At 32.8% G+C, this 72,089-nt stretch overlaps 4 protein-coding genes across 4 annotated transcripts in view; 3 read left to right on the forward strand and 1 right to left on the reverse strand.

The window, feature by feature from the left end:
• Positions 1-2,426: 2,426 nt before the first annotated feature.
• Positions 2,427-3,396, forward strand: LOC139481047 (metaxin-2-like). The gene has a single exon (XM_071264099.1). The coding sequence runs from the start codon at positions 2,497-2,499 to the stop codon at positions 3,280-3,282; it is 786 nt and encodes a 261-aa protein (XP_071120200.1). The 5' UTR covers positions 2,427-2,496; the 3' UTR covers positions 3,283-3,396.
• A 12,111-nt stretch (positions 3,397-15,507) lies between these two features.
• On the reverse strand, positions 15,508-49,493 carry LOC139481048 (vesicle transport protein GOT1B-like). The gene is made up of 6 exons (XM_071264100.1): positions 49,382-49,493; positions 27,325-27,416; positions 26,772-26,950; positions 24,718-24,799; positions 21,540-21,572; positions 15,508-15,579 (listed from the first exon to the last, which is right to left on the reverse strand). The coding sequence occupies exons 1-6, from the start codon at positions 49,404-49,406 to the stop codon at positions 15,562-15,564; spliced, it is 429 nt and encodes a 142-aa protein (XP_071120201.1). The 5' UTR covers positions 49,407-49,493; the 3' UTR covers positions 15,508-15,561.
• A 2,269-nt stretch (positions 49,494-51,762) lies between these two features.
• Positions 51,763-60,105, forward strand: LOC139481049 (1,5-anhydro-D-fructose reductase-like). The gene is made up of 11 exons (XM_071264101.1): positions 51,763-51,873; positions 52,998-53,108; positions 53,429-53,599; positions 54,072-54,188; positions 55,167-55,244; positions 55,703-55,819; positions 56,083-56,189; positions 57,120-57,201; positions 58,526-58,609; positions 59,188-59,270; positions 59,983-60,105. Exons 2-11 carry the CDS (start codon positions 53,016-53,018, stop codon positions 60,023-60,025), a joined length of 975 nt encoding a protein of 324 aa, XP_071120202.1. The 5' UTR covers positions 51,763-51,873; positions 52,998-53,015; the 3' UTR covers positions 60,026-60,105.
• A 5,523-nt stretch (positions 60,106-65,628) lies between these two features.
• LOC139482817 (aldo-keto reductase family 1 member B1-like) overlaps positions 65,629-72,089 on the forward strand; it is a 9,635-nt gene continuing 3,174 nt past the window's right edge. The window contains exons 1-6 of the mRNA XM_071266864.1: positions 65,629-65,791; positions 68,480-68,650; positions 69,422-69,538; positions 70,522-70,599; positions 71,170-71,286; positions 71,916-72,022. Coding sequence (XP_071122965.1) covers positions 65,708-65,791; positions 68,480-68,650; positions 69,422-69,538; positions 70,522-70,599; positions 71,170-71,286; positions 71,916-72,022 — 674 coding nt within the window. The 5' untranslated portion in view covers positions 65,629-65,707. The remainder of the gene's footprint in view (positions 65,792-68,479; positions 68,651-69,421; positions 69,539-70,521; positions 70,600-71,169; positions 71,287-71,915; positions 72,023-72,089) is intronic.

The following is a 72,089-nucleotide window of genomic DNA, read 5'->3' on the forward strand; positions in this document are numbered from 1 at the left end:
AGGGAAAAAAACGTGCATATGATATACCATATGTTTACTCTTAATATGCATGTTTACTATCAACCAGAAACTAGACAATAGCTTCATTCTATAGTCTAGATTCACGTTGATAGTTAACATGCATATTTAGAGTAAAAATATGGTATATCAATATATATATATATGGTACAAATAAGTGATATATATTGTAAAATCTAAGAATTGTTATAATAAGGGAAAAGGGGGGGGGGACTCATAACAGAATTCTGTCCTCAAGCACCTATATGAAAAATGATATAGCAAATGCAGTTGTGGAAAGCCATATTTAGCAATATAAAGCCACTGAGATCCGTCAGAGATTAACTAGGGTGTTCTTGCAGTACTCCTTCAGTGCTCATTTAAATGAGGTATCACAAAAGATGGAAAAGCAGGGCCGTAGCCAGGAATTTTCAAAGGGGGTTATTTGGACTCAAGAACTCGACTTTGACAGTCAAAATTCGAACAGAACGTTGACTTTAACAGTGCTTATTTGTTTTCAAGGGAGGGGTGGGGGGTTAGGACCACCCCCTGGCTACAGGTATGAAAAGAATCTGCAAAGTATCAAAACATTAAAGATAATGAATAATAGAGATGGGCCATTTTGTACATATACCACATGGTTTTCGTGCTAAGCATTTGTATGTACTGTTTCATTGCATTTAATAAAAACAAGATTTGTGTAGGTAATCCACAAACTGTAATCCAAAGATTTTTGTCATAGAATTTAAAACACTGATTACTCACTTGATTTTCTGTGTAATACTAGCTTTTATTATTTACAAAAAGTGTTAAACAACCTTTAAATTAGAAAAACTAGAGTATCTAAAGTCGAGTGCATCCTATTAGAAAAAAGGGGGGCTCCTACAAGGTGTACTTGATTTGGTTCATATTTATATTTGTTTTAACCAATATCTAAATTTATAAACTTGTTTTTAGGGAACTATTGATAGCACTGCATGTAACTATCCTCTATCAAGCACCAAATTTCCAAAATTGAAGGTATGAGGGGAAAGGCTCAGTGTGGATTTTTGTACTTAACATGTTTAACATTGAATCAACACAAGGCCCGATACATAATCCTCAATTGAATAATTCAAACGATTTATTAAAGAATTTAACTGCTGTTTATTTATTATTTAGTTTCGGACTTAGTGTCATTATTTTTATAGCAGATAATTATTTTTATTCTTTAAGTAACTTTTCCAAATACTTGATAAAATAAAACATATCATTCACAAACCGTTTTACACTATTTCGCAAACCTTTACGTATGCTTTCCCCCAATTTTTCGTAATTGAATTTTGTAGAATCTTTTACTGTGCAATCTTATACCATAGATGATATCCATGCTTTTATAAAATGTACCAGAGACATATATAATACCTAAAATTAGCTCTGCAAATCAGGCTTAGCTAACATGGCCAAACCGAAGAATCTGTCTCACTCTGTCTCCACATAGTCACCTTTCTTTGAAGATCAAATACCTATATATTCTTTAATATTAAGATATTTATATGGCAAGCCCGTTTTACTATTCATTCGAATTTCAAGATATCTCCTATAATATATAAGATATCTTATATAATATATAAAATATATCTCCTTTAATATATAAGATATCTTATATAATATATAAGATATATCTCCTTTAATATATAAGATATCTTATAGTTTCTTTTTTATAAGATATCTCATATATTATATATATATATATGAGATATCTTTAACGTTATATAAGATATCTTTAATGTTATATAAGATATCTAATAAAGTTTATATGATATCAAATAAACAATTTTTATATGAGATATCTTATAAAGACAATTATATAAGATATCTGATAAACTATATAAGATATCTTATATAACATTAAAGATATCAAATATAATATATAAGATATATCCTATAATATATAAGATATCTTATATAATTTCATTTTTATGAGATATCTTATATATTATATAAGGTATCTCCTAAAATTGATAAGATATCTTATATAGTTTATAATAAGATATCTTATATAGTTTATAATGAGATATCTTATCAAGACAATTATATAAGAATCTGATAAATTATGAGATATCTTATAAACTATATAAGATATCTTATAAACTATATAAGATATCTTATAAACTATCGAGATATCTGATAAACTATCGAGATATCTTATAAACTCATATAAGATATCTTATAAACTATATGAGATATCTAATAAACTATATAAAAGATATCTTATAATAATATTAAGTTTATGAGATATCTTGAAGTAAGAATAAATAGCAAAACAGCTTGCCATATATTTAGATAATTTTATTTTCATCGAATCGCGTGTCTGTGCACTGTCTGAACGTCCAAGGTAAAAAAGTTATTAGTTCCGATTCCGGATATTTTACACACCAAACCGATTTCAAAATTCTTACACCAGGACAACTTCCTGTGTAAAAAAAAATCTGATTTTTCTACAAGTTACTTACTATCATGGCATCATTAGTTGGAGATGTTATGCATTTAAAAATTGGAGCAACGGAAAAGTGGCCTACGGATGTAGCCTTTTTTCAGCCATATCAGGTCGAACAAGTTACTCTTCCCGACTATTCTAATTGTCTAGCAGTGCGAACATTTCTGAGCATGAGTGGCCTGAAGTTTGATCTTCAACTGAAAACAAATGCAGAGGAAATGTCTCCATCAGGAAGGGTTCCATTCTTAAAGATGGGAGCGTTTCTGGTTGCAGAATTCGACCCAATTGTGGCAAATGTAAATATGAGAGGATTGTCCATAAGTGCTCATTTGGATGAGACCGAACGATCAGAAATGACAGCATACATTACTATGGTCCATACAGTACTTTACAATGCAGAACTGTATTTGTCATGGATAGACAAAGATATATTTGCTTCAACCACAAGACCAAGATATGGATCCGTACACCCATGGCCTTTGAGTTGGATTCTACCATGGAAAAGACAAATGGAGGTGAAATCAAGATTGAATGCATGTGGTTGGATTGATAAGACAAAAGAAAATGTTCTTGATGAAATAAAGGCATGTCTTCAGGCTCTGTCTGATCGCTTAGCTAAGAACACTTATTTCTTTGGTGAAAAGCCCACAGAATTGGATGCTTTAGTGTTTGGACATTTGTATAATCTCATTACTGTTCGGTTGCCCGATTCAAAACTGACAGGATGCATTCAAAACTACAGGAATTTAGTAGATTTATGTACTCGTATTGAGGGGAAATTTTACAGAGACATTCAAGAAAATTAATATCAGTTGATATACATTGTTCTTGTGACAGGTCAATCTTTGTCAAATAAAAATGTATTAGATCTATCTAAATCATAGATTTTTACACTATACAAAATTAAATATAAATGTTGATTGAGTGTTACTTTATCCATAAATAGATTTGTTACACATGTAAATTGTATATTTTTTTTTTCATCAATATCTGACAGTTAAATTATCAAGTTTTTAATGTACTGTTGGAATTGTCTTAACATATGTAATACATTTTACATGAAATTGAGAATGGAAACAGGAAATGTGCCAAACAGACATCAATCTGACCAAAAAGCAAAAACAGCCTAAGTGTCTTCAACATGTAGCAAAATATCCAGCACCTGTACATTAAATTATAACACATATCATTTTCTTTTCTTATGAAACTGTTTCAAAAATTGCTGTTGCTTCAGAAAATAATTTTAAATATTACATTTATTATTCATGCAATGTTTAGAAAAACTTTGATGGCAAGTGTAATAAATGAAATAAGAACTTTATTATCTGATGACACATCAATAATTTTATCATATAACTGGATAATCCAATACTGAAAGAGACAACATCCTATTTATACATTTATTTAAAAATAAACATGCATACATTTAAAAAAAGGTTTAAAAAAGAATAATACTAATATTTCAAAATATGTGTACTCAGCTTTCTCCAACACTGCAACATCATACAAAATTCTTACAAGAAAAGTTATAAAAAGAAAAAGAAAAACATACCAACCTGAATAAAATAAATAAAAACAAAGAAAAAAGAAAAAAAAAAAGAAACAAAACCAAAACATTGAAAAAAAGAAACAGATACAAAAGTGAATAAAACAAAGAAAAAAATTCAAACAAAAGAGAAAAAAGCAAAATCAAAACATACAAACCTGAATGAAATAAATAAAAACAAATAAAAAATACTTAAATAGAAAAAAGAAACAAAATCAAAACATTGAAAAAACAAATTAAAAGAAACGGATACAAAAGTGAATGAAACAAAGAAAAATTCAAACAAAAGAAAAAAAAAGCAGAAACAAAACATAAAAAATAAATAAACAAGTAATTTAAATGAACAGAGATTAAAACAAAATTTTATTATACAAATTCAAGAAAAGGTTAAAATGTCAATTTCAAAAGAATCATTAGTTACCTGAACAGGTAAACTTTAATGACACACACAAGCAGAAAACTTCAACCCTGATCGATTTCAACAGGTAACATAATTAGATTAAACATCAGCCTATGTTTTATGCGGCGTGGGACGTTTGCGCTTTTTCATAGGACATTTGCGCTTTTTTATTTTAGACACTTGCGCTTTAAAAAAAAGACATTTGCGCTTTTTACATAGGACATTTGCGCTTTAAAAAAAGGACATTTGCGCTTTAGCAATATTTGGTTTTCATTACTATCCTCCCCTTTTATCTGGGCTTTGGACCAGCAGTGGGTTTAACCTTGAAGAGTTAAGGTTCATGTGGACCCTATGGTTAAAATGGCCGTATTTTCACCTCAAAATTTTCTCTGAGTACAGGCACACCTGTACATCTGGAAAAGTTTTAAGGCATAGCATGCCCTAGATAAATAGAATTCAAATGCATTGTATGATTTAGAAAATTCATAACTTAACTGGATTTTGCCGTACACTTTTTTTCGTCTCTGCAGAAGATGATTAAATTAACAAACAGTTGAGTTTACCTTGAAATGGTCCACTCAGGTACACAGTTTAAATAACCAATTATTGTCAGGTATCTATTGTCCATCTAATGTCCATGTCAATTAAAAATGCTCACTTTAATTTTTACCTGTGGGGAAGTTCTCAAACCTGTTTCCCAACTTAGTTTATTTTGGCACCTTCTGGAGGAATGAAAAAAAGTGCACGGCAAAATCCTGGTAAGTTTTTATTTTTCTAAAACATAAAACATACTTAAAATTCATTTATCTAGGGCATGCTATGCCTTAAATGTTTTACAGATGCGCAGGTTTGTCTGTACTCAGAGTAAATTTTGAGGTGAAAATACGGCCATTTTAGCCATAGGGTCCACATGAACCTTAAATTATAAAAAAATATACAATACTAACAAAGGCCAGAGGCTGCTGACTTGGGACAGGCACATATAATATTTGGAGGGGTTAAACATGTTTTGTGAGATCTCGATCCTCCCCTGTACATTGTACCCTTTCCAAAGTTAGAATAAACAAACAAAGTTTAAGGATTATGTACCCTTGTGTTGCTTCAATGCTAAACATATGGAAATTTTATAGAAAATCCACAGCCTTTATCCTTGTTCTATCATGTTTGGCAATTTGATGACCGATAGATAAAGGAGTATTGCATGCAGTGCTAGCATTGATTTCCTTAAAACAAGTTTATTAATGTAGTTATTGGTTAGAAGAAATAAAAATATGGACCAAATCAAGTACACCTTTTAGGGTGCGCTCGACTTTAGTGACTCAGCATGAGGTATTTTGGAATTTACAGGTTGTTTAGAACTTTTTGCAAAAAATAAACACTAGCACATCATAGAAAAGCAAGTGAGTAATCTATGTATCAAATTTTATAACAAAAATGTCTGTATTAAAGGCTGTGGATTTTCTATAAAAATCTTGATTTATTTGCCACAAAGTACTCGTTTTCTATTAAATGCAATGCAACAGTAAATAATAATGCTTTGCATCAAGTTTCCCCTAGTATATGTTCAAAATGGCCTGTCTCTATTATTCATTATATCTGTAGTTTTAATACAATAGATGTTTGAAAAATTCGTAAAAAAATGGCTACAGAAGGGTACATAAACCTTAAAAGATGTCTGACTCCAATGTCATAATAGTTGACAGAAAAAAAACTAAGCAAAATGACAATGATACATAAATGAACAAGGAACTACTACCAGTTAACTGACATGCCAGCTACAGACCTCAATTAAACTGATTGATAGATCAATTTATGTCTTCATCATCATGATCATATAAAAATCATGCACCCCCCCTCCCCCCCCCCCTTTAGTGGTTTACAATCAAACTATAGATCATCATGACCATGATATATATAAGAAGAACGTCAATAGGCTTATTATGCACGTATAATGCTATCTTTAACAACCTGACAACTGTTTTGTAACTACGTGTATACCCCTTCTGAATAAGTTTATGTAAAGGTCATGCATGTACAAACACTTTATTTTTAGCTCACCTGGCCCAAAGGGCCAAGTGAGCTTTTCTCATCACTTGGCGTCCGGCGTCCGTCGTCGTCCTGCGTTAACTTTTACAAAAATCTTCTCCTCTGAAACTACTGGGCCAAATTTAACCAAACTTGGCCACAATCATCATTGGGGTATCTAGTTTAAAAAATGTGTCCGGTGACCCGGCCAACCAACCAAGATGGCCGCCATGGCTAAAAATAGAACATAGGGGTAAAATGCAGTTTTTGGCTTATAACTCAAAAACCAAAGCATTTAGAGCAAATCTGACATGGGGGTAATATTGTTCAACAGGGCAAGATCTATCTGCCCTGAAATTTTCAGATGAATCGGACATTTCGTTGTTGGGTTGCTGTCCCTGAAATGGTAATTTTAAGGAAATTTTGCTGTTTTTGGTTATTATCTTGAATATTATTATAGATAGAGATAAACTGTAAACAGCAATAATGTTCAGCAAAGTAAGATCTACAAATAAGTCAACATGACCAAAATGGTCAGTTGACCACTTTAGGAGTTATTGCCCTTTATAGTCAATTTTTAACCATTTTTCGTAAATCTTAGTAATCTTTTAGAAAAATCTTCTCCTCTGAAACTACTGGGCCAAATTTAACCAAACTTGGCCATAATCATCATTGGGGTATCTAGTTTAAAAAATGTGTCCGGTGCGCTGCCCAACCAACCAAGATGGCCGCCATGGCTAAAAATAGAACATAGGGGTAAAATGCAGTTTTTGGCTTATAACTCAAAAACCAAAGCATTTAGAGCAAATCTGACAACGGGTAAAATTGTTCATCAGGTCAAGATCTATCTGCCCTGAAATTTTCAGATGAATCGGACATTCCGATGTTGGGTTGCTGCCCCTGAAATGGTAATTTTAAGGAAATTTTGCTCTTTTTGGTTATTATCTTGAATATTATTATAGATAGAGATAAACTGTAAACAGCAATAATGTTCAGCAAAGTAAGATCTACAAATAAGTCAACATGACCAAAATGGTCAGTTGACCACTTTAGGAGTTATTGCCCTTTATAGTCAATTTTAACCATTTTTCGTAAATCTTAGTAATCTTTTAGAAAAATCTTCTCCTCTGAAACTACTGGGCCAAATTTAACCAAACTTGGCCATAATCATCATTGGGGTATCTAGTTAAAAAAATGTGTCCGGTAACTCGGCCAACAAACCAAGATGGCCGCTATGGCTAAAAATAGAACATGGGGGTAAAATGCAGTTTTTGGCTTATAACTCAAAAACCAAAGCATTAAGAGCAAATCTGACAGGAAGTAAAATTGTTGATCAGGTCACGATCTATCTGCCCTGGAATTTTCAGATGAATCGGATAATCGGTTGTTAGGTTGCTGCCCCTGAATTGGTAATTTTGAGGAAATTTTGCTGTTTTTTTGTTATTATCTTGAATATTATTATAGATAGAGATAAACTGTAAACAGCAATAATGTACAGCAAAGTAAGAACTAAAAATAAGTCAGTATGACCAAAATAGTCAATTGACCCCCTAAGGAGTTATTGCCCTTCATAGTCAATTTTTAACAATTTTCTTAAAATTTGAAGATTTTCAATAACATTTTCCACAGAAAGTACTGTTATAGATAGAGATAATTGTAAGCAGCAAGAATGTTTAGTAAAGTAAGATCTACAAACACATCACCATCACCAAAACACAATTTTGTCATGAATCCATCTGTGTCCATTGTTTAATATTCACATAGACCAAGGTGAGCGACACAGGCTCTTTAGAGCCTCTAGTTAACAAAAAATAGCAACTATGAAAAGATGTGGTATGATTGATTTGCTCCCTTTAATAGTCAAAATAATGTTTCTCTGAAAGAAAAAAAAATATTCTGTCATCTGCCTTTTTTAGAGTGTCTAAGCTTTTTGAGTTGTAAAAATTCTGGGAGGTCATTTTTATCGATACATGTAAGAAACAGTATTGCTCCTAATACTGTTCTTTGGAGGTGCACCAGAGAAGGAAGATTAAGTGTGTCACTTTGTATGCCATAGAAGCTTATAAAGGAGGTGACCATGCAAAACTTTGTGAAGTGGCGGATCCAGGGGGAGGGTTCCGGGGGTTGGAACCCCCCTTTTTTTGGACAATCAATGCATTTGAATGGGGACATTCCTCCTGATACCAAAATGTATGAGTCACAATTAAAGGGAAAAAAATCAACAATAGATAAACTTAAAAAAGATAACGAGCTCCTAAGATCAAATAAAGAAAGATTTAAATACCATAAAAAAGGATTTGGAGAAAAGAAACTTAGAACTTCAAAATGAACTTGCACAAATCAGACAGTCAAAAACAGAATCTGATATGGACAATGAAAAGTTATTTTTTCTTATAGATAACGCAAAAAAAGATGCGGAAGAAGTAAGGTATAATGGCAAAGAAAAAATTGAAGAAAAAGATGCAGTCATCAAGGACTTACAAGATAGATTACAGTCCTTTTTATATGACTGTGAGGATAACCCCATCCAGCCATGGATAAAAAAAACAAAATGCAAGGCAAAATCAACAAAGTGAAACACAAGAAATGCAGTAAATCAACAAAACAATACAAATGTTTCAAATATTCCATCGCGAGAGAGTACACAAAATCTTATTAGTCCTACAGAAAAAGCTGCTCAACCTCACTCAAACTCTCACATTGCAAATAAGAAAACTAATGACATCATCATATTGAACCAATCAACACAGATGTCATCTTCATGCATGACTCTATCTGTCGTTTTGTGGATATTGATAGGCTTCTTTTTTAAAAGATCAGGAAAAGAAGGTATGAGATTTAATAACTACACAATTGGAGATGCTTTAGGGCAAGTAGACATCATGGTCTTCTTTGCAGAGACAATCATTATAGAGGGGTGGAAAGGGGGGTACCTGTTTCTCCTTTCTCCCGCCCCTCTGCTTCCATCTCCCACCTTAACAACCGTCTTTTTTTCAGATCAATAAAGCTTTCGGTGGCCGTGTGTTACCTTTCCTCGTCAGTTTTAAAATAGCGTCGTACTTCAGTACATGATATATTATATAAGGCATGGAGATGTTATTGTTACAGATCAGCTCAATTATCTATAGTAAAGGATATACAATGTTTATGAATTTGGTATGATATATATGTTTGTATGTTTTGTATTGTCTTTGTATCAATCCTGTAATTTTGGATTTCAAACCAATAAAAATTACTTACTTACTTATAGTTGGACCCCTCCCCCCTTTTTTTGTCCTTGGTTGGGACCCCACCTTTTTTTAAATGGCTGGATACGCCCCTGTTGTGGCCCTCTTCAACAAACTCCATTTTGAGAAAAGTCAGTTTGGGTGTTACTGTAATGTTGCACTTGCTTTTAAATAATAAATCATGAATATATTCCATATCATTCACCAAAACAAAATTTGCTATTTCTTTCAAAAAATATGAGAAACCAGAGACATATACACATATGTCTCTGGAGAAACAAACCTTAATTCAGCATATGCATTGAGTAATAAACCCTAACAGACAATATGTCCACCATGCAAGTACTCCATACACCAAATACAGATAACATATTGAGTATAATAACTATTGTACCTGAAAACAACAAATATAACCTTGAAAAAGTCACATTGACGGGATCCTGCAGTGGCGGATCCAGAAATTTTCATAAGTGGGGGCCCACTGACTGACCTAAGAGGGGGCCCGCTCCAGTCACGTTTCAGTGATTCTCTATATAAGCAACCAAATTTTTTCCCAAAAAAGGGGGGGGGGGCGGGACCCCTGGCCCCCCCCCCTAAATCCGTCTCTGTCCTGCTAACATGTTTAACCCCGCCACATTCTGTATGCATTTGCCTGTTTCAAGTCAGGAGACTGTAATTCAGTGGTTGTCGTTAGTCGATATGTTACCTTTTGTTTTTTCGTTCATTTTTTGTACATAAATATTAGTTAGTTTTCTCGTTTGATATGTTTCACATGTGTCATTTTTATAGCTGACTATGCGGTATGGGTTTTGCTAATTGTTGAAGGCCGTACGGTGACTTAGAGTTGTTAGTTTCTGTGTCATTTGGTCTCTTGTTGAGAGTTGTCTCGTTTGCAATCATACCACATCTTCTTTTTAGCTCACCTTGCCCAAAGGGCCAAATGAGATTTTCTCATCACTTGGCGTCCGTCGTCGTCGTCGTCGTCGTCGTCCGTCGTCGTCGTCGTCGTCCGTCGTCGTCGTTAACTTTTAGAAAAATCTTCTCCTCTGAAACTACTGAGTCAAATTTAACCAAACTTGGCCACAATCATCATTAGGGTTTCTAGTTTTAAAAATTTGTCCGATGACCCGGCCAACCAATTAAGATAGCCGCCATGGCTAAAAATAGAATATAGGGGTAAAATATAGATTTTGACTTATATCTCTGAAACCAAAGCATTTAGAGCAAATCTGACATGGGGTAAAATGATCTATCTGCCCTGAAATTTTCAGATGAATCGGACAATCAGGTGTTGGGTTTGCTGCCCCTGTATTGGTAATTTTTAAGGAAATTTTGCAGTTTTTGGTTATTAATATTATTATAGATAGAGATAAACTGTAAACAGTAATAATGCACAACAAAGTAAGATCTACAAATAAGTCAACATGATCAAAATGGTCGATTGACCTCTTAAGGAGTTATTGCCCTTTATAATCCATTTTTAACATTTTTCATAAATTATGTAAATTTTTTGTAGATTTTTACAAAATATTTTCCATTGTGACTACTGGGACAAGTTCATTATAGATAGAGATAATTGTTAACAGCAAGAATGTTCAGTGAAGTAAGATCTATGGATCTACAAACAAATCACAATCACCAAAACAAAATTCTGTCATGAATCCATCTGTGACCTTAGTTAAATATATGCAGCGACACAGGCTCTTTAGAGCCTCTATAGTTTTATATGATACTAGAACACACCCGTAAATCGCGGGTCCGTGACTGAATTAAAGTATATAACTATGCGCAAGCCTTATTTTAGTATTAGTATTGTCATCTGATAAAGTCATGCTGATTATAAGATACACAGTTTTCTCTGCTTTCAAATCTTTCTGTTTGAACCCGTCGAACTGGAACTTATCAATTATTGATAATATTAATTATTTGGAAAACAAAAGGTCCTGGAATGGAGTATTTTTTAATCAACAGCATTGTCCTATATTAATAAAGTAGTTATAAATATTGAATTCTTTGATTCGCTGTTTTACGTCATGCCCGCTAACAAATTGAAAACTGTACCTATACGCCTTATTTTAGTCCAGATTTTTAGTATTCGTATTGTTATCTTAGAAAGTCTCACTGATTAAAATACTACAATAGGTAACAATTTGACAATTAAGTAGTGTCAACCCTGCGATTATGACCCGTGTAATACTATATAGCATATTAATCCTGAATACACCGTTTGGTGGTGCGCCTGTCAGATGCGGAACGTACAGATAAGGTAATCGGTAACAGGTGAATATACTATTGGTATCGGTATCGGACTCGACCCGGAACTTCTTAATTATTGGCAATATTAATTACGTGGAAAACAAAAGGGCCTGGAGTGGTGTAATTTTTAATCTACACCTTTGTACTATATTAGTTATATATAAAGTTTAATTCTTTGATTCGTCGTTTTTACGTGATGACGGCTGACAAATTGGACCTCGTAATTTTAGTATTATAGATAGTTACGCCAAATCCATATGGTACAAGCAAGACAAAACATATATAACTTGTGTTTCACACGACTTCGATTTTCTAAAACCATACTGAATATCGAATAATATATGTTGTATGTCAATTGGTTTATATCCCTCTCATTCAGCATTCTTGAAAGCTGGGGCAACATTTGCATGTTTTCAATCGTTTAAGAGACCATTGAATATTAATATGATATTTTGTGAAACTTTTTCCGTTAGTTGCCTAAGGATTCGGACATGAGGGTTATCAGACTACAAGCTACGTGCTACTTCCTGCTTCATTGGTTTTTTTTTATTTTGCATTAGAGGGTGGTGGGGTTTTCTACCTTTTTTTGGAATTATATCATCGGTTTTCATTGTAAATACAGATTCTAACTGACGATTAAAAATATTAGTGTTTTCCTCTGTGTGTATTTTTCTCGTTTTGCAGTTAATACTTCGATCAGATCAGATTTTATGATTTTCCACACGGGCTTCATTATTTATAATTTTACGAGATTGTTCCCGTACCATTTCTAACCATGATACATGTTTCAATTTTAAATGGTGGTTATTTCAGTTATTTACACTATATAGATTATACTAGTTAGTGAAGAAAAATCTAAGGTTCAGTCTTTCCGTGTTAACTTGACAACCGATTGTTGTAAACTATGATCGAAAAATGATGGTTTTTGTTTTGGTTCTGGTCTCACTGGAACAACTGATGAAAATCTACAGTATACGTAAATTCATCTTTTTTCTTCAACCATTTTTGTTGTTAAAAATACCAAACTATATAGATACACTAATGATGATTATTGGCAAGTTTTGTTAAATTTGTCTCAGTAGTTTCAGAGACGATTTTTGTAAAAGAAAAATAGTTAAAAATTTAATATAAAGGGCTATAAATCCTTAAGGGGTCAACTGACAATTTTGGTCATAAGACTTATTTGTAGATCTTACTTTGCTGAACATTATTGTAGTTTACAGTTTATCTCTATCTATAATAATATTCAACATAATAACACAAAACTGCAAAATTTCCTAAGAATTACCAATTCAGGGGCAGCAACCCAACAATCGCTTGTCGGATTTGTCTTAAAATTTGAGGGCGGATAGATCTTAATCTGTTGAACATTTTTACCTTGTCAGATTTGCTGCATTTTACCCCTATGTTCTATTTTTAGCCATGTCAGCCCTCTTGTTAGGCAGGCAGGGTCATCGGACACATTTTTTTAAATAGATACCCTAATGATGATAGTCCAAGTTTGGTTAAATTTGGTCCAGTAGTTACAGAGAAGATGTTTGTAAAAGTTAACAGACGACGACGGACGACGGACGCCAAGTGGTGAGTAAAGCTCACTTGACCTAAGTTCTTCAGGTCAGGTGAGCTAAAAAGAGTAATACAGATTCAAAGAACCTTAAATAAAAATATAATACATGTGTTTCCTCTTATCCTTACTAGCATGGCCTAATTTCAAGTGCATACCCTATAACCTTTTGTATGCCATTTTTGAACAAGGACTGCTAACAGTAGTAACCAGCTTAGAAATGTTTGTAAAATAAAATTATCTTGCCTATCTATCTACCCTAAAAAAAAATCAGCACGTAAGCGAAAATACATGTATTAGTTTTTTTTATGCCTAACTGATCCTTACACACTTTCATCACTTCTATGTTTTCTACTTATATCGTATTTTGTATATACAAAGCAGCTTGTACGTATATAAGAACCATGATATATCATATAACAACTTATATATATATAATACTAGGTTTCTCATCTATTGTACCGTTATTTTAAAGTGAAGTGTTTTTCCCGAAAAGATTTTTTAGTAGATGGTTTTGTTATGCAAGTTTCGTATGTCAAGTGTTCGAGTTTAAAAAAGAAGGGTCGAGACAAAATAAGTCTTTTAATACCATCTCTTACTCGTGTGCCTTACAGGTTAGTTGCCTTTTTATGAGGCGGGGATTTAGTCAAAATGATTGTATTTAGAGAACACCTGGATTACTTCAGGATATTATACATTATTCAATGAAATATTTCGATTCCAGGAAATCCGTATAATATTTAGGGAGGTCCACAAATTCTATATAAATAGATTAAGATTACGGTACCCCTAAATCGAATTGTGGAATCCCTGAAATAATCATGACTAAATCAAGATTTGCGACTCCTACCTGCCATACATTGTATCTTATCGCGTTAATATGCAAATAGTTTTAAATTGGACAATTTGATGTCGATAGTGGATCTTTGGTCGTTTTAGTAGAATTTGTTAACCTTCTTTTATACACTGACGCATATAGCTTGACAAATCGTACCCATATATAGCTATTGTTGAAGGCTGTGTATCTTTTGCTAATTTGGTTGATTGGTTTGCAATCTCAGTAAGTGTTTGTCCTAAATATCCCTTTTTCGTGTGAAATAGAACAACATAATTACATAACGATAAACAGTGTCTGGAATAAATTGATCACGAAATCTATTATCCGTCTGATCTGCAGTGATACTAACAGCATAGACACATAGTATTATATATGTCTCTGCTAACCGACTATGTGCGCCACGTTTTGTTTTGTATATACCACAAACATATTATATGTCTCTGTATCTGTATACACCAACGCTGCATGGAAGTTTTAATAACCAATGCGCAGTAAGTAAAAGATTCGGCAATGGAGAGGCTTCCGTCTGAAATTTTTAAAGCAATCTTTCTTCAAACTGTGGTACCTTAATTCAGTGGCGGATCCAGAACTTTTTATAAGGGTGGGATGGGGAATAACTGACCTAAAAGGGGGAGGGAGTAATTCTCTATATTATCAACCAAATTTTTCCCACAATAAAGGGAGGGGGCAGGCCCCTGGATCCGCCTGTGACCTTTCCTACTCAGTTCAGATGCACCACACAACGGTCTTTATCAGTTTTTTTTTAAAGAGCCAATGGTTTTGCCAATATAAAAACAAGGAGATGTGGTATAATTGAAAATGAGACAACAACCGAAAAAGAGAAAAGGACAAGGGCGCGAAAAAATACAGGAAAAATATTCAGTTTTAATTGTATATGTGTAGAAAACATTTTAACTGTAAATAGCCAAGAGAAAACTTTCTGTGTTGTCCGACAAATTGCAAAGTTTTCACGGGACCTAATACAGTCAGTTCTTGACTCCGGTTGGAAGAAGAAGACGAATATAGACATCCAATACGAAAAGTTTTACTATAAGATCCTAATCAATGACTTTAATAATGAATGAAATAATCTGTTTAAATATAAATAGCAAAGGACATTCATAATAATTATATAAGATGTATGTAATTCGATAAAAAAAAAACCAGTCTGTATATATTTTATGTAATTTTATTGCAAAAATCCCGAAAAGTTGAAGGCAACACGTTGGTTAGGGTTCTCCTTCCCTCTGAAAATAGAGAATAAATTACATTATCAATGGTAGAAAAACAACGAAGCAAAATAATTGTTCTTTAGGGTGAACTCCAGAGTATTGCATTGTATCGAAATTGGTCCCAGATGTTTGCTTTTTTTGTGGGGAGGGGTTGTAGTGATGGATGTCCGAGAAAGATGTATAAATACTCAGCCATGCACGTCTGGGCGTAAAATTCAATGCTTTGTGTAGTGATGGGTCTATACGTTGCTGAGGGAACCCTTGTATAAATTCTTTGATGGATCCAAAAGTGGCAAAATTCAAAAATGTGATCTTCGGTTCATGCTGTTTAAAACAAGCATCTATATTGTGTCTGCACTAGTAGTGATAATGTCACTTTATGTATTTTATAGCAACAAGTAAAGGCATAGACTGAAACGTCAGCAGAGCAGATTGACAATGAGAGGACATTATTATTTATAGAACTACGTTTTGGGCTCTAAGTCTGATATCTTTGTTTTTTAAAAGTTTATTATAGTTAGTGTTAGTTTGCCTTCACATTAACATACATAATCAATATCTCTATTTTTAAATTTATACTAGAGAAAAGAGATAATTTAGGCAAAAAAGATCATCTCCTTTTTTGTAGCTGAATTTAATGGACTAACAGTCAAATATGAAAATAAATGCAATAAAAATAGTTTTGACTAACAGCCTCCAATGCAATGGGACAATACATACTACTCATTAGGTTTATATCTAGGTGGCCCTAGTGCATGACAGAGGCGGATTTAGGGGGGGGGGGCCCCTTATCTGGGAAAAAATTGGTTGAATATAAAGGGAATCACTGAAGCACGACCGGAAAAGGCCCCCTCTTAGGCAGTCAGAGGGCCCCCACTTATGAAAATTTTTAGATCCGTCACTGCATGATCAGTTACAGATACATTACAATAGAGGATCTCAAGATTACTGTAGTTTATTAAATTAACCTTTGCTACTTTTGAAAATTCACAAATAACAACCAAGAAGACCTGCATCTCAACGTTACAACATTTATACAAATTTTGTGAACAATGGTATAATTTTCAGCCATAGCCAACTAGGCAACATAATATACATGCACCATTTCATTTGACAAGATTGCAAAGAATGAATTGGCTACAACCAATTATTGTTGACACTGCCAAAAGAAGAATAAGCTCACCTACTGTTGTGTGAATGACTTCTGTTTGGACAAAAACGAAAATTGACCAATAAGATTAATAATTATCTGTACCAGTCATATTTTGTATCCAATAACTTTTGTAATAAACCTTAAGCTGGCTGCTGGTATTCAGCATTTCTTATCAGCATCAGTCTGCACTGTAAACCCCAAAGCTGATACCCTAGACATTCTAGACTACTAAATATTGGACTAGGGAAAATTTTCAAAATGTTATATGGTTATATAGGGACAAGTTTTTATATTTAGTTTCCACACTAGTAGATGAAAAAGTTTTTTTGGCACAAACTGTAGTATACAGATGAATTGATTTAATAATATCACAAACTTTAAGATATAAACTATGCCAATTCTAAGTAAATAAAACAAGGGAATGGTCAAATAATTTCTATCAAATGAGATGTGCCAAATAGCCAATACTAAAACAACCGCATACCAAATATTTTCATCTTGTCATAAGGGTATCCTGAACATGAACATGACTTAGGAGAGGCAGTATCAAATAATCTCCATGAAATTACATGATACAAGGGGCAGGGTCAAGTAATCTCAAGATATATGCCAATTACAAATGTATAACACCACTGTATACTAAATATCATGGATTTGCTATTAGCAGTTCCTCTAAAACTGACCTACCAGTAGTAAGCATCAACTTTAACAATGATTGCTGATGCCTATGCTAAAATAAATGGAGAATGTGTCCCCTTGGACACAGATGATGGCCCTGCTTGCATACAACATTATAAAGGGACATAACTCAAGAACAATAAAATGGACACTCCCAAAATTTGTACTTGATCTGAGTTTTGTGGTAATAAGTATTGTGTATAGGTTTCGTAATGTTTGGTAAGGGCAAACTTAAGTTAGTACAGAACAGAAACTTAAATTCAGCATTTTTTCCCCAATTTATAAATGGGCATAACTCGAGAATGGTTTAAGTGATGCCACCAAAATTCAAACTTGATCTGTTTTTTTTGTGGTAATTAGCATTGTGTATAAGTTTCATATCATTTGGATGAGGCAAACTCAAGTTAGAAAATGGAAACCAATTTTGAGACGTACAGACAGATAGACAAGGGTAAAACTTAATGCCCCCTCCACTTTGGCGGGGGCATAAAAACTATGCCCAAGTCTCAATGTAGCAGAGGCATCAACAAGAAAAAAGCAAAAAAACATAAAACAAACCCAGAATGAATATATGAGTAGTAGAGAATAATGAATATTACTCCATATCTACCTCTGAAAAGGGCTATGAAATTATCCATCCAATAAAAAGAACATAAAAGGGCATCTTTTTATTATTGATTTTTTTGTATTTTTATAAACATTTATTTGCACTGTGTTTTGACATTTAAATGATGCATGAATGAATAAATAAATAAATAATGACAAATTTATTTACACAAAATAATGAAAGAAATGGGTTAACAAGTAATGTGATGGAAGTTTGAAAAATTTCCCATGATTCCACTTCAGAATAAAATACAAAAAAAAGGCATAAATGGCATGTTCGCTTTAAATACGTTATACATCTTATATTCTAGAATTCCTATACCAAAGCTATGTGAATATTTTCTTATGTGCAAAGAAATAAGCAAATTATAAAAAAATATGTGAAAATGTCATCTCATAAATATATTGTAGAAATTTTTGAAAGAAGAACAAATATGGACAGATATATTTCTTACCATGATTATTGATAAATTGTGAAAAGAAATTATGTAAAAGTTTCTTGTCTCTCTCTCTTATTTAAAAATCCCACCAGCTGGTGTGTTTTAGAGATAAATGAGTTGTCAAATTCCCTTAAGAATCTAAGAAAAAATTTAAAATGAAAAATATAGTGGTCCAAGACTTGAAAACACCTATTCATGTTAAGTAGCTTTTTAACACAAAACCCAATCCCTACAATGTACTTTACAAGAATATTTTCCTTTTAAAAAAAACCTTCATTACAAACCGAAGGAAAAAGAATCATGTTTATACTAAGGACAATATTTAAATGCTGCCAACACTAAGATTTGCTCTTAATTACTATAATTATGAAGATGTTTTAAAAACAATTGCATTAATTAACATGATTAAAAACATATTTTGCTAGTATAAATAACACTAATGCTCGACAAATTTAATGCCAACCCATGTTAAATTGAGCATAGAGCATGACATGATTGAATTATTTCATGAATAAGTAAATAATTAATTTTTAACAGAATTTATATACCATTGATTTGTCAAGTAAAACTATTTTGTTTTTCAGCTAAAGAATCTATTTTTCAACAGGTTAAAACCAGATGCTCCACAGGGCGCAGCGTTATACAACCGCAGAGGTCGAACTCTGAACAGTTGGGGCAAGTATGGACACAACATTCAAGCTTGAAACAGCTCTGAATTTGGATTGTGATTAAATACTAGTAGTTGACACAGCAAAGGTTTCCGACACAGAATGAATGTGGTCTAATGAACTTAAAAATATTTTTGTTTATGCTTGTGAGCAATACACTATGCTGTTGAATATTAATCCCCTCAAAAAAAAAAAAAAATAGAAAAAAAAATCTTTTTAATTTCTGAAATCAGAAATGAGAAAATTTTTACCCCCCCCCCCCCCCCCCCTTTTCAGCTACACATCTCAAGACAATCATCATTTCAAAATACATAATTTTCAATCAGTGTAAGGGAGGTAATCAAGTAACCAAACATATATATAACAGTGTTCTATAAATTTTAATTGGATTACCTCCCCTTCACTGCTTTTAAATTGCCTATATTGTCCTTTAACCAGAAAAACCCTTGTTTCCCCCCTTTTTTTGGCCCCTAATTGCTTAATGATTTGAGCCATAACCCCCAATTACCATCCCTATGAAGTATGGAAACTTGTGGTATAATTTTAGAGAGAATTATACACTTAAACACAAGTTATCGACTGAAAACTACAAAAATGCTTATTTGGGCCCCTTTTTTGGCCGCTCCCTTATTGAAACCCCCCTTGGAGCAAGAACCCCAAAACTCAATTCCAGCCTCTCCTTTCTAGTAAGAAGTTTTGTAGTATAATTTCAAAAAGATCCATACATGTACACTTTAACACAAGTTATTGTCTAGAAACTTGAAAAATGCTTCTTTTTGGCCTTTTTTTGGTCCCTTATTTCTTAAATTTCAGGGATATTAACCCCAAACTGAATCCAAGCCTTCCTTTTGTTATATTGAACCTTGTGGTATATTGTCGGAGAGATCTATACAGTAATACATAAGTTATTGTCCAGAAACTACAAAAATGCTTGTTTTTGGCCCCATTTAGGCCTTAATTCCTAGACTGTTTGCCCCTTAACCTTTAAAATAAATCCCAACCTTCTACTTAATGGTATTAAACATTGTGGTACAATTTCAGAGCAATTGAAATACTTATACACAACTTATTGTCCTGAAACTAGATAAATGTTTGTTTTGGGCCCCTTTTGGTCCCTAATTCCTAAACTGTTGGGACCATAACCATAACATTCAGTATGCTGTTGTATTTGAGTTGATTGTAATTTATTGGTCTATGCTCTGATTTTAGAATTCAATGGTCTTGTTAGCAGAATCATGAATCTCACCAAAGCAAATCAATCCCAACCTTCCTTTTGTGTTTATTAACATTGTGTTAAAATTTTATTGATTTCTATCCACTGATACTAAAGTTATTATCCGGAAACCATCCGTCTTCGTACGACGCTGATGATGACGACGAAGACAACGTGATACCAATATACGACTAAATTTTAAAAATTTTTTGCGGTTGTATAAAAAGTGTGCTGAAGTCCAAAAATTTAATCATGTTAAAGCACACCATATACCCTGAAAACCAATTTCATGTGTTGAAGTATCTCAGCCTTAAAATAGTCAGTGGCAGATTCAGGGGTTGACCCCTTCCTCCCCTTTTTTTTTGACAACCAATGCATTTGAATGGGGATGTATAGTTGGAACCCCTCTTTTTAAAATGGCTGGATCTGCTCCTGAGAGTGATCATGCATATATGTTTATGTGAACTGATAATTTGAAAAAGTATCTATAACTCCTTTACCTCACATTAATTTCATGCTTGATAATTATATATGAATTTTTAAAAGGTAAGATTTTATGGTTTGATCATTGATGTTTGTGGTACATGCAAACACAAAAAACACTCATGTACTTTTTCATCCAAGTCTTTTATACAAGTAGCTAATTTTGCATTGAATTGTAAGTTTTCTGAGTACAAATTTTCCTTCTCGTACAGTATCAAGTTAAGGAGTACAATCAGGAATAGTTTGCATCAACATTTTAATATACACATCCTTTCAATAATTTCAGAAACATTTTTAAAGCACCAAATTATAAAAATTAACTACTCTTTATGTCAAATATGATCAGGAATATAATTTTAAACTATATACATGATATAAACTGAGTTCAATCTCAGTGACTGTTCCAATGAAAGTAGTCTTTTTGTCTAGTGTAATGGTCAACAATAGTTACTGATACACAATGCTACACCTTTAAACTACAGGATGACAAATCTCTTGATCATGCATTCAAGTTTCAACATTTTATAAGCTGTCAACAAGGGGTGCATTTCTAGCTGTGGCGCAGAGTCTTGATGGAATTCAAAATCAGTATTCTTTGGTAAAAATCACAATATCTTTTTCTACATAATTTGATCATTCTTGTTAATTTCTTCATTATTATGCTGAGCTTATTTGTTCTTGACAATGGCACTTTCTGATAATACTGTTAACTAAGTAACAAAAATTCACTATACCATTGAATTGGACTCTCCAAGTTTGTCTGCAACCTGCAATAAATAATTATCTGTCCAATAACTTCAAAGATTCATCAAAATATAAAAATAAATAAAGATTTCTTCTGTGTATTCTTTTGTTTTATAATTTCTTTTCACATAGAATGTCGTTTTTGAGAATTTGACATGGTCCTGAGTGCATTTTAAAACATTTGTAACATTATACAATGATGTCTTCTGTTAGTTTTATTGTTACTGTGTTGTTAGGTTGCTGTTCCTTTGACCATGGAAGTATTATATTGACAGGAACTCCAACGAAAAATTAGCACATTCGCACCCCACTGATTTCTTTAGGAAAATAAAAGGTTCCGACTCAGTATGTCAAGTATGTGATAACTCCTTTGTGGGGTATCTGTGATACCGCCCTCGCGTGTGTAGTTTACAGAAACTGATCTTATCACGTGATCTGTTATCGAGGGTCTAATCTACCTACCAATGTAAATAAACACGGAAACTCCCGTGGCTAATTGCGAATCGCTACATGAATAACGACACCTGTTTCTATTCATTAATTAAAGACTACAGCTGAAACAATCTTAAAAATCGGTCCATGTTTAACAGAATGACAAAAGAAAAATAACTGTATTTGGAAAGAAGGTAAGATTATTTTTAGTTTTGTCTAATATGTTTTTATCACTAGAACTAGGAAATCGGGAAATATCGGATTATGAAGATTACATGACTCTGAAGTAGAGTGTTTGCAGAAAATAATTTGATGTCCGTGTAGTGTGCCTGATGGCGCCTGATAACTCAAATTTTAAGTTAAAGATTGTAAATTTTAATCGAGTGTAACACAAATATTAATAGTTTTCTCGATCGTAAAATGTAACTTAACATATTTATAGAAATTGTTTTAAGCACTAAGAGGTGTAAAATTATACGCCCGTGATTGTCTCTCCATATAGTATGTATCAAGTTAAAACACAGATTACATGTACACCTTTTTTTTTTAAATTCAACCTGGTCCGAGATTGCTCTGGCGTCTGACGGATTTGTTTTGGGAAATTTATAAAATTTTCTTTTTGTTGAAATGAATGAAACATTTGACACCGGACTTTCAGTAAACAATTCAACAAGTGATTTGTTAGCAGTAAACCTCAATTATACATGCAGATTACAACTATTTGTTTCCTTACACAAGACATTTATTATAATTCAATATAAAAATAAGAAGATATGATTGCCAATAAGACTACTCTCCACCAGAGATCAAATGAAACAGAAGTTTTCAACTTACAGCCTTAAACATATTTTAACAAATCCATTTCATATATGAAAAAAATTCTATTGGCCTGATTATGCACAAAACAAATAACAGAGAAACAAATAAGCGAATATAAAGAATAAATAGATATTTGCGATGTCCATGCAAACGATTATGTTTTTTTTCAGTTTTTTTTTTTGGGGGGGGGGGGGGGGGGATCATATGGCATCTGTTTGAAATTAATCAGTTAGTTGTCAGTAATGATTTTGTTTCACATTGGTAGCGCAAAAGGGGGATGGTTAATTTTTTACTGCAACTGAATCAAATGAAGAATAGCATTACTTTTTTTTCAGTAAACTGATATGGCGGAACTTTGCCGTTTATGTAGTTCCACTATTCCACACACTAAGAATCATTTGCCATATGATAAATCAAGATTTTCAAGGGATATAAAACTTGCCTTAAAAGTTGATATAGAACAAGACACAACTAGTCATCCACAGTATATTTGTGAGTCATGCAGAATGAAATTAAGGCGCTGGAGAAAGCTAGAACTTTAATAATCGGAAAGTAAATTCAAAGCCGATTAATATCAATGTCAACTATCAAATATCTAACACTGCTGAAATTAATTGGGAACAAATTCAGCAACATGCAGTCAACCTTGGATTCACTCTTTGTAGTGACAGCAGTCGTAGATATTTCAGTCTACAGTCGGGTCCTTCACACTGAATCATCTTTTCTATTGAACATGTTTTAGATTTACAAAAGCAATAAAACTCTTCAATTTCTTCTCCGATAATTTTTTCAAATTCTTCATCATCAAAATCGTGCATGTCCATATTGATAAGTGAAATATTTGTAAATGTTGATAGTTTATTAACATAGAAAACCTAAAAACTATAAATTGTCAACTGCCAAATATTGGCATGGTCGTTAAATGTCATATCCTTGACATTTATGTATACATCCGGTTACTTCGGTAAATTCCGTCATTACGAGTATCCCGAAAACGTCGTTGAACCCATGCATCGATACAACTAATTGAAAGATGTCAAATTAATTAACAGATACTTAACGATTTTGCGGCATCGCACTATAAACGTTTGAAGTCGGTTTGTTGGAGTTCCTGTCAATATAATACTTCCATGCTTTGACATAATACTCTATAAATTCCTTTAATTATTATGCAAATAGAAACAAGATTGTAAATCAAAATATATGTACTTAGCAAAATCTTAGTTGCTATAAAATTGAAATTGGAGTATAAGTGAATCTGACATATTTTAGATTTATGAGTACATGTCGGTTAAAAGCTCATAAGACCTTATGATATGTTCTTATTAGTCTCTGCTTATTTGTTTACTATGCTGACTCTAAATAAAACTTATTTATTCATTTTTATTTATCTGACAGCATTTTAAATCTTGTTTTCTTATGCTGTACCAATTCTTTATGGAGCAGCACTTTCCAACTAAATATATTTTTTTTTATTAATTGTTATTGACTTTGATCTATATATACAGCTAGCTGTCAGTAACTGATTTCTCCTTGGCATGTTTTTTTTTATCAGGCCTTTGTCTATAGTGAGAATTTGCTATTGCTAATAACTTGCTGGTCTGTTTTGAATTATTTTCACAACTTGTTTCCCCATACATTTTGTACAAGACAAAGATAGATTTATAATTTGTTATAAACAGTCATGAGTGTGGGTACTTGTTGGGTGATGAAGGATGTATAGTGACCTCTAAATGTTTATTGTCTATTCTGTGTTGTTGGAATGCTGTTTGACAATTAGTCCACTTACTCTATTATTAACAATAATTTTGTAAGGGTGCAAGGTAACCTGATTTTTAGATTAAATAAACAGATATTTCATGATTATCAATTTATCATTAAGATGTTAGGAGAAAGTCTGCAATAAATAAAACTTACCTGTCGAATATAAGGTAAATTTAAAATTGTTCCTATAACTGGTACTCTTCTTAAAAAGTTAATTACTACTGGGAAAAACCCACTGAAAGAAGAAAAGTTTACATATATCAATAAACAAGTTAAACAATTAACTATTGCTCACTATTCATCTATAATCATGATAATACTAAAATAACGAGGTCCAATTTGTTAGCCATCATGGAGTAAAAATGACAAATCAAAGAATTCAACTGTATATATAGCATATAAAGGACAATGGTCATGATGGTGTTGATTAAAAATTACACCATTCTAGACCCTTTTGTTTTCCACATAATTAATATTGCTAATAATTAACAACTTCTGGGTCGAATCCGATACTGATACCAATATAGTATATTCATCACTGTTTGGCTGTTACCTATTACCTTATCTGTACGTCCAACATTTGACCGGCACACCACCAAACGGTGTGTTTAGGATTTGCTATTTACACGGGTCATACTCACAGGGTTGACACTACTAAATTCAATCATTGTCGCATTGTTTCCTATTGCATGTCATGTATGTATTGTAGTATTTTAATCAGCATAACTTTATAAGATGACAATACTAATACTAAAAATCTAGACTTAAAAAAGGCCTTCATAGGTACAGTTTTCAATTTGTTAGCCGGCATGATGTACATCTAAAATCTGCATATTAAAGAATTCAACTTTATTTATAATAATATAGGACTATGCTGTCGATTAAAAACTACTCCATCCCAGGCCCTTTTATTTCCAAATACATGTAATTAATATTATCAGTAATAGATAAGTTCCAGGATGAAAAGTTCAAACAAAGATTTTGAAAACAGAGAAAACTGTGCATCTTATAATCAGCATGACTATATCAGATGACAATACCAATACAAAAATCCAGGCTAAAATAAGGTTTACACATAGTTATATACTTAAATTCAGTCATGGACCCGCGATATCATGGGTGTGAACTAGTGCTATATATATACATGTATATATATATGTAAATCAATACCCTGCAATTAGTATCCAGTAAACAGGAACTTGATGAGCATGATGAGTGATTTACGCAGACAACAACAACATCATACCATTATACGATCCCAATAAATTTTTTGCGGTTCAACCGTTGTATAAAAAGCATGATGAGTGATTGATGTAAAAAAGCATGCTTACATGAATGTCCATGCCAAATTTCACAAAACCTTGATTTGTAGTTTTCATACATGGCCATTACGTTAAACATTGTTAAAGAAAACATAAGAATTTGTTCTTAGTATTACATAAAAAGTAAAATATCAAAAATACTGAGGAAAATTCAAAACTGAAAGTCCTCAATCAAATGGCAAAATACATTGTACATAAAAGATATTCATAATCAAGTGCATCATATGCATGTTGTAAACCTACTCCTTAGTAATAGAGAAAATCTGCTATAACAAAGTAATGTTAGAATGAATTGAAACTAGAATATGTCATTCCTAGCCTCAAGATAAACTTATACCTTTCATAATGAACTGACTACATGTAGCTCCTCTGGTTACAGTTTTTATTTTTACAGACATACATGTACATGTAACAGTTGTCCATGATAAACTGTGATCCCTAAACTTAATAATGGATCAGTGTCAGTATACTTATTTCATCTCACAATGACTTTCTAAAATACAAGTTGAACTGTTCTTTTGCTTAAACATATTAAATATACAATGATGTACTCAAAACGGGATAAACATTTATAAGTCTTAAACTGTCCCATATTTTCAGTTTCTTTGTGTGTTTTCAAAATGGTTTTTGTAGGACATATTGCATGATGTAATTATAACATCTCTGAAATCTTGTTAGCAAAATTTCCTCAAAGCAAATTACTTATCATGCTTGTGGGATTCTTAACCTGATTCACATTGTAGTCAACTATGTTTTTTGTCTGTTTAAATTGTAATCATGTTACATGTAATAGTACAACTTCGACCTCTGCACTAGATTACACAAACATATATGTGCACAATATATATTTCTTGTTATAATATGTATCATACTATATATACTTGCCTAAATAATAAGAAAAATCCATATAATTCTACACACATTCCTATGACTGGAAATCCTAATAATACAACAAATATTCCTCCAATAAAGAAACTTGTGGCTTTAATTTTATGTTTTTGAAAGAAAAATCTTACAGTTCTTTCCATTCCTATCACAAAAGAAAGTCCAACTATAAATAAAATCTGAAAAGAAAGAAAAATACAAATGAACATTAATCATAAATGTTATATGGTTATAACATCAAATTTATTTTACAAAGCCATGGCCAGATGGCTGTAATTTCTGATGCTCAGGTACTGTTCACTATCTTTTGGGTTTCTGTTTATATCCTTTTCTTGTATTTTTGTAAATTAAGATCGATTGAAATATTTTGTTTTAAATATACAGATCATCAGGATAAAGTTTCCTGTTCTCTTTCAGTCTTTTCATGTTAATTTGAACTTTCCTTATTCAAATCTTTGTCAAGGTAAACATAGACATGATAGATGGTTATCAGATATTTTTACACTAATTTTTACAGGTACACATGTACCATATTCTTTAAACAAAGACTTACATTTCCAATGGCTAGTAATCCTCTGTCAAAGAAAAACATAATTCCTAGAAACAGAAAGGCAATTCCAAATCCAGCTAGCCCAACACCAATCTCTGAAAAAAAGTTAATTTGGATTAAACATTTAAATAATTTACCAACAGGTATTTTTAAACATCTCAAACATATTTAATGCAGGCAGTATATATCACAATATTAATCCTTTACACTTATTTCTTAATTAAAAACTTACCACTATGTTCAGTCAGAGATATAACTCTATAGGGTTATTACAGAAAATAACTTGCATGTGTTATTACAGATACTTTCATGAGTTGTCTACTCTTTATTTCTTAATTTTTCTAAATCTGTAATAACATTTGTCAGTCAGGGGTACTACTTGTACAAGTTATTTTTATTTACTTGAAGAAGTAAAAAGAAATATACACATATAAGTAAATAAATAATGTTTGAATAATCTGCCCTTAATTTTCTCAAAAATTTACATGTATAAGTAAATTTTTCTTACAATCCCACAAAAGTCCTCAAGTTTTGAGATGTTAATTCATGCCTTTAATGATTTTTCCCAGGTTTACTAAATTTTTTGTATTAGAGTTCAATGTTTCATCTCATTAATTCAACAAAGAAACTGATTGTGCAAAGATCTTAAGGATTTGCGCAAGGCCTTCAAAAATTGCTCCTTGGGGGCTTGTAAATGAGCAATGTTCTGAAGATAACAGAAAATTGGGATTTTCATTGTCCATGAAATTACACTTAAATGATTAGTAGACATCTGTAAAGGGCAGATAATTTAAAATTCTATTAGAGCAAAGAAATCATAAGAATTCAATAAAAGAAGATAGGATTACTTTTTTACTTCTACAAGAAAAAAAAATTGAATGTCTAAGGGACATAACTCGGCCAATATTTTTTTTACCTATACAAGTAAATAAAATTCACTTGTATAAGTATCCTAAAAATTTACTTATATAAGTATATTAATATTACTTCTTCAAGTAATTAAAAATAACTTGTACAAGTAGTACCCCTGACTACTGTATGTTAGTTATTTGTAAAATTCTTTCATTTATAGTGGGCTCTAGGGAACTCTTGATACTTTAATTTGCGCAGAAACAACATGCATAGCCTTGATAACTAATTTTTAAATTAAATTAATACATTTTTGATTAACCATGGTAAATCAATGAGACAGCTATTCAGGGATAAACTTGGCTGTGATAACAAGGCTAGGTTATTAAAGGAATGTAACTTATTATATAAGACACTTGGGAATTACTGAGAAACTTGCACAGAATCCATTTCATGCTCTGGTCATTATTTCTTATAATAAATTAAAACACATTGTAATTAAGCATGATGTATCTCTGAGCAAATGCTTTGAAGTGATATAGAAGTGATGATTTCCTAGGAAAATTAGTCTGGGGCCAAACATTTTATTAAATGAAATTGATACACAACTCTTAAACAATATTAAAACATAATATTTATCAAAACCTTTTAAAATAAAGGGCATGGACGTTTTTACCTAGGAATATTAATGACATGGACATGATTTCCTAGGAAAATTAGTCTGGGAACATGAATTTGATTAAAAATAAAAATGCACAACTCTAAAATAATATTAAAAGTTAACATTTAAATTTCCATTGTTCATATGTAAATGATTTGATTCATAAATATTTTTCTTATAAAAAAAGGACATGCATACATGCCAACTTTTCAAAATGCCCATGGGGGTTTTACATGCAAGATGGATCCTATAGTTCTACAAAACCATCAAGGGCTTCAAATATATTTTAATGTTGTTTTTTGACTTCTTAATTAATACTCTTACAAGACTATAGCCATTGTAAAATTTATTGTTTTGTTGAAATTGTGGACAAAATTGCTCTTTCAAAATTTCTATTTGGGAGCCTCCATGTAGTCCGGCCGATTGGTGCAGATATAGAGCAGAATTGTTCACTTGATGAGGAAAGCACGAAACTTTGCATAGTAGTTCTTGGTTATATACCCTTTGATTTCAGCTATGGACCCACTCTGAAAATCCAATATGGCTGCCATTTTCAAGATGGCGGAAAAACGGTATAAAAATCAAGATTGTCCTAAAGGTATTCTATATAATTTCGGAAATTAAAGTTATGATTCTTCAAAAATGGACTTCATGTTCTTGAATTTGTTATCAATTAATTTTAAAATATAATAAATAATTTGGTTATTTCTATTACACATACATTTGCAAATATGGCTGCACATACAAAAATAAATAGTGAAATTCAAAATGTTAATCAATATGGTACATGTTATTCTTTAAACGCTTTCAGTTTTAATGGTTGGAAAGAAATAGGTTGAAACGAGTCGATTGAACGTTAATATAGGTCGGTTAAATGTGGTGGAATAGTAGATAACTCATCTGAACTTTGAGGCAGTGCCGAGGGCACCCTGTCTCGTGTCTCTTCAATGTAACGTCTTACGTCACTTATCGCGTTTTCATCTGCCGTACGCAGTACATCGTCAAATTGTTCTATGTAATCAATAGGTGTACCTTTTCTTCATCGGAATAGGCGATTCTCATCATTTAAAATGGTTAAGGGGCTACTATTTCCTTTTCCAACGACGTGCGAGACAAATTCGCAACTATTCAGCGAGTATGGTCCTAAAATGCACTCCTGATCAGCACTTTTATTAGTTTTAATGGTAACAGTCATTTCTGAGTTTGGTGGAACTGTGATGGTTCGTTTTATGCAAACTTGCTGAGTTGAAATCTCGTTTCCACCGTTAACAAATGCCGCATTTATCACTTTATTGTTGATGGTAATTGTGGGAGTACTCAGGTTTATCACTGCGCTCAGTATGTCCAAAATATCTAGCCTAAGTATAACATCGTCTGTTTACTCTATTGATGTCGAGATTCGTTCTTTATAGTCTTCCCAATAACAAGCTGTTAACACAAACTACGTAGCGTTACGTTCTCAAAAACTCCATTTTCTGCCGGAATTAATTTCTCATTTACTAATGATATCATTGCAGCAGTGTCCACAATCATGCTCACATTCTGGTCATGTATAGTACCTCTTTCTGCTAAGCTCTTTCAAATGGTTCGTCTGATGACAATATCGGACGAGGCCGTGGGCCTCTGTTCGATTTTGTGATGAGGTGATGTTTCATGGCCAATGGACTTTGGAATCGTGCGTTGGCCTACTGGCCCGACCCTTTGCTGTTTAAAGACTCCATTGTTGGAGTAGCACTTTGATTTGTTCCATATCCTTGTGATGGTGATCGTTGTCTGAAATAACCGGGATTTCTGGAGTTTACCCGTGGAGATGCTAACCGTTGTCTTTAGGGACTATATGATCTCTACCTTAGTGGGGTGTTGCTGATCGATAGGCATTTAGCTTGGGTGTAATCTATCAGGCGATCTACCGCGAATGTATTGCTCAGGAGATCCTCCATGTGTATATTGAACTGGTGATCTTCCATGATTATTTGATCAGAAATCCGAGGTTATACTGATCGGCCAATCCACGGCTATGCTGATTAGTTGAAAGCATAATATCAGCTAGTTTTGTGACAATTTTTGCAAGGTTATGCTCCTCATTATCCAAAGGTCTGCTCATATTTCCTTTATCGGTCGGTGATACTGCGACATCAGCAAAGTAGACTTGTCGATGGTTATAATTGGCACTTTTTGATTCATATATCGCTATCTGGTTTGCTATTGGGTTTTTTAGTTGATTCAACGTCTTGTTGAAATTTTCTGGGTTCCTCTTTATTACATGCCTTGAAGAATCTTTGTCTTTACATTCTCGACGGAATGCTTCGGTTCCAATCTGGTTTGATCGTCTTTCTTGCTGAAACGCTGCTCCAAATGAATGCTTTTTTTAAGGCCTTGGAATCATCATCTGTGCGAGCGTAATATGGGGCCTATACACATTTTTCTGTTTTCCCATTGTCATCTACCGGCAAATCGTTCAAATTGGTAAATGAACGCCTCCCAAGTCATGGATCCTCTCTAATTGAGTTTTTTTAATTTTTGGGAGCTGTGGGCTTCGTCTCCGGTCCCTTGCACCAAGATTTTCTTGCCATCGGGTATATTCTTTCTCCAATGAGGAGTCTGAAGAAGAGGTGTTGCCACCCTCTTTTGGTTTCCTCTGCCCTTTCCTGGACCGGTCAGTGGAGTCAGCTTGCTGTTATAGGAAGCCTGTTAGAGTTCCAGGAGCTGACGAGGTTGTCATACTTGGAGTGATAAATGTGGGATTTGCCATTGACTCGATGGGGATGATATCGTAAGTAGGCACTGCATTCAGCATTGGAGAAACTTGATAGGATCCACTTGCAGCCAATTGTTCCTGTAATGGTCTGCTGCTCTGAACCAAATATTATTGACTCATAGTAGATTGTAAGTGTGCGTAAGACGACACATACTATTGCTGGTATCCTTGATAAGTACTAGAGGGTTTTAGTATGTTCTTAATTGGAGATTGTTGTTGAATAATTTGAACTGTTTCATGCAGGGCCAAAAACCCTGACATAGGACTTTTGACTTAAGGTGAAGACACCTTCAACAGAGTTGGCGCTGTTGCTGGTTCATGCGAACCATAATTGGGGAAAGACCCAAGGCATGGATTTTGTTGTGTACTTTTGGTAAACTTGCGTTGTACTGGCTAAGGTCAAATTTTGGCTTAGATGATGTGTCCATTTCAGGAATTTTAACTTTTTTATTTCGATTGTCCACTAATTCATTTACAACAGATGCCAGTTGTTGGAAGGTACCCTGCTGTTCAAATGCACTTTTAAATTGAACTGTGTCTACTTCCTCAGAAATTGTCAGCTTGTCCATTCGTCTCACAACAGCATTGAATATCTTATTGGTCTGACCATCAATTCCGCCAAGCAATTATTGTGGTCTATCCTGTCTTCAGACTGCTGAAGTTGCTGAGATATTGCTCTCCTCTGTTCGTTATTAATATGCATTGCCTCTTTCTGTTCAGCTTGAAACGTAATGAGACCAACACATATTTTATCAATTCGCGATGATTCGCTCTGTTTTATATTGCGGTAATCTCAGCTGTTATTTGAGCATTAAATTTACTACCTGCTAAAAATTCTTGGTACAATTGTTTAATAGTCATTTCTGAGCTGTCCTCTGTTAAAGCGTCCGAGTTCAGCTGTGGGTTTCTCCATATCCCCAAGTGATTAATGTTCTGCCATTTCAATGTTCTTGTCCTTGTTGTCCCCAATTCCTGCCATTTCACTGATATGTGTTTAAATGATTCTCAATTCACAGTTTGATATCTCAAATCACAGCTTTTATGTGTGACCCAAGACAACAAATAGTGCAGCTTTTAATGAAAGCTACTACTGCAGCTTTTTATGAAGGCTTCTACTTTGTGTATGAAATGACAAGCAAGGCAAAATCTAAAGGGACAGATACTAAATGACACTATATATCAATAAAATGCTTATATTCAGGTCAATTCTCAATAATGAATATTTGCTCCTTTTTAAGGCGGCCATTTTGAAAATAGCCGCCATTTTGTATTTCAAAGATAGATCAAAACAAAATCTTGCAAGAGTACACCAAGTCATTCAAATATGTTGATTTTTGTGCTTCCAGCATCAAATCCACTGTGGTTTGTGTAATACTGGAAAATATTTTAGAACGTACGGAAGCCATCTTGAAATAAGCCGCCATATTGAATTTTGAGGGTGGGTCCATAGCTAATATTGCTCAGTACACAAAAATGTACCATCATGCAAAAACTGGTGCTTTCCTCATTATTTGAGCAATTTTTTCACCGATCGGCCGGACTAATGGGGGAAATCCCCCGCAAATAGTGCACGTGACAGTTGGCAGGTATGGACATGGACATTTTTACTTAGGAATATTAAGGAGATGGACTTGAATTCCTAGGAAAATTAGTCTGGGGACATAAATTACTAACATAGGACTAAAAATACTAGTAAATTCTGTAACCATGGACTTTTTATACTAGTAATATGTGTCCGCCCGGACATATTTTACCAGGACAAATTTATCTCTTACACTTGTATTGAGACCTGTGTATTCTGATATGCAGACAGTGTTCACCCACTGTACCATCTCAGTTTTCGAGAGGAGTTCCGAATAACAGAAATAACCTGAAAAATCATGTTGCGAACAGGCTCGTTGGGCAAACTTGTAGGGTGGGAAGGGTAACACGAATGACCGAATAACACTGTTATTATCCGAATAACACTTGTAATGACCGAATAACACTTGAAATTTTAATATCAGCACATGTTGATGACTTTTAAACATTGATTATTAAATATTAATGTATTATCGATGTATTTTACAACTTACAAATTATTTACATAACACAGATAAGTTCATAAAGATCATTTTAAATTTAGTGTGTACATCGAACATGGCGGCCATTGTGATTTCCGTGGTCACCATATTGGATATACACACTAAATTTAAAAAGCTTTTTATGAACTTATCTGTCTTCTGTAAATCACTGGTGAGTTATAAAATACATCAATAATATGGGGACAAAGTCCCCAATAACAGTAGAAAATTCAATAAAAAAAAAAAAAAAAAAAAAATAATCGGGAAAATTTCCCGAATTTTTCCTTGTACTATTAATGAACTCAAAATCGTTCAATTTTTTTTTGTCGCGTTTTTGAATTTCCAGACTTGCGCAGAAATCTACAATGTACTTTCTTTTTCCAGTCTCGTTTGTATGAAACTTTGAGTAAAATATATATTTATCTGTTTAGTATAAAATAGGAATTTTTAATAATTCCTTGATATGAAAAAACGTTACCTGATGATAGCGTATCTTTGTTTACATTGCATATGAGGTCATAACTTAAATAACGTCACAACTAAAATCCCTAACAACAGAACCAAATCGGAAACGTTACGGTATTTCCGTTTCTTTTTTTAACAAATATTTAAGTTACAATCAAAGAGCTGATAGCTCTGAGGTGGAAGAAGGTGAATAAAAGGTAACCTGAATTACCACAAAAGCAGCCCAACTAACCCAGGCTGCTTTGTTCCATTTAACGTTATGATGTATTTTTTTCTTCTTCAAAAAGGTCATAATTTTAAGTACATGGATTTCCCATCCGTACAATCATTTTCTATGTTCAGTGGACTGTGAAAATTAGGTAAAATCTTTAAACTAGCAGTAAAATTAAAAAGATCATATCATAAGGAACACATGTGCACTAAGTTTCAAGTTGATTGGATTTCAACTTCATCAAAAACTACCTCGACCATAAACTTTATAACCAGAAGCAGGACGAACGAACAGACCAGAAAACATAATGCCCATGAATGGAGCATAAAAATAGAAAGGCTTGTTACATACCCACCAACTTTTGAAAGTTCCCATAGGGGTTTTTAGTGCACAACAACAATTTAAAGGTTACAATTTTAAGCGAAGTATTTTGCACGATCTGGATTGTCTAGAAAAAGTGTCATATTTGTATGATGAACTTACATGCCTATTTCTTATGTCTGTTTGCATGATTCTAGTTTTTAAATCGGTAGATTAGATGAAGCTAGCAGATCCGGGTTTATTTTCTTGCGTAAGAATATTAGATGCTTGCTGAAATTTCCAATTTTGAATTATGCACACAAAGATGGACCTTTAACAGGTTGGGAACAACACTCCAAATGAGGGGTAACCTTATTGGGAAAACATTACAACCTAATGTAAAAAATGAGCACATTTTTATTCATATTATTTGATGAAACTTTCCCCCAAGAACTATGCATCTATAAAGTACTAAATGGTCAAAATATGTCATAATTATTTTCTGTTGTTTCTAAACTTATATCTTCTTTATTAATTTGACCCCTCATTTAGAAAAGTTGTTCCAAATATAAGAATTTTCCCACTTTTGAGTTTAATAAAAATCTTAAAAATGTTCTTTCTTTTGTTTAACAGTAAAATTACCCCTTGTTTTAGGAACAGTCCCTTATTTAAGGGACACCACTCATAATGGGGGGGGGGGGGGGGGGGGGGGGGGGCAACCTGAATACAAAAATAAAATATGTTACAACCAGTATTATGTCAATAAATTAGTGAAAAAAAATACTATTTACTATCTTCATCACCACGATGTTTGCGAGAAAAATTATCAGCTGATTATGTAGCTAATGATTAAATTTGTTTCCACTTGCAGTTTTTAAATCCTATATTTATTAAAATCAATCAAATGTCCTGAAATATTTATGTAAATTATTATCTTCCATCCATAGTTTGTCTTTACTAGTTTAGTAAACAAATTATTTACATTTTCACACAGGTAAACTAATTTGGCTATAAATAGATCAAAGCATGTCTGAGTAGAATCTCTAATCTAAAATCGTAATTGTTATAATTTTATTTCTTTAAATAATCAAATTTAAATTTATGAAAATAATCATGATTGATAAAATAGTATTGCATAAAGTTTACGCTTTCTGATACTATTTATGTTTAGGTCATGGTTCTCGAGGCTTCTTCGGAAGCAGGACAAATCGCCCAACTGGCAAATCGCCCCACTTTAAAAAAAAACCCGCCCCAAACTGATTCACCAAATCGCCCTACTTTTCTAAAAATCACCCCACTTGTTGGAGAATAACTGTATTCTTGTAATCTTAGTTATTTGCATAACAATTGAAAAGAAACCTCTTACGCCAGTGTGGTCGTGTCAACGGTCCAGTCGTGGAAGCAGATAGCTATTGAACTTTTCATGTCTTCATGTTCTTGTTTCTAGTGCTGACATTTAATCTAGTACTTCTTTTTATGTTATCATGCCAGTGCTTGTCATAATTGATCTAATGAATGTTTGTTTAAAATGTTATTGTTATGCATACTTATGTATATGTGCAAACATCTGAGAATAAAATTATGTAAACACACATGATTCTTGACTTATTTTATTGAAAACTGCATATATTTACCATGAAAAACGTGTCACAAAAATGCTGTTCCTAACCTTCTTTCTGTTTTATTTCAACTATGCAGAAGAAAAGTACAAAAAAAAAGAAGCATTTCAAACGTTCTTATAAGTGGGACCAATTGGAAAGCCAACACACATTCCAGTTTAATTATTTTATTCGTAAGTGGTGCTAGTTGGTAGCCTTTAACTCTATTCATACTTTTCACAAGTGGAGCGAGTTGACATTTACGTTACCGAAATACTAATAATCACTTCTTACTGCTATTTAAAAAAAAAAGGAATAACATATATTAACGGGATTTAACCCATATACAACGGGATAACTTCTTTTTCCATAAGTGGGGCGAGTTGGCATTACAAAATTCATCCTGGTTAATAATATATTTATCTAGATTTTACCGTTTTCCATTAAGTGGGGCGAGTTGGCAGGAATAATATTAACATGATTAACGGGATTTAACACATTTCACAAGTGGGGCGATTTTTTAAAAAGTGGGGCAATTTGGTAAACCAGTTTGGGGCGTTTTTTTTTAAGTGGGGCGAGCTGGTTAAAAAGTGGGACGATTTGCCAGTGGGGCGATTTGTCATGGATTCGCTTCTTCACATATTTGTAAACAAACCAATATGGCCGCCACACGTGATTACCTTTGCACATGTGAAAAAAATATTTCTGACAAAAGTCAGATTTCTCTTGTCAAAAGGGATTTATATTTATATTGCAATAAATTATTCAGAAGGAGGTACATTCAGTTTCAATTATATTTCTTATTCTATGAGCATTTAGAGTTTAATCAAATTCTCCCAACAGTAACGTACTGCTCTTGTCAACTGAGTCTTGAATAATTTTATAAATAGATTCAAACCATTTGAAGTAGAAAGGCATCTAATTCACATGACAAGGAAAACAATGAATAAAAACACCAATTTAATAAGAAATAGATCCTTTTTATTTATTAAAAACAAAATCTTCTTGTCTGCAAGATTGCAAATTTGTAACTTCAAGGGCAAACTTGTAAACAGGGTGAGTTGTCCCGATACCAAATTCACGCATGCATACTACAAATATCTACAGTAAAAACATCCGGTTACAAGTAAACAAATAACGTTCATGGATTTCATGTGGATGAGATGAAATCTATTAATTTACATAAATAAGGTCATATTTACGATAGTGATTGTTTTTCAATCCTGATTTACAAATTAAATGATTCAGATGCTTAAACATGTGTAAAAATCGGTGTCAGGAATCTTAGTTGTTATGAAATTGTAATACACAGAAACGAATGCGGCATACGGAGGCTCAATGAGTTTAAAGTCGGTCCCATAGGTCTTCAGAAGACTTGACGTCTTCTTTCACCAAAAAAATAATTCACACATACATGTACTTCGTCCCCATTTACAGGTAATGCCTGCCTCATATTATACTATTATTTAATAATTAATGTTTAAAAGTCATCAATATGTGTTAATATTAAAATTTCAAGTGTTATTCGGTCATTACAAGTGTTATTCGAGTAATAACAATGTTATTCGGTCATTCGAGGTACCGGAGTGGAAATGACCGAATGTGTTTTTGGAGCGGACTTAAATATCTGGTTGGAAAGTGAATAGCAGGTGGCAGTTAGGTCCGCTGCTGTATGCCCTGAGGTAATCGGTGCCCTCAGGTAATCGTGGCAATAGTGCCCATTATGCGTAGTAATAACATGATCTAAAAATAGAATAAACTAAAAATACATCATTGTACTTTCTATTTCGATTGACAGTATATGTGCGAAAAATAAGAGAAAACAGGAACACATACAACTTTTGACAATAAGTTACGACAAATAATTCACGAAAAAACCCCAGATATTTGGTTAATTTGTGATCATTGCAACGTGAACAGATATTTATTTAGTGAAACGTAAATGACTTAAAATAATTAAAAAGAAAACCCTTTTTGAATGGCGATTTAAACTTTTATAATAATAGTTGTCAAAAACTGGTTTCATAAAGATTTATGTAAATAAATGTATACAATTATTTAAACTAACTATTAAAGAATAAAAGTTATCCACACATGCCTAAGGCAGCAAACATTTGATTTTCCGGGGGGGGGGGGCTATGGATTTTTTTCCTTCGGCGAAAGACAATATTTTTTGGAGACCAGTCGAAAACATTTTTTCTTTCATTTCAATTTTAGCATTACATATAGTGGCAGCTGAGGGTGAAACAAACATTTTTGTTTCCTCAGGGTCAAAAACAAATTATTTGTTTCTCAAACAATTAGAAACAAACTTTAAAAAAAAAAATCCACAGCATCCCCCCCCCCCCCCCCCCCCCCTGAAAATGAAATGATTGCTGCCTAAGTTTCGTGAATGTCCTGTTGAAACTTTGACTATCATTGTGTTTGGTAATATATGACACTTACATATGGACAGATAACGCATATATTGATTTTGGTTACTTCTTTTAAAGTAACATAAGTAGAAAATGATAACATTTAATAGATAGGTTATTGAAAATCAGTCCATCTTGTCCGACTGCATGAGGGGCAGTGGCGGATCCATCCATTTAAAAAAAGGGGGGTTTCCAATCCAGGACAGAAGGAGAGGGTTCCAAAAAAAGGGTTCCTATCCCCAGAACACCCCTGGACCCGCCACTGTCAATTGTTCAACTACTAAATTGTCTGTTTTACTTACTAGTACACTTGGTACAATAAAAAACCAGATAATAAATTGTTGAAATAAGGCCTTTGAAAATAGTGGAATTAATTACTTTTGGAGTGTCAAAAACTCGTTGGAAGTACTTGATAAATTGCATGCATATATTGGTGATTTTGAATCTGTTCAAAGTTTTGATTTTTCTACCCTATATACCACTTTGCCTCATATCCTTATTAAGAAAAATTCACATCCCTAATTAACTGGGCATTTAAAAAGTCGGAATGCGAGTACATATGTTCAAACTCTTTTTGATCATTTTTTAGTAGCAATAAACAAAAGAACTATGTCAATTGAACATGCTTTGATACTACTTATGCGCTTGAATTTTTACTTGATAACATTTTTGTTCGCTTTGGAGATTCCGTATATCGTCAAGTTATTGGAATTCCAATGGGGACTAACTGTGCACCACTTATTGCGGACCTGTTTTTGTATTGTTATGAGTTACAATTTATGACTAAAATTAGCAAAGACCCATCAAAACAACATTTGATACAAATATTTAACAATACTTTTAGATATTTGGATGATATATTGGCTCTCAATAATGACGACTTCCGTATGTATACTAAAGAAATTTATACTGTAGAACTTACTTTAAATAAAGCTACACATGTAATGCTAACAATGACCACTGCCCATTCCTCGATCTTGATATCTATATCATAAACGGGAAGCTGAATACAAAAATTTATGATAAAAGAGATGACTTTTTATTTCCTATTGTTAATTATCCGTTTTTAGATGGTGACGTACCCTTGTCACCATCTTATGGTGTTTATGTATCTCAACTTGTACGATTCGCTCGTGTATGTAACAACGTATTAGATTTTAGCGAGAGAAATTTATGTATTACTGAAAAATTATTACACCAGGGTTTTCGATATTACAAACTGGTCAAAACATTTACTAAATTTTATCACCGGTATAAGAAAATAATTCGTAAATATAACTCAACATGCAGACATCTAATACGTTCAGGTATTTCACATCCAATTTTTATGGAAATATTTTTTGTAAAGCACAAAAATGTCAGTATTCTTCTCAGAAACTAACAAAACCTTTAAATAGACTTATTAAAAAGGGATATAGTTACGATACTGTTGTCAGGTCATCAAAGATTGCATATTTTGGCTTTAATATTGATTCTCTGATAGGGTCTTTGCACCGGAACTAAACACATTTATTTCTAAAAAACAGTTGTTGGCATGACACGGGTTATGTTCTTTTCATATATTTTATGATAGTATGATACTAAATCCCTAACGGGAGGGATTGTGCCTGATATTCATATGATGAACACATAATCTTTCAATCAGTTTAATTGAGGTCTGGAGCTGGCATGTCAGTTAACTGCTAGTAGTCTGTTGTTATTTATGTATTATTGTTATTTTATTTATTTTCTTTTGTTACATCTTTTGACATCGGACTCGGACTTCTCTTGAACTGAATTTTAATGAGCGTATTGTTATGCTTTTACTTTTCTACATTGGCTAGAGGTATAGGGGGAGGGTTGAGATCTCATTAACATATGTAACCCCGCCGCAATTTTGCGCCTGTCCCAAGTCAGGAGCCTTTGTTAGTCTTGTATGATTTTTAATTTTAGTTTCTTGTGTATAATTCGGAGTTTGTTTGACGTCCATTATCACTGTACTATTATGCATATTTTTAGGGGCCAGCTGAAGGACACCTACGGGTGCGGGAATTCTCGCTACATTGGAGACCCATTTGTTGCCTTCGGCTGTTGTCTACTATTCATTAGCTGTGTATGCGTATCAAAATCGCATCATACGCGATGATGACCAGCCAGTACACACTGTAAGGATTTTATTCACCAGTATTAAAAAAGAGAAACATTACAGTACGAACAGTAATCTATATTTTTTTCATTTGACATTACTTTGAAAGTAACGTAGTAACAAGCACAGGTTATATAGTATATAACTGCTTTTTTAAAATGTTAATTGTCTTAATTAATCTTATTTGTACAGATGTTGGATATTTTCAAGAAAAAACCTCACATCTCCAGTGTACTTTTGTACATGGTCAGATAACCTTAGTTCATCTCTAAATAACTGTGTCTTGCCTGTATCTCAGATCATATCTATGATTGCTCACATGGTGAGGTTACCTCAGGTCACCTCTGTATGATTGAACATTGTGAGGTTACCTAATATCACCTCTGTATTGCTGTACTTGGTGAGGTTACTCTGGATTACTGCACATACTCGTATTACCACAGTTTGTATAAACTTTACAAAACACTATTTTTTTAGTTTTCCTCAGGGCACTTCTGCATTTCTATACATGGCCAAGTGCACATGTTAACTAATGTCACCTCTTAACTACTGTATATGAATATGTAACCACAGAATACCTCTGTATGTTAGAATATGGTGAGGTTACCTAAGGTCACAACTTCATGGTCATTGTACCAGCTGCATGTTACCACAGATAAACTTTGCAAAACGCTTATTTTCTGGAAACCTCAGGTTACCACAAATGAATGTTCATAACTCCCTTCGTCAGCTTAGTTCAGATTATATCTATGTTCTTTTTTTCACGGACAGGCTACCTCAGGTCATCTGTAAATCACTGTACATGACCAGGTTACCTCAGGTGATCTGTAAATTACTGTACATGACAAGGTTACCTCAGGTCATATGTAAATTACTATACATGACCAGGTTACCTCAGGGAACCATTGTACTACTGTGCATGGTGAGGTTACCTCAGGGAACCATGGTACTACTGTGCATGGTTGGGTTACTTCAGGGAACCATTGTACTACTGTGCATGGTCAGGTTACCTCAGGGAACCATTGTACTACTGTGCATGGTCAGGTTACCTCAGGGAACCATTGCACTACTGTGCATGGTCAGGTTTCTTCAGGGAACCATTGTACTACTGTGCATGGTCAGAGTACTTCAGAGAATCATTGTACTACTGTGCATGGTAGGTTTCCTCAGGGAACCATTATACTACTGTGCATGGTCAGGTTACTTCAGGGAACCATTGTACTACTGTGCATGGTCAGGTTACCTCAGGGAACCATTGTACTACTGTACATGGTCAGGTTACCTCGGGGAACCATTGTACAACTGTGCATGGTAAGTTACCTCAGGGAATCATTGTACTACTCTGCATTGTCAGTTTTCCTCAGGAAACCACTGTACTACTGTGCATGGTCAGGTTACCTCAGGGAATCATTGTACTTTGTGCATGGTCAGCTTAGTTCAGATTATATCTATGTTCTTTTTTTCACGGACAGGCTACCTCAGGTCATCTGTAAATCACTGTACATGACCAGGTTACCTCAGGTGATCTGTAAATTACTGTACATGACAAGGTTACCTCAGGTCATATGTAAATTACTATACATGACCAGGTTACCTCAGGGAACCATTGTACTACTGTGCATGGTGAGGTTACCTCAGGGAACCATGGTACTACTGTGCATGGTTGGGTTACTTCAGGGAACCATTGTACTACTGTGCATGGTCAGGTTACCTCAGGGAACCATTGTACTACTGTGCATGGTCAGGTTACCTCAGGGAACCATTGCACTACTGTGCATGGTCAGGTTTCTTCAGGGAACCATTGTACTACTGTGCATGGTCAGAGTACTTCAGAGAATCATTGTACTACTGTGCATGGTAGGTTTCCTCAGGGAACCATTATACTACTGTGCATGGTCAGGTTACTTCAGGGAACCATTGTACTACTGTGCATGGTCAGGTTACCTCAGGGAACCACTGTACTACTGTGCATGGTCAGGTTACCTCAGGGAATCATTGTACTTTGTGCATGGTCAGGTTTCCTCAGTAAACCATTGTACTACTGTGCATTGTCGGGTTACCTCAGGGAACCATTGTACTTTGTGCATGACCATGTTACCTTAGGGAACCATGGTACCACTGTGCATGGTCAGGTTACCTCCGGTAACCCTTGTACTACTGTGCATGGAAGGTTTACTCAGGATATCATTGTTCTTCTGTGCTTTGTCAAGTTACCTCAGAGAACCATTGTACTGATGTGCATTGTCATGTTATCTCAGGGAACCACTGTACAAATGGGCATCGTCAGGTTACCTCAGGAAACCATTGTACTATTCTGCAGGGAACCATTGTACTATAGTGCATGGTCAAGTCTCCTCAGGAAATAATTCTTCTACTGTGCATGGTCATGTTACCTCAGGGAATCATTGTACTACTGTGCATTGTCAGGTTTCCTCAGGGAACCATTGTACTACTGTGCATGTTCAGGTTACCTCAGGAAACCATTGCAATACTGTGCATGGTAGGTTTAATCAGGGAATCATTGTAATATTGTGCATGATCAGGTTACCTCAGGGAACCATTGTACTGTTGAGTATTGTGAGTTTACCTCAGGGAACCATTGTACTACTGTGCAGGGAACCTTTGTACTATTGTGCATGGTCAAGTCTCCTCAGGGAATCATTGTTCTACTGTACATGGTCATGGTACCTCAGGGAACCATTGTACTGTTGAGTATTGTGAGTTCACCTCTGGGAACCATTGTACTACTGTGCATAGTCAGGTTACCTCAGGGAACCATTGTACTACTGTACATGGTCAGGTTACCTCGGGGAACCATTGTACAACTGTGCATGGTAAGCTACCTCAGGGAATCATTGTACTACTCTGCATTGTCAGTTTTCCTCAGGAAACCATTGTACTACTGTGCATGGTTATTTTACCTCAGGGAACCGTTGTACTACTGTGCATTGTCATGTTACCTCAGGGAATCATTGTACTACTGTGCATTGTCAGGTTTCCTCAGGGAACCATTGTACTACTGTGCATGTTCAGGTTACCTCAGGAAACCATTGCAATAATGTGCATGGTAGGTTTAATCAGGGAATCATTGTAATATTATGCATAATTAGGTTACCTCAGGAAACCATTGTAATATTGTGCATTGTTAGGTTACTCAGGGAACCACTGTACAACTGTACATGGTCAGGTTACCTCAGGGAACCATTGTACTACTGTACATGGTCAGGTTACCTCAGGGAACTATTGTACTTTGTGCATGGTCAGGTTACCTCAGGGAACCGTTGTACTACTGTACACAGTCAGGTTACCTCAGGGAACCATTGTACTTTGTGCATGGCCATGTTACCTTAGGGAACCATGGTACCACTGTGCATTGTACTACTGTGCATAATAGGTTTACTCAGGATATCATTGTTCTACTGTGCATTGTCAGGTTACCTCAGGGAACCATTTTACTACTGTGCATGGTCATGTTATCTCAGGGAACCACTGTACAAATGGGCATGGTCAGGTAACCTCAGGAAACCATTGTACTACTCTGGAGGGAACCATTGTACTATTGTGCATGGTCAAGTCTCCTCAGGAAATCATTGTTCTTTTGTGCATGGTTATGGTACCTCAGGGAACCATTGTACTGCTGTGTATTGTGAGGTTACCTCAGGGAACCATTGAACTACTGTGCATGGTCGGGTTACCTCAGGGAACCATTGCACTAACGTGCATGGTCAGGTTACTTCAGGGAACCATTGTACTACTGTGCATGGTAGGTAACTTAAGGGAATCATTGAACTACTGTGCATGGTCATGTTACCCCAGGGAACCACTGTACGTACAACTGGGCATTGTCAGGTTATTCATAAAGATAGACTAGAATGAGATTTCAGATAATTTGGTAGACTGAATTTTTTTCTGAACTCATTTTTTTCTGTTTGTTTATAGGTTTATGGTGAATGGAAACATAAATATAGACTTTTTAAAAAATCTTGCATCTTTTGGGGATATCATTCTAGGAAAGTGGAAGGATATCATGTTTACTTGAAGTGGTGAGGTATAGTAAAAATAGCAAAAAGAAAGTAGAAAAAAAATGAGTTGACTTCAGGATTGCGTAACTTTTTATTCTTCGTGGCAAGACCCCCTTTTTTCAATTAAATCACTATTTCACTTTGGTACATACATGATATGAACATGAAGATCAGCTGTTTTGCATGTAAGCCTATGGAGCAGTCAATAACAAGACTGCAACCTTATGTTATTTTTAATGTAGGAATTAATTGAAGTTATATTGTTTATGTGATGTATATGTAAAGGTGATCTGAAACAACTTGAGTTAAATAGGTTGTTTTTGTTGTTATTGTATTGGTTACCTCAGGTAACCCTGCTATGAAAGAATTCTTAGTAGATTCTTTGCTAGTGGATACATTGATATTTTAATTACACAATTTTTTAATTTGAAATGTAGGACTTCATGGATTTGTATTGTTAATGTGATGTATATATATTTAAAGGTAACCTGAGTTAACCTGAGTTAGATGGGTTCTCCTTGTTGTTATTGGTATGGTTACCTGAGGTAACCCTGTAATGAATGAATCCTTCGTAGACACTTTGCTAGTGTTTACATTAATTGTAATAAACAAACTTCTTTATTTTAAATGTAGAACTTCATGAAAGTTGTATTGTTTATGTGATGCACATGTAAAGGTGACCTCAGTTAACTTCAGTAAAGTTGGTTATATTTGTAATTATGTCTGGGGTTACCTCAGGTACTCATGTTATGAAGAATGCTTTTTAGATAGTTTGCTAGTGTAAACATTTATGTTGTAATCTGACAATTTCTTTATTTCAAATGTAGAACTTCATAGATGTGTATTGTTTATGTGATATATCGGAAAGGCGACTTAAGTTAACTTGATATGAATGGATAATACTTGTTGCTATTTTATGGGTTACCTGAAATAACCCTGTCATAACAGAATATTTAGTAGATACTTTGTTAGTATATGCATTTATGGTGTTATAAACCAACTTCTTCATTTTTAATGTAGAAATTCATTGAAGTTATATTGTTTATGTGATGTATATGTAAAGGTGATCTGAATTAACTTGAATTAAATAGGTTGTATTTGCTGTTATTGTTTTGGTTACCTGAGGTAACCCTGCTATGAAAGAATTCTTAGTAGATACTTTGCTAGTGTATACATTCATATTGTAATTCCACAATTTTTTAATTTGAAATGTAGGACTTCATAGATTTGTAGTGTTTATGTGATATATATTTTATTTGAGCCAACTTGAGTAAAAAGGGTTATATTTCTTGTTATTGTTATGGTTACCTAATGTAACCCTTTCATGTAAGAATACTTCGTAGAAAGTTTTCCAGAATATACATTGAAGTTGTAATAAATCATTTACTTTTTAATTTTGGACTTTATAGATGTGTATTGTATATATGATATTTAGGAAAGGCGACTTAAGTTAACTTCATTTGAATTGATTATATCTATTGTTATTTTTGGAGTAACCTGAGGTAACCCTGTTATGAAAGAATACTTCGTAGATACTTTGCTGGTATTGATGCTGTAATTACACAATTTCTTAATTTAAAATGTAGGACTTCATAGATTTGTATTGTTTATGCGATGTATATGTAAATGTTATCTGAGTTAACTTGAGTTAAAGGGGTTGTATTTGTTGTTATTATTGGGGTTACCTGAGGTAACCCTGTCATGAATAATTACTTCGTAGATACTTTGCTAGTGTTTAAATTAATTGTAATAAACCAACTTATTCATTTTCAATGTAGGACTTCATTGAAGTTGTATTGTTTATGTGATGTACATGTAAAGGTGATCTCAGTTAACTTCAATTAAGTGGGTTATATTTGTAGTTATATTTGGGGTTACCTCAGGTACTTTTGTTATGAGAGAATGCTTATTAGATAGTTTTTTAGTGTAAACATTTATGTTGTAATCAAACAATTTCTTTATTTTACATGTAGGACTTCATAGAAGTGTATTATTCATGTGATATTTAGAAAATGCGATTTGTCTTAACTCGAATGGATTATACTTGTTACGATTTTATTGGTTACCTGAGGTAACCCTGTCATGGCAGAATACCTTGTAGATACTTTGCTAGTATATGCATTTATGCTGTTATAAACCAACTTCTTCATTTTCAATATAGGAATTCATTGAAGTTATATTGTTTCTGTGATGTATATGTAAAGGTGATCATAATTAACTTGAGTTAAATTGGTTGTAATTGCTGTTATTGTTTGGGTTACCCCAGGTAACCCTGTTATAAAAAAAAATATTAGTAGATACTTTGCTAGTGTATACATTTGTATTTTAATTACCCAATTTCTTAATTTAAAAATGTAGGACTTCATAGATTTGTATTGTTTATTTGATTTATATATATTTAAAGGTGACATGAGTTAACTTGAAATAAAAAGGTTATCTTTGTTGTTATTGTTATGGTTACCTGAGGTTATCCTGTCATGTAAGAATACTTTGTAGATAGTTTTCCAGAATATACATTTAAGTTGTAATAAACCATTTACTTTTTTTATAAATTTGAACTTTATAGATGTGTATTGTTTATATGATATTTAGGAAAGGCGACTTAAGTTAACTTTATTTGAATTGATTATATTTACTGTTACTTTTGGGGTTACCTTAACCCTGTTATGAAAGAATACTTCGTAGATACTTTGCTGGTATATGCATTGGTGTTACAAAATTTTTTAATTTAAAATGTAGGACTTCATAGATTTGTATTGTTTATGCGATGTATAGATATATGTTACCTGAGTAAACTTGAATTAACTGGGTTGTATTTGTTGTTATTATTAGGTTACCTGAGGTAACCCTGTCTCAGGTAACCCTGTAATGAATGAATTCTTCGTAGAGACTTTGCTAGTGTTTACATTAATTGTAATAAACAAACTTCTTTATTTCAAATGTAGGACTTCATTCAGTTAAGTGGGTTATATTTGTAATTATGTCTGGGGTTACCTCAGGTACCCATGACATGAAGAATGCTTTTTAGATAGTTTGCTAGTGTAAACATTTATGTTGTAATCGAACAATTTCTTTGATTTAAATTTAGCACTTCATAGATGTGTATTGTTTATGTGATATATCAGAAAGGCGACTTAAGTTAACTTGATATGAATGGATAATACTTGTTGCTATTTTATGGGTTACCTGAGGTAACCTTGTCATGACAGAATACTTAGTAGATACTTTGCTAGTATATGCATTTATGGTGTAATAAACCAACTTCTTCATTTTTAATGTAGGAATTCATTGAAGTTATATTGTTTATGTGATATATATGTAAAGGTGATCTGAATTAACTTGAGTTAATTAAGTTTTATTTGCTGTTTTTGTATTGGTTACCTCAGGTAACCCTGCTATGAAAGAATTCTTAGTATATACTTTGTAAGTGTATACATTTATATTTTAATTACACAATTTCTTAATTTAAAAATGTAGGACTTCATAGATTTGTATTGTTTATGTGATGCATATATATTTAAAGGTGATACCTGAGTTAACTTGAGTTAAATGGGTTGTATTTGTTGTTATTATTGGGTTACCTGAGGTAACCCTGTAATGAATGAATTCTTCATAAATACTTTGCTAGGGTTTACATAAATTGTAATAAACAAACGTCTTTATTTCAAATGTAGGACTTCATGAAAGTTGTATTGTTCATGTGATGCACATGTAAAGGTGACCTCAGTTAACTTCAGTTAAGTGGGTTATATTTGTAATTATGTCGGGGGCTACCTCAGGTACCCATGTTATGAAGAATGCTTTTTAGATAGTTTGCTAGTGTAAACATTTATGTTGTAATCGGACAATTTCTGTATTTCAAATGTAGGACTTCATAGATGTGTATTGTTTGTGTGATATATTTAAAAGGCGACTTAAATGAACTTGATATGAATGGATAATACTTGATGCTATTTCATGGGTTACCTGAGGTAACCCTCTCATGACAGAATATTTAGTAGATACTTTGCTAGTATAAGCATTTATGGTGTAATAAAACAAACTTCGTCATTTATAATGTAGGAATTCATTGAAGTTATATTGTTTATGTGATGTATATGTAAAGGTGATCTGAATTAACTTGAGTTAAATAGGTTTTATTTGCTGTTATTGTTTGGGTTACCTCAGGTAACCCTGTCATGAATGAATACTTTAGATCATTAATTGAACTTTTATAAAAAAAAAAAGTTTATAATTTTACCAGCCATCCCCAACCTACTCGTATATACGAAATGAATGATCGGTGAATACAAATAATAAAATCCTTTGGGAAGTTTGTTTACATCTTTGGTATTTTGTCACATTTAAATTTGGTATTAAGATCTATCTAAATAAGAACTATATTTTCGTGCGTATTTAATCAATGACGCATTACCACGATTACCTCAGGGCACCGATTACCTCAGGGCATACAGCAGCGGACCTAACTTCCACCTGCAAGTGAATATGCCGGGTGTTTTACATTAGTGATTCCGCTAGAATTTTTGACTTGAAATGAAAGTCTGATAATTGTTGAATTTCTTTGAGTATTAACGTTTTTCTTTTTGCTATTTACTTTGAAAATCTGTGATCTGATACATCTTAGTTGGTTTATTGTTGACGTTGCTCTGTTTTTCGCCACCGTGGCTTTGTATTTTTTTTCTTGCCTTCAAACAAAAGAACTTTGATCTAACTAAATACCACAAAAAAGAAACAAGACGTTTCGGCCATGGATCTATTTCGGACTTGGTTGATACTTCTTTCGTGTGATAAAAGTAGTTTCGGCTATACTTTTATTTTATATATATATATTCAAAGATATTTTGTTGTATTTACTTTCATATATTTATCTTTTATAACTTTAGAAACAAAGTAGTATTTGAAAGTTAATCAGGAGGTGATTGCAGACAACACTGAACAGACCGTCATATAAAACATTTGATTAATGATATGTCTCAGTGATAACGTAGAGGCCTACCATATATATTTTTTTTATAATCGGCGTGATAATAAGAACACGCTGTTAATTAATTAAAACTTTAAAATTTCAGTATTATACGTTTTTAAAAAATGGTCGTAAAGAGTGCTTTACTTGTGATACTGAGTTTTGAGAAGTTTTAGAAACACCATATATGTCTATGCAGGATAAAAAAAACTGTAGTGGTTAAGATGGTAGAACCTTTAAAAAAAAAATACCTTACAAAGCGTCTGCAATAGACTGTAATGTGTGTAAACAAATTTAAGTGCATACAATAATTATATAATGGGTAGGCCAGTAAATACATTGCCGGAAAATATAAAATTAAGATGTACGAGCAGGAAAAACAGGAATGCGTGTCCAGATGACACCATGCAAGGCACGCACTATTACGTTTCCATGTTCAGTGAACCGAGAAAGCTGGGTCGAAAGTCAAATTAATTTTCCTGCATCTTTAAAATTTCACATCTTAATGAAAATTTGGACTTCTAGAATTGATCAAAATCCTTAACACAGTACCTTAATCCAAAACTTTAACCCAGTACCTTAAACCAAAATCCTTAACCCAGTACCTTAATCCGCCAAAACTTTAACCCAGTACCTTAATCCAAAACTTTAACCCAGTACCTTAAACCGCCAAAGCTTTAACCCAGTACCTTAATCCGTCAAAACTTTAACCCAGTACCTTAATCCAAAACTTTAACCCAGTACCTTAATCCAAAACTTTAACCCAGTACCTTAATCCGCCAAAACTTTAACCCAGTACCTTAAACCAAAATCCGTAACCCAGTACCTTAATCCAAAACTTTAACCCAGTACCTTAAACCAAAATCCTTAACCCAGTACCTTAATCCAAAACTTTAACCCAGTACCTTAAACCAAAACTTTAACCTGATCAGGGAATCTCGAAATCAGAATCAAAGTGACTCCTAATTTGTCATCTCAAATCGTAATGACCATAAAATGTGTTCTACGTTTCAAATGTACGTAACCAAAACTCCTAGGGAAACTATCGTAATTTTAAACACAGACGTAAACCCGATAAAGAACAGACGGATGAACAGGCTCATGTATGTTAATCTAGAACTAAAAATATGCAAAAACGATGCGTTCATCTCTTAATATAGGGAACAATTATTTAACTTTAAAGGAGGGGGTATGGTTTTCGCCGTAATAAAATATTCTGAATCCAGAATCCTTGTACTGTACAAAATATTGACATCGACCTTCAATATGGACACTCTTAACTTTATATTTAGTGTTACATACTCTTTGGTGATGGTTCAAAAATACCAAGTAACATTTATATCATTCAAAGTTTTAAAAAGTTTTGAGTGGGACACACCTTTGTAAACTTAAGTATGGTGATGTATTAGTGAACTAAGGTTGTGACCTTAAAAGGCAATCAAACTGAACTGTATACATTTGAACTGTTTAGCCATTTCGGTCATGCAGATTGGAAGGCGGAGTGGAGTCACCGGACACATTTTAAAACCAAATACTCCAATGATGACTTGGGCTTGTATAAAATTTGGCCAAAAGTAGTTCCAGAGAGGAAAATTAAAAAAAATATTTAAAAAAAACGGCTCCTTTATTATTAAATTAGGTGACAATAGACATCAAAGCAAATCTATTTGCTATGGAAGTGTGTGTAGTTAATTACACTTACCAAAAATAAAAAATAAACCTTTTCAAGTATTTTTTTTCAAATAAACCAAATGGTTAGAGCCGATGATTGTTTTTTGTAGATCTTGATATTTTTATCATTTGTCAATTTTGAGTGTCAACATGACGTTTGAATTTGACAATTTTGATAAAGGAAAAAACTCCAACAAGAAGGCTACATTTTGGTAGAGTATATTGTTGGCTGAAGTTCACAATTTAATCATTTCTGTATCCCAAAGTCCGGGGCGCCAATTATTACAAAATCCAATCTTTCAATTGCACAACAAGATTACATTTTAATTGCGCCAACGGTTGCGCCAAAAATTAAAAACTACGTTTGCGCCATTTTACAGGTAACATACCGGAAAAGTTTAAATACTGGGTGACCATCACAGGTTATACACACAGAACTAGAAGCTAATAAGGTAAATTATGTTTGATTGCCAAATACGATAGAATATTGCTTTTACAATATGCAAGTCAACATTTATTTTCCAAATCAAACATAGAATAATACTTAAATATTATATATCTGCAAACGTACAAATACATTTTTTATAAATTTAAAAGAATTCTTGGGGCAAACACTTCAGTTTATAATGCTTTCTTTTAGGTTTTATGATCACGTTGATTTATAATAACAAAACTTTTTTGTTCGTCACTATGTCTCTTATCAGTGTATAGTGCTTGCATTATGGTTTTATGATGCATGATTTATGATGAATATGCATGTGTTATTAGTCAAACAAAAAAATGGGTTATCATCAAAAGTCGCTTGAATAAATCTATTTTTATACTATTTAACTGTGTTTACCTGTAAATGAAATGTTATTTATGTGGCGCAAGTGAAATATGGTTTGTTGCGCAAAGAAAGTTTTTTTTTGGAGGCAATAAAATGCCAATTGGCGCAACAGCAAAGCACCGTATACTAGTTTGTGAGATTTATACCATCAACCCGGGGTCCTGGCTAATCGTGACGCGTAGCTAGATATCGGGCCGGGATACCAGGCTATTATACCATTTTGTTGAATTTTACCCTATTTACTTTTTTAGTCACATAACACATTTTGGAATGTTTATATGGTCATCGTATATTATACCCTGTTTGAAATTTAAAAAGAAGATAAAATAAAAAAAAAAATAAGGTTGAATTATTATTCCCAATAAAATGCACAGGAATCATTAACGACACCAGAAAAACTTTTCATATGAAATTATGAGATGTAGTATATTATTGCCAATGAGACAATTAACAAACTTACAGAGTCAATCAAATGGCGTACAAGAACCAATGGTGAACGTATGGCCTTTAACAATGAGATGGTCAATACAATAAAAGCCCCGAAAATGTTAATTAAAAGTTGAGGCAAAGTGTAGACATCGGTCACTTTTGTTTGATTGTCTAAAATTTCGAATTCTTTATTTCCCAAGAAAGAAACTTAATCAACATTTTAGAAGTTTGTATTTATCTCCCAGTGTAAACATATGGTAAACGAGGCATGATCTATTCTGATTAGAGAATTGATATACAAACTGTTATCTACTTTAGATTTAGTGTAGAGAAATCATGGCTGCGGAAATTCCTAAATACGTTACACTTCCTAGTGGCGCAAAATACCCTGTTATTGGGTTGGGAACATTTACAGTTTTTAATGCAACGGTAAGTTTATTTTTATCTTCAAAAATCAAAATCAAAAATCAAAATTTATAAGATCGATGACACGTGTATTATACATTGTATATATAACATGATGATAGCGATAAATCTCAATCATGTTTGTATTTTTAAGAAAGCCAGGAAAATACAGAAAGAAATTATATTCTAGAATGCAAATGTGAGAATATAAGATTATAAAGTTTTATAACAGCATGAACAGGATGCACTCTTAATATATTTACAGACAAAGAAAATAAACCTTGCAAAGGGAAATACAAGCTCTTGTGTTATTTTACATTCTACAATTTCACATCTTATTACAGGGTGAACCAGGTGCTGTTTTTGAAGCAGTTAAATATGCAATTGATATAGGATACCGTCATGTAGACGCTGCCAGAGTTTATGGAAACGAAGGCGAAGTGGGGGATGCAATACAAGCAAAACTAGACGACGGAACAATAAAAAACAAGAAAGAAATATTCATCACTACAAAGGTTTGTGTATCTATTTGTTTCAGTTTATTTAAACTGATATAATTGTATTATCTTTGTCATTTCTCACTATATTTTATATTGAATCAAATTCCGTATATAAATTTAGGCACCAACAATTCAACGAAGTATTGAAAATATACACCATGTTTAAGTTCCGAGAATTTCGTTTTAGAACATAATAAATTGAGTCACGGTATTTGTACATATGTATAACACAGAGGAAGGGTCAAGTTATCATTGTCCGATTGGTAGTTAATCAGTATGTAAATATTGAATAAATCTTGAGGGCAAAAATTAAATAAGAGGGTTATATATAGCATACCCTATCTTGATAATCTTAATTTAACGATCAAGAATAGATTCTGCGTTTAAATGTATACATAGAAAAAAAAACGTGATTTCATGATTTTCTGATAGCACTCTTTATAAAAAAATTAATGTTTAATACATAGTGAACATTTCTAATTAACAGTTATGGGATACTCACCACAATCCAAAAGATATGAAAGAGAATACGATGAAATCTCTAAAACTTCTCAGAGTAGACTCTGTACAGTTGTTCCTAATGCACTGGCCATTTGGTTTTAAGGTAAGGTTCCTCATAGTAAACTCTGTAAAGTTGTTTCTATTAATGCACCGGCCAGTTGGTTCTAAGGTAAAACTTCTATAAGTGAAGACTCTGTTGCAGTTGTTCCTAATGCACTAGCCATTTGGTTTTAAGGTAAGGCTTCTCATATTAGATAGACCCTGTACAGTTGTTCCTAATGCGCTGGCCATTTGGTTTTAAGGTAAATATTTGTAAAATAAATTATCCATTCACATATACTATTCTGAAAAGTATTTGGGTTTCTGTTGGTTTTCGAGACAGTGTAATGGTTACATCGGCAGTCTTAAAAACTGATGCGCTGTCCTGGACTACTAGATGGTCAACACAGTTGCAAATACTTAAAGATAGAGAAAATACAAGTCGTTTGATATATATTGATAGTTTTTGCAAGAAGTGCAAGGAGATTCAGTATTATTTTTCGGGAGAGACAGTGAAGAAAATATGGCAGTTTATTTGATACAAAGAAATTGGATACTAGTAGAATTACTAAAGACGCTTCGCTAAATGTTTGTATCGGATTACAAGTCAGAGTCTGGGTGGGGTTACAGAATAGGGTATAGGCTCATGTAGAGCAGGAGCTGCTAACTCTTCTGGAGCACCTGAAATCTTCCCAGTATTTTGAGGGGTTCATGTTGCTTAGTCTTTAGTTTTCAATGTTGTGTCTTGCATACTTTTATTTGTCTGTCTGCCTTTTATTGACCATGGCGTTGTCAGTTCATTTTTGATCTATGATTTATTTTGCCCCTCTGTTACAGAAGATAGGCGAATGAAAAAAACAGAATAGGGAATATTGGGCTTGTATTCCTGAAGAATAGCTATGAGAAAAAATGGCTAGAAAAAATAAAGAAAACGGAATCAAACTACCTACATCCAGATCCTCATATTATATTTTGATCTCATAATTTACCTGATACATTTTCTATCAAACCAATAAAATACTAAAAGCAATTATTATTTTAGGATGGAGATGACATGTTCCCAAAAGACAAAGGTGGAAATGTTATATTTTCTGACCACGACTACGTTGATACATGGAAGGTAAATACACACAGGTTTAGTTAACGTTAGTTTGTATTATATATCATGATATTTTTTGAATTATAACAAGTGTGGACACAGATAAGTGTGGATAGTATGTTTTTATATTTGAATTACAATTATCAGTAGTTTACCGATGTTGAAATCTCTTAAATCAATTATACATATTCACATCGATATGTTAATTAGATTAAAGACAAATATAAGAAGATGTATCATAATTGCCAATGAGACAACTGTGCACCAGATACCAAAGATGTCAAAGACTGTGAATACTTGCAGAGCTCTGACTCAGGACTACTAAGCGCCTAACATGCGATTGGGTATTGTTGAATAACGTAGGTGTGTTGACCTCTGGGTGGTTTACTTAAACTATGTAAATAGTTTACTTACATGGTAGTTGCATATACACACTTTAGTAGAAATGTTTTAGTATTTCTAAATGTGTTTATATTTAGGCAATGGAAGAATTGGTAGATGCAAAACTGGTTGAAAACATTGGAATATCAAATTTTAATAAAGCTCAGACTGAGAGACTGATAAAAAATGCAAGAATAAAACCATGTAATATGCAGGTATTTGGATTTATTAAGTATATAGTAGTATCATCTGGTTCAACTGTTTTTTTTTTCATTTAGAATTTCAATTGAGAAAATCATACAAATGATTACATTAGATAAGCAATAGGCGGAAATGTTCACATGGTTTCACATATTTGAATAGAAGGGCATACAAAGCTGTTATACAATTTTATTTTTTAAAAATCATTTGACTTTTTTAGTCGTTATATTTGATCTACTTTTGTTTATTTATTCATCCATTTTTGTTTCTCTGTTAGATCGAAATACATCCATATTTTTGCAATAAAAAATTAGTCGAGTTCTGCCAATCAGTTGGAATGTCAGTGACAGCATATGCTCCCCTGGGAAATGCAGGAAGAACTTGGTAAGCAATTTGTTTTGGGTAGATTAACTGAATTCCACCAACTTGAATTGTAAAATAGCAGTACACAGTCGGTTTTGCTCTTTGCTTAAATCTGCAAAATTTAAGATAGATTGACAATTAATGTGGAAGACTTTTGAATAAAGAAAATAATGTGATGTGTTGCATTATTTGAACTGTTTAAATAGATGCAAATCGTTTGGTTATGTTTGAAGAAATATTTGCAACTAATTCATTTAAGGAGGATAACTCTTATAGTGAAATGAAATTTTTTATCTTTTACTTTAAGCATGTAAACAAGTTCATGGAATCCAGTTTGTCTTATTCTTTTCTTAAAACATAAAACCTAATTTCTCATATTTTATTTCAAAGAATCACATAGATTTCTTTTTTTTTTCATAAAAAAAGTGTTTTTCCATAAATAACTTATGCAGACTTGGGGTTTGCACTGCTAGTAGCTTGAAAAATAGCACAAAGACCCTTACTTTTTATTATATTTTTGAAGAAAAAAAATGAGAATCTACATTTTGGCAAAGTATAAACAGATGATTCACATGGAGTTAATAATTTTTAGCCATTAATGCATTTCAGCCAATGAATCATCTATTGAAACGATTCCCTCTATAACAGTGACTGGCACTGTACAGACTTTTGTGGTGTACATTTAAATATGAAATAGTTAACACAAGCTCATAGGATTCAAATTAGTTGTGACACATATATCCCGTATGCAATCCATCTGGTAATGTAATACATTTATGTTTAAAATATATCATTTCAAAATTTATAATTAGGTAGCTTGGTTTAAAATAGTTTACACTTGTTGAAATCTAAAGAAGGAAGAATATTTAAAATTTAAAATTTCAGGTGTCGGTTAATTGTAGCTTTTATCATTCTTTCCCCTTTTCTGTTCCACAATAATTTGTATTTCAGGAAAAGTGCAGATGAGCCAATCATATTTGATGAACCAGTTTTGAAAGAAATTTCGAAAGCAAAGGGAAAATCTATTACACAAGTAAGTTTCCTGAAACAACTTATATACCTTGATTTATGAATGTATTTTTTTATGGCAAACCTTCGATCACTAGGAAAAATGCATATGATTGCAAAAATGTTACGAAAGAAAACCACAACGGAATATAGATACGAATATTTTTTCGAATAAATAAAATACATAGCAATAATTACGATTCACACTAAATGGAATGAGGAGATATGGGATATAAGTCATCTATTGCATAAAAAGTAAAATCACAAAAATACTGAACTAAGAGGAAAATCAATTCGGAAAGTCCATAATCACATGGCAAAATCAAATAACAAAACGCATCAAAAACGAATGGACAAGAACTGTCATATTCCTGACTTGGTACAGGCATTTTCAAATGTAGAAAATAAAACCCCGTAATGGTGCCTATTTCTGTATACAGGACATAAGTTACCATTATATATTTAAACAGCTAGGTCCGAGACCAACCATTGGGTAAACAAAAAGTATAAAAAGTTTGAAAATAGAGTATTTTAAAAGGCTAAAAACTGAACAGTCTAATCCGGTTGAACAATGTTTATAATATATTTACATGAAGTTTATGGTCTAATGAACGAGAATAACAGTTTGCTGGTGTACTGTCTCCGAGGTAGGATACTATCATGAACTCCACAGTCTGTGCTTTAATTATAATGGCATGATTTTTATTATATATATATTTTTCTTAAATTTTCCGTTGATCAATTATTTTAAAAGAAAAAAAAGGTTTTAACGCCCTGATGAAAAGTTGGCATTTGACGAATTCGACTACGTTTATGCCCCTTTTTGTCATATATCTTTTTCACAAGCGATTAGGTGTTATGTATCACTGGTTTGTAAAATGATTTGGCTTGGACGTTCCTGATGAAGGTACATCCAGAATAGTTTTGGACTCACGATATTAAAAAAAAGTTTTATGTTCATCCAACCCATCTCAAGTCAAGTTCAACTGATGAAGACACCTTACTGTGATTACAATAACATGAAATGGAAATTTCACGACTTAGTGTACAAATTATTTGTGAATAACAGATTTAAAGTGTACAGTTCTTTCAATTGCAATTCTGAAGTATGTTGTGTTCATCCCTCGTGTTTTTGTGGTAGTCTTTATGCCTAAGTTAGGGATTATCATACCAATGACTGATAAACATACATTTACTTGTACCTAATCCTCCGCTATATAAGTAAATTTTGAAATTTGGTTTGTCGGTGAGTAATAGAACAAAGCATGGTATCAATTGCCATTACGTTTGTTCTATATGTGCAAAACCTGTTCGATGGTACATATTAATTATTTTCAATATGATTTCAGGTAGTACTACGGTTTCATCTTCAAAGAAATTTGGTTGTTATACCAAAATCTGTCACACCAAGTAGAATTAAGGAAAATTTTGATGTAAGTATCACATTCACTATAATTTATAAAATTCTGATCACATTTAAAAAACATAATCTTAACAGCAGTTGTTCGAAACATGTGTATTCACGTATTTTATCAAAGGTGACATTATTGATATCAAAAACATCGTCGAAAGCATAACACAGATCATTCGAGATTCAAAAATTGAAATTTGATATTCAAATTCAAAATCTTAATTTGAAACTAATTTTTTTTCTTCTCGAAAGTATCAAAATCTTGCAGATATATGTGTGCATGTTCTTGTTGTTCTTTAGCAAGTAGGATATTTCACTTTATCCTCGAGGGACAGAAAGACCTTTTCAGGACATCGGGAATAAGGGATTAACATTTTTTGAGAATAGGAAATTAATGATTAGTTTTTTCGGGATACGGAAGAGAATGTTTTATTGCTTTCAGAATTCGATATGTCGCCCTTTCCTACCCCCTTACATACAGGAATGAAGTCAAAATATAATTTATGTAAGGGTGCTACTGGTTTAATGATAGATTGGAATCGGTCAAGATATTTAAATGTGACAGTCACAGATGACATTTTTTAATTACGTTTTTTGTAGGTTTTTAGTTTCAGTCTTACAGATGAAGAAATGCAGAAAATATGGTCATTGAACAAAAATCTACGTTTTTATAGTGAACCTATGTGAGTTTTATGTTACGTATGAGTTAATTATCATAAGAATGAATCACATTTCTTAGGGTGTACATGTATAACTGAAGGAGTTAATATTTCTGCATCATGATTAATAGAAGCAGGAGAGCGATGGCATTGTCAATTTATCTTTTACTTTTGGCCACTTTATTAAAAAGGTCACACTACAAGTAACCGATTTTGAAGGTATATTTTTATGTCGAACTTAGGGGCACTATGTTTTATGGTCTGTGCGTCAATCCGTTCGTCCGTCCGCTCGTCCGTCTGTCTATACGTTCCAGAATTGGTATCTGTTATCTAAGTTTAGTTTGTCTCATCTTAATATTTTAAAACTAATACACAATGATTATTACCACAAAAGGTGGTGGCAATTTTACTTTTCTAGAGTTACGCTCCTTTTAAATGTAAAAAAATGCTGATACTTTCGTTTCCCGTTTGTATATAAAGTTTGCCTCAACCAAATGTTTTAAATCTGATACACAATGTTTATTACCATAACACACACAAGTTTAAGTTGATTTTTGGTGGCGTTACCTTTACCGTTCTTGTACTAATTAATGATTCATTTGAAATTTACGTCAGCAAATTTGCCTTTTGGTGTGTTACAAGTAAGTACAATTAGTTGGCATTAAAACAATACTGCTTATACATTATTAAGGTCATATTTTTATTAAACAAGATTTACATGTTTTTTATATTTTAGTGCCAAAGATCACAAGTACTATGCATTCCACGACGAATATTGAAGATCACATTTAACTTAAGTTGTATTAACTTGTTTGAGATGGGTTTTTTTTTGTAAAAATAAAATCATTTAGGCTTATTATATTGTATTATTGTTTGTCGACTGACGGTGATTCTATTGATATTTTAGTATGTAAATAGATGGTGTATGTTTGACAATAAGACACACGTATCCACTGAATACCAACAAAAAAGGGTCACGAAATGGAAGATATACATTGGAACGCTGTTGAAAACTAATGCTTATGACTTTTGAACAGCGGTATACTACTGTTGCCTTTATTTGAAACAAACAAAAATGCCTATGAAATTTCACATTAATGACCAATACTTTATGAATTCCAGTGAAGAGACATTGCCATTTCAAGTATAAATTCTACACCTCGCATCTCTTTAAAATAAATAATAATGAAAAACTTGATATCATCGATAAACTGGGTAAACTATTCCCGCGGAGGTTTAATTCTTATAAATGTCAATCACAACTTCAACATATCAATCGCATAAACAATATCTTTAATAGGGAAATACAGTAAATTAATAAACTGAAACTTTCCCTGTTCCATTAAAATATATATACATTTAAAAAGTCAGAATGCGAGAACATATGTTCAAACTCTTTTAGGTCATTTTTTAGTAGCAATAAACAAAAGAACTATGTCAATTGGACATGCTTTGATACTATATATGCGCTTGATTTTTTACTTGATAACATCTTTGTTCGCTTTGGAGATTCCGTATATCGTCAAGTTATTGGAATTCCAATGGGGACTAACTGTGCACCACTTATTGAACCTGTTTTTGTATTGTTATGAGTTACAATTTATGACTACAATTAGCAAAGACTAATCGAAACAACATTTGATACAAAAATTTAACAATACTTTTAGATATTTGGATGATATATTGACTCTCTATAATGACGACTTCAGTATGTATACTAAAGAAATTTATCCTGTTGAACTTACCTTAAATAAAGCTAATACTAACAATGACCACTGCCCTTTCTTCGATCTTGATATCTATATCATTAACGGGAAGCTTAATACAAAAAATTATGATAAAAGAGATGATTTTTCATTTCCTATCGTTAATTATCAATTTTTAGATGGTGGCGTTCCCTTGTCACCATCTTTTGGTGTTTATATATTTCAACTTGTACGATTCGCTCGTGTATGTAACAACGTATTAGATTTAAGCGAGAGAAATTTATTACACCAGGGTTTTTAATATCACAAACTAGTCAAAACATTTACTAAATGTTATCATCGGTATAAGGAAATAATTCGTAAATATAACTCAACATGCAGATATCTTATACGTTCAGGTATTTCACTACCAATTTTTATGGCAATATTCTTTACAAAGCACAAAAATGTCAGTATTCACCTCAAAAGCTTACAAAACCTATAAACAGACTTATTAAGAAGGGATATAGTTACGATACTGTTGTCAGGTCATTAAAGATTGCATATTTTGATTATATTGGTATATTGATTCACTTATAGGGTCTTTGCATCGGAACTAAACACATTTATTTAAAAAAAAACAGTTGTTGGCATGACACGGGTTATGTTCTCATATATTTTATGATAGTATGATACTAAACCCCTAACGGGAGGTATTGTACATGATATTCATATGATGAAGACATAATCTTTCAATCAGTTTAATTGGGGTCTGGAGCTGGCATGTCAGTTAACTGCTAGTAGTCTGTTGTTATTTATGTATTATTGTCATTTTATTTATTTTCTTTTGTTACATCTTCTGACATCGGACTCGGACTTCTCTTGAACTGAATTGTAATGTGTGTATTGTTATGCGTTTACTTTTCTACATTGGCTAGAGGTATAGGGGGAGGGTTGAGATCTCATAAACATCTTTAACCCCACCGCAATTTTGCGCCTGTCCTAAGTCAGGAGCCTCTGGCCTTTGTTAGTCTTGTATTATTTTTAATTTTAGTTTCTTGTGTATAATTCGGAGTTTAGTATGACGTCCATTATCACTGTACCAGTATACATATTTTTGAAGGGGCCAGCTGAAGGACGCCTTCTGGTGCGGAAGTTTCTCGCTACATTGAAGACCCATTGGCGCCCTTCGGCTGTTGTCTACTCTATGGTCGGGTTGTTGTCGGTTTGACACGTTCCCCATTTCCTTTCTCAATTTTATACACCGACACCAGGTTTATTTAAATGTAATAGGTGTCTGCTAACGTGGGGTTATTGTCATGAACTTCTAGAACATTTGAGCTTTCCTATCATATTTAAGAAGACAAAACGTACAAAACCTTTCTAGACAATAATTGCTGAACTATAAGGTATAGATTCAGATTGTGTTTAGCATTGTTCTTGTTTGTATAAATTGTGAACTAGGTCCTCCAAATAAGGTTCGGCTATGTTGCCACATTTTTATATATACATGTAAAACTTGTCAGGGTGGTGAAGGACAAAAATATAAATAAATTTGAAAATATAAGGAGAATGTTTCCATGGGACATAGCTGATGCTCCCACTTGCATATAACGTTACAAAGAAAAGAAGAACTGATACCTGTAAAAGTGACACTACCAAAATGTGTGCTTAATCCGAGTATTATGGTAAAAAGCATTGTGTTAAAGTTTCATAACATTTTGTTGAGGAAAACTTAAGTTAGATAACGGAAACAAAAAAAATAGCATTTATTTCATTTGTTAAAGGTCACAACTCTAGAACGGTAAAAGCGACACCACAAATATTCAAATCTGAACTGCGTTTTGTGGTAATAAGCATTGTGTATAAGTTTCTTAACATTAAGTCGAGACAAACTAAAGTTGGTAAAGGGAAACTAAAAATGTAGCATTTTTTCCAATTGTGAAGGGGTATAACTCTAGAACGGTAACACCAGCAACATTCAAACTTGATCTTGATTTTGTAGTTATAAGCATTGTGTAAAAGATTCATAACATTTTTGAGGGGCAAACTGAATAAAGGCAACAGTAGTATACCGCTGTTCAAACTCATAAATCCATGGACAAAAAACAAAATCGGGGTACCAAACTAAAACTGAGGGAAACGCATAAATATAAGAGGAGAACAACGACACAACACTACAATGTAACTAACACACACAGTATAACATCAAAACCAAATACATGAATTTAGGATAGACAAGTTAGAGAACAGAAATGAAAATTTAGCAATTTTTTCAGTTGATATAATTGTAGAAAGCTTTAAGTGCACCAAAATTTAAACTTGATCTCTGTGTTATGGTAATCAGCAAGGTGTATTAGATTCACAACATTTAGTTGAAACAGACTAAAGTTAGAAAACAGAAACCAATTTGGTACAAATAAACTCATCATAGACCACAGAGGTAAGGACAAAGGTAACATTTCATGCCTCCTCCACTATGGTGGTATAGTAGAATATTTTGTATATTATCATTTTTGTCATCTAATAAACACAGTGTAAAAATATCGTCACACAATACCCTTCCTAAGTACAAATTATTAAAAGAAATACATACATAAAACATTCAATACAACTCATTAATTACAATTAAAAAACTTATGTATACACATCTAATCTCATCAAAGCAACGATTGAAAAACTCCTTGAGTATTAAAACAAAGATTAAAATATAATTCAACTCTTTAAATCTAAAACTTTATAACATTATCAATTGTATTTGAAATTCATTAAATTTAAACTTGATCAACCTTAGCAAATGCAATAAAAAAAATTGAGATAATGCAAATAATATTTTGATTATTCTTAAACGTAGATTTAATAAATTGTGTACCAATTAGATTAATGTTTTCAAAAATAAGTCCAAGTCGCCTATAAGTTTAAAATAATTCAAACCTCCACTGACTTATTTATCTTATTTCGATTATCTCCCTTTTGCTGAAGATTTAACAATGTATGTCATTTACAGTTACTTGAAAATAATTGTTTCTGTTGTCTCCTTTGTTTAATCTGTCAGATCGTCTCAGTTGGGGTCGTTATTGATGTTCATCTTGCTGTGGTGCAGGTTTGAGCAGTAACTGAGGAGGTTACATCTGAGCTGGTCGAAGTAACTGGGGAAGTTGTAACATTATCTGTTTGAAGTAACTGAGGAGATTGTATCTGAGCTGGTGGTATTTTGCTGGTTTTGAGGTGGTTTGCATGGAGGTAGATATGTCAAAATTAATTAGTATATAGACAATAAACATAGATGTTTTTGTAATTTCTGCTTTTCTGTTGGAAATTGTTAGCTATACTGTTCTTTGGATGAATCATTTACTTAATCTGAAAGGCTTTTTGGTGAACATTGCATGGTAGCTATCAAGAAATCTTTTTGAATTCTGTGAAAATGAGACTTATTTTCCCATATTATTCGAACCTACATTAATACTTCTACGTTAAAAAAGACCAATACTTTGTTTAAAAGAGGAGCGAAAGATAGCAGAGGGACATTTAAACTCAAAGATCGAAAATAAACTGACAACGCCATGGCTTAAATGGAAAAAGACAAAGAGACACATAATAGTACACAAGACACAATATAGAAAACTAAGATTAAGCAACACGATACCCACCAAAACTGGGGGTGATCTCAGGTGCTCCGGAAGGGTAAGCATGTTGCATCTGTGTTGCTCATGTATTACAAACCTGTTAAAAAGTCTACTTCGGTAGGTCACATTCATGAATAGGGAACGAATTGTAGTTAGGAAAATATCCGATATCATATGTAAAACGGATAACCATAAGGAGGTGACTATTGAAACAGCCCAAGTTAGGGTTATATTTTGAAATGAATTGCGGATGCTGATATATACAAGGTCAATCGCTAGATTGTAGACTGACAGATGAAATTTATCATATAATAGAAAGTATTAGGGGACAATTTGTTGTACAACCATAACATCACTTTGACCAGAGAAACTATGAAATAAAGTCTTTCCAATACAAATGTTCTTAATCATCGATCTGATTTGTTGATAAAATTTGATTACATGTAGCTGTGTAGACTTAATATTCAATTTTACTTCGTTAACGGTTTGGAAATCCATCTGTTTGTATCCAATTGATACTGATTGGTCTTATTTTGATGAAACTCAACTGGTTTACATTTAATTTAGATTTTCAGCTGTGTTATGCTGTCAAAGAGGAAAATCCTTTATCTTTTGATGCCCCTGAACTCTAATTTGAATTTTATTCAGCCTGTTTTTTGCCTCTATACTTGATGTACTTGAACTTCTGCTTCTTCAAATTAGGTCGGTTTCTATTCTGTTAATATTTTACACACATTAATATAACATATGATCAAACCTTTGTTTCAAACGATCTAAATATGCCACAGCTATATTTAATATCATTAGATATATAATTAGCGATATTAATCATATTGAACCATATCTGAGAACCATATGCGCATTTCAGAAATTAATGTCTGCCTTGATAAGTGTGGCCAAATATTTCAAAGTCTAATACCTAATACCTGATACAAATATTAAAGGGCTGATAAAACCAAAATAGCGAAAAATAAAAATAAATTCGGACAAACATGGCGCGTACAAAACTTTTTTTTTAAATTGAGACATCACTATCTGTGATAAGATGTAAAGTTGAAAGTTGACAAAATCGTTAGGAATACTGAAACACACGTCTAGTAACTAGTAGATCAAATTTGACATCCATTGGAAGATTTGAGTAAAACACAAAATGAGTTCAGATATTGCAAAGTTTGCTGTTTTACCCAATGGAACAAAATATTCAGTGATTGGATTAGGAACCCATAATGTAACGGTAAATATATCTGCGTCGACAATTGTTTATACAATAAACAGTACTACTTTAAGTGTTAAGTTCAAATAATTCTATTTATAGATTTCTATTATCAGTTAGAATGGTTAGCTTTGATATCAATAGTTATGTAATACCGTCACTCAGTATCTCTTAGTGAAGATACGAAACAGGTATAACATGCATTTGATAATTCACTGAATACTTTTTGCAAATGAATAGTTATATAAGTTATACATTTTTTTAAATATAATTTTCGTCGAGCATTCGACTTTAGCCGAAAAAGCGAGACATATAGCGATGCAACATTTCGTCGTCTGCGTCGTCGCCGTCGGTGGCGTCCACAAATATTCACTCTGTGGTTAAAGATTTTTGAAATTTTAATAACTTTCTTAAACTACCCTCGACTTCTACCAAAGTTGGACAGAAGCTTGTTTATAATCATAAGATAGTATCTAGAAGTAAATTTTGAGAAAAAAAATCCGATTTTTTTCGTATTTTACTTATAATTGGACTTATTTTTTGCCAGGAACCATTATATTCACTCTGTGGTTAAAATTTTCAAAATGTTGATAATTTTCTTAAACTATCTTGGATTTGTACCAAACATAGACAGAAGCTTAATGATCAAGACTAGAAGCTAAAAGGAAATTTTGTCAAAATTTTGTACCTGATTTTCCTTATTTTATTTATAAATGAAATCATTTTATAGTTAACATTACACATAGTATGCAGATAAAGTTTTTAAAACATTTATTAGATTCATAAAGTGTCCTGGATTTATACCAAACTTGGACAGAAACTTCTTAAATATAAAAAGAGAGTATCGAAAGGAAAAGTTTTACTTATTTTTTTGTACAGCAAAAGTAGGCGAAACACTGGGTTCCGCGGAACCCTTACGAATTTTGAAGGTTCATCATAACAAATGAACAAATGAGGCCGTATTTTCACCTCAAAACCTATTTTGTACAGACTTACCTGTTTAGTTATGAAAGATTTAAGGCATGGCAACCACTAGATATAAAAAAGTTCAATGCATTTTGTGTTTCAGAAAGATAGAATCATTTCTGAATTTTGATGGGCATTTTTTTCTGTTTTCTGCAAAAGATGTAAAAATAAACTAAGTTGGATAAATATTTGAGATGCTCCCTCGCAGGTAACAACTGTATTGTATTGTATTGATTGTCCTTGACTGGCATGGACAATAGAAGGCCAACAGATTGCTACACAACAAAAGTTGAGTTAAAGGTAGTAACTGAGTTGACAGTAAATGTAATTTAGGTGTGTGGTATGGTCTTTTAAGTACCAAACGTGACCTACTTCCGAATATGACTGTTATGCTGAATATGAATTCGCATTGCTACAAGACGTTTCACGGTATTTGTTTATCCAACTTTCATATATTAAGTTATGATGTTGTAATAATGATTCAGATCGAATATTATTAAATGCCTTATCCATGTAGTTGTAATTCTATTAATTTTTTTTTCTATTTTTTATGCAAATGTAAAGAAAATTAATCACCCAGTTCATTTATGAGATTTCAGTTTAAAGCAACTATATGTACACGATTTATTTGTTTTACAGTTTGATTTAGAAGAAGATATATCGACATAGCTAGATAATACAATTAATTATCTAGTTACTAACACAACTCTTTATTTATATTTTTGTAATTGTTATAACAGGAAAATGGCCATTGCGGTGTTGTGTCTTTGTTGTGTCGTAGTTCTCTTATATTTGATAAGTTTCCCTCAGTTTTAGTTTGTAACCCGGATTTGTGTTTTTATCTATCGATTAATGAATTTTGAACAGCGGTATACTACTGTTGCCTTTATTTAAAGAATTCATCGAATAACATAATTACAAACTTAGTTTTGATTTATATCAAATTTTTTGAAATTTACTTTTGTGACGTTGATACAGTCGTGTGACGGACAGTTCATGGTTCTTTTTGTGCTGTTTTTGTGTGGTGTCCTAGTTTATTTTACGTGTTCGTTTTTATTCTGTCGTAAGCATGTCAAAATGTACAATTTACCTTAAAATGAATATTGTATTGTTTATTTGTGTATTTCTCTGTTCTGAATGTTCTTGCAGTTGTACTGTACTCCTGACATGTAATTTTGTCATTATAGTGTTATATGTCACATTAGTATAAAAGCGAGAGGTTTGGCTAGTCACAAAACCAGGTTCAACCACCATTTGTATTTTTAAATCTCCTGTTCAAAGTCTGGAAATTGGAATTATTATCTTATAGTTCGTGTGTGTGCGTGTTGCATTGTCAGTATTTTGTTGTTGCTATTCAGTGTTTCTGTTGTTTCGTTGTTTTCCTTTTACAGTTAATGTGTTTCCCTCTCTTTAAATTTGTAACCCGGATTTGTTTTGACTCAATCGATTTATGACTTTGAACAGTTTCATACTACTGTTGCCTTTATTTTTTTTCAAATTTTTACAACAATTGCAGGAATACAAAAATATTCCAATCAAAATAAAAAAAAAGATTTTATCTTCATGAAACACAAAATTCTCTTTATTTTATACATCTAGTTGATGCCAGGTCTTTTTACTTTTTAAACTCCAAAGGTTAATGTTTAGTAGTTTTATTTGTCCATTTGTTATGATGAACCTTAAGATACGTGCTCACAAGAAACTGAAATATACCGTTATATATTTGTTTTAACTTTTAATCAGGGTGGACCTGGTTCAGTTAGGGATGCAGTGAAGTATGCCATAGATATAGGATACAGAAGTGTTGATTGTGCCCATGCATATTTAAACGAGAAGGAAGTAGGAGATGGTATACAGGCTAAGTTAGATGACGGTACAATCAAAGATAAAAAAGAAATCTTTATCACGACTAAGGTAGGAAGCTTGCCACAATTTTTAAAGATAGTTTGCTGCTACCTAGCCATGGCATTGTCAATTTTATAACGAGTGTTTAATGTCGCCTTTTCATCTTTCGTCTCTTTTTAGTTTAACATTTTAGTTTTAGAATAGAAAATAAAACGCTGTGATGACCTCTGTGAGCATGATTTCCAGGTTGGGAAAATCCAATACATTTAAATCAATTATACATCGTCTCTATATTAATTTGGAATACTCTGCACTATTACGACTGGTCTATTACGATAACATGCACTGCAAAGGCTTATTCATTGAAGTCACAGGTTAAAACCCATTTTAACTTAATGGTTTGCATAACAAAAACTATAAGGACAAACTCATCTTAGAAAACAAGATAAGGAAAAGATGCAATTAATTATCGACAAAAATACTACAGTGTTATTTTGTAAAAGTTTTAAACAATTCGATCATTAATTTATTGATGTATCAAAAAGATACTTCATATGCAGTATAGATTATATAAGTCATAAATAATACATTTCCCCAAAACTCTAACCAAACTTTCGGGTACTTTGATCTTTTAAGACGGTCATGATACATTTTAATATAGAATGGCAATTGAGTGTTAAAAGAATGAGTTTACTGAAACTTGCGAATTATTTGAATTTTGTAATTTCTGACAAAACCAAAATATATAAATTGTTTAATTGGAAATGTTAACTTTAATTTCATAACTTTACTCTGGATGTTTAATCAAAATAAGTCAATAAAATATCAACAACTTTTCAGCTTTGGGATACACATCATAATCCACGACATATTAAGGAAAATTTCCAGAAATCATTGGATAATCTCAAAGTAAATTGTGTTCAGCTGCTGGTGATTCATTGGCCCATTTCACTTAAGGTAAGTACTTATGCTGAAATTCTTCAATGTAACCACGCCTCATTCTGTATATATGCGTCTGTTCCAAGTCAGGAGCATGTAGTCGACTTCACAAAAAAAAACATAGGACCAAGATTGATCATGAGTATACTGGATTGTTCCTACCTTACGATCAATCTTAGTGGTAAGTATTTTAGTGAAATCGACTCCAGTTATTCAGTAGTTGTCGTTTATTGCTATGTCACATATTTGTTTTCTTCATTTTTTGCACACAAATTAGACCGTTAATGTAAGTGTTCTTGTTTGAATCCTTTTACATCTTTTTTTATATTTTTAAACACATTTTAGTTCCAAACAGTTTCCATTGATAAAGGAAAGAGGTTTATGGTTCGATACAAAGTGACTATATATAGTTTAAATTTCATCGACTTTCATCACAATAATATCTTGCATGTGCATATGTGTGACTGTGTGTTTATACATTATTTTAGGTGACTTCTGATTTTGTTGGCCGTATAGCGGTCAGGTTATGCGTTTATATTGCGTTCGTATATTAGTTCAAGTCTTTTGATTTCTCCATTTCTTTAGAAAAGTATGTTATTACACCACACGTCATCTAGCTAATCTGTTCGTGGATTTTTTTCAAATGAAAATATTTTGATATCTTCAATGAGCATTTTGAATTCGTGGCCTGCTGAAGCAGGCATATGGGTGTGGGATTTTCTCGCTGTGTTGAAGAGTAATGGTGACCTTGTGCTGCAGCTACTCTTCGGTCGTGTTGTTGTCTCTTAGACACTTTCCCCATTTTCCTTCTCTATTTTATGACCAAATTACTTTACTATGGTTGGATATAATGAGAGGAACTTTTGTTTGGTACAATTCAAATTTATTGGAATTATTCTTATCCTTTTTCATTCATTAAACCATAAAATCAAACCAAATTTGTTCATGTACGGCAGAAATTTATTCAAATGATAGATCAATAACTTTTTTTTTCATTGTAGGACGGAGATGATTTATTTCCCAAAGATAAGAATGGACAGTATATGTTTGAGAACCACGACATAGTAGACACATGGAAGGTATAGTTCACTGTGCTTTTATTTCTAAGACACTCAGACATAACGATGTTGATTTAGGAATAAAAATCTGATAATTTATTATAGTTATGATTTATAATTTACCATGTCATAGAAATATCTTTCTCTTCTAAAATCAAAGAAACTGCTGTCATGTAACATAACATAAACAATCCGATATATTTATCATGGAAACATCTTCATCTTTTTGTAACAAAAAACCTGTTTTTTTACAGGATAAAAAAAGTTGAAATATTTATAGCCCATTTTCTCTTGATAAGAAGAACATTTTATAAATCTTTTTGAATCTTTTGCGATGAATCGATATGCAGATTCACTTAGTAATTATTTTATTTCTATAACTAACGGTTATAGCTATATGCTTTTCGTAAACGTAAATATAAAAAAGAAGATGTGGTATGATTGTGGTATGTAAGTATATATTTTAAATTAATTTATATTTTATACGATTTCGTTTATAGTACATATGCATGCATCTACGATTTTTTTTTCTATTTTTATACAATTCTTAATCGATATATCATTTTTATCTTTGAACTTATGCACTTACAGGGTATGGAAAAATTAGTTGATGCTGGCATGGCAGAGAATATAGGATTGTCTAACTTTAACAAGTCACAGATAGAACGTATATTACAAAATGCCCGGATAAAGCCATGTAATCTTCAGGTGAAATTCAATTTAGTATTTTTCATTGAAAATATACACAAAAATTGAGAACGGAAAAGGGGAATATGTCAGAGAGACAACAATTCGAATAAAGACCCGAAAAAAACCCAACCCAAGGCAACCAATGAGTCCACACCATTTAGATAAAGAAAGGCAACAGTAGTATACCGCTGTTAGAAATTCATAAATCGATTGAGAAAATCCGAGTAACAAACTAAAACTGAGAGAAACGCATCCAATATAAGAGGAGAACTACGACACAACAGAAACACAACATTAAAATGTAAAGCATTTCGCACCAAAAGGTAGACTTCAGTTGCCCTCAAAACAAAAGACATTTACTAGTTCAACGAAAAAAGACGTCACACTAATTCTGAAACATATAAATGAACTAGAATTAAAAAACAACAAACAAGACTAACAAAAGGCTAGATGATCCTGATTTGGGACGGGTGCAAATGCAGATTTAGGGTTATTACTGAACTGCCTATAAATAAGAATTTTGATTATGTCGAAATATAGAAGATTAAATCAGTAAAGGTTTTTTTTGCAAGGAATAAAAATTTACAGTACAAAAGTTGTTGCATAATATTGTGTGTCATATCTTAATATAAGAATTTTGTTTGTAGGTGGAAATACATCCTTATTTCTCAAACCGAAAGCTTGTGGATTTCTGCTTGTCAAAAGGCATAACAGTTACGGCTTATGCACCTTTGGCGAATCCAGATAGTCCTTTGTAAGTAAAATGGTTCATGCGTACTGTTTTCCATGATATCATCATAGAACTTCAATTAGTGATAGAC

The sequence above is a fragment of the Mytilus edulis genome, chromosome 7, assembly GCF_963676685.1.
Source record: "Mytilus edulis chromosome 7, xbMytEdul2.2, whole genome shotgun sequence".
NCBI classification, from domain to species: Eukaryota; Metazoa; Mollusca; class Bivalvia; order Mytilida; family Mytilidae; genus Mytilus; species Mytilus edulis.

Coding starts and splice junctions, on each gene's coding strand:
- LOC139481047 (XM_071264099.1), top strand. CDS start 2,497: ATGGCATCATTAGTTGGAGATGTTATGCATTTAAAAATTGGAGCAACG.
- LOC139481048 (XM_071264100.1), bottom strand. CDS start 49,406: ATGTATCAGATCACAGATTTTCAAA. Junction 27,417..49,381: donor TCAGATCACAGATTTTCAAA/GTAAATAGCAAA, acceptor ACTTTTTTTCAG/AGATTGGTGTTGGGCTAGCT. Junction 24,800..26,771: donor GGATTTTTCTTATTATTTAG/GCAAGTATATAT, acceptor TTCTTCTTTCAG/TGGGTTTTTCCCAGTAGTAA.
- LOC139481049 (XM_071264101.1), top strand. CDS start 53,016: ATGGCTGCGGAAATTCCTAAATACGTTACACTTCCTAGTGGCGCAAAA. Junction 53,109..53,428: donor TTACAGTTTTTAATGCAACG/GTAAGTTTATTT, acceptor ATCTTATTACAG/GGTGAACCAGGTGCTGTTTT. Junction 56,190..57,119: donor GGAAATGCAGGAAGAACTTG/GTAAGCAATTTG, acceptor TTTGTATTTCAG/GAAAAGTGCAGATGAGCCAA.